We start from the raw sequence: 69,793 nt of genomic DNA on the forward strand, positions 1-69,793 counted from the left end.
CCTGAGTGAGACTCTCCCAGGGGACTAATCAAGCTCATAATTAAAACTAACTGCGACAGCTTGGAAGGCTCTCTCACACCTGAGTACACTTTGATTCCGCTGCCCATAAGAGAGACTTGTTTCACAGGCAAAGTAGAGAGCAAACCCCGGGCGGTTACCTTTAAAGACCTTGGCTGCCACACACCCAGCTCAGCACCACTGTGCCAACTCCATACTTGGTTTCTAAACTAAGCAAGTGATTATCTCTTAGGACGTAAGAATTCAGTAAGGCTTGCTGAAGACCAACTGCTGGCACACATGTCTGGTTTCTAAGAAAATTGTTCTATTTAAATCTACTTGACTAGACGGGCAGCCACACGGTTCACACACATGGCTCCACGGGCAGCCACCGGCTCACGCACATGGCTCTTCGGGCAGCCACACGGCTCACACACATGGCTCACACACATGGCTCCGCGGGCAGCCACACTGCTCACACACATGGCTCCTCGGGCAGCCACACGGCTCACGCACATGGCTCCATGGGCAGCCACACGGCTCACACACACTCACACTTGCTACTCTGAGCCACTCAGAGTGCACGCGTGTGTGCGCACACACCTCACAGGTATATTTCACATATATTCTCATGCACGCACACATACAATTCCATCTATACACACTCACACTCTCTTCACACTCACACGCTCATAGACACAGTGACAAGCACACGCACTGGCATCCTCACACACACTCATGTTCTCACACACACATTCACACCTCACCCTCACACACATGTACACACCTGCCATCCCAGTTCTCAGATACAGCAGGTAGTGGCCAGAGAGAGGAAAGCGCAGCTCTGACCGCCTGAAGAACACAGAGGGGCTCTGCTGTGTGAGCCTAAGTCTCCGTCCAGCTATGGTGACACATCTAGGCATATGGGAGGCCTCGGTGAGTGTCACCTTCCATCCCTGCTACTCCCGGGCTCGCTGGTGTCTTGGCCCAGTGGTCACCCTTTAGGTAGGCATCTGGGCAGTGGCTATAGCTTATTATAGTATGTCCACTAGCCATCAGGCTACTAGCCACCCTCATTATCCACCATGGCTTGCCTCAGGGCATGCCCAGGGAAGACCCCAGATACCACTACATGGGCTAGCAGAGTCTGACAAGTATTTTATCTTTAATCAGTGTCTTACTACACCTCAAACTTGTGATCCTCCTGGCCTGGGCTCCCAAGTGCAGGCATCACCGGCTGGACCACTAGACCTGGCATCTACTCTTCATGTGACATTCCTATAGAGAGAGCTGCACTAGTCTCAGGCCTAACTCTAACAAATCTGGACAGATGTGATTATCAACACCATCAAGGCTCTGGCACTCCACCATGTTTATAGAGCAGTGTCTCTTGGTCCGGGCTTAGTGCAGATCTACTCCTCTGACTCCACCTCTGACCCAGCTCCTGCCCAAGGCCCTTCTGTACCTCTCGCCTGGAGCTCTCTGATGTGAGCAGCTGCCAGGGCCATCCAAGCTGCAGCCAGCCAGCGTCATCCTGCCTCCTTTCCCAGCTAGTAACAGGACATGTGTGTTCAAAGCACTGGAGGACAGGAGGATAGCAAGCTGTTCCTCCTCCTCCCAGCTCCATCTTGGTCTTTCCTCTCCCGAGGATGCCATTCCAGCTCCTGTTCTTACTGCTGTTTGCTATCCACACAGGGCCAAGATTCTACCACAGCGCCAACTGCTTGCTCTGCCTGAGATCTGCTGGTTTCCTGTGTCCCTCTCAGGTCTTGTCTAATCTATGTTATGCCCAAATCCGTGGGTTCTTACAAAAGCCAACAAAGGAGACCGAGTCCCATATGTAAAAGCAAAGAACCTTTATTTTAATCAAGTTTGCAAATTTGGTCTCTCTGCATGTCCAACATATTGGAATATCTGGAGAGCCCCGAGTTTAATTAGAATTGGGTTTTTATAGTAGTAAAGGTGGAGGTGAGTGGTCTCTGAGGTTCAGGACCCCTGGTTGGCTGAAATTTGTCTAGAGGTGTCCTGGTTTGGTATGCTGGCAGGTGAACCTATCTACAGCGGTTGGAATGTCAGGCATTTCCTTTGAATGGTCTGCCCTTGGGTGGGGGTCGGGTAATCTCAGCTTGTGGTGTTTTCCTGCTACCAGGTATTGCTTCAGGGTAAACTACTGAGACTCTGGCCTCTAATTTAAATTTATCATGGCCAGAGTCCCAGGTAATAATGGTTGGAAGTAAAGCGCTTCCTTTGGGTGGCCTGCCCAGACTTAGGTTATCATGGCTGGCCCCCACAGTCTACAGAGCAATAGGAATGGGTATTGTTAAGTGAGGAACACAAGACTCAGCTCTAGACTCCAGCTGTGTGGACCACACTGGCCTCCAACTGTAGGCAATCCTCTTGCCTCTGCTTCCTGAGTGCTAGGTGTATAGGCCTAAGCCACCACATCCTGCCTTGGCTTCTCCTTAAGTCTATCAGGCCCATGACAGCCTCTAGGCCTCTGGACTTATTATTACCTCCAATTATTGAATAGTAGAGTGCCAGAAAGCATCAAGTGGCCAGTCTCTAGCCCAGAACCACCCGAGAGCTGGAAGGTTCAGAGTGTCAGACAGAGGCTTGAAGTCTGATCTCTGCTCTCTGTAGCCCTAGGCAATTGTCTCCACACTATTGGGCTGGAGGGCACCAGATTCCAGGTCTCCCAGGATTGCTACCTCTGAATCAGATCTGGGAAGCAGCAAGGCCTCTGGCTTCCATCTCCCTGCCTGCCCCTTCCACTTGCTACACTATCGGACGGCCGCAGAAGGCGGCTGCTCTGTGCTCTACCTGACCCTGCACCAGTGTGTGATCTCAAATAAGGCCAGCAGGCCTTGGGGCAATGAATGGATCCATTTTGGTTTTATGAAATAATGTTTTTTTTTTATTTAAAAAGTTATTAATAAGATAGAAAATGGGCTGGGAAGATAGCTCAGTTGGTGAAAAGCTGGCCTTGGGGCTGGAGAGATGGCTTGGTGGTTGAGCACAGAGCGCTTGCTCTTCCAGAGGACCCAGGTATGATTTCTAGCACCCACATGGTGGCTCACAACCATCTGTACCTTCAGTCCTAGGGATCCAACACCTTTGGGCTTCACAGACACTGCATACGTGTGCTGCACATACATATATGCAGGTGAAACACATGCACACATAGGATAAAACGAAAAAATAACCTGCTTGCAAGCAGGAGGACCTGAGTTTGATCCCAAGTCCATCTCCCTCCCCCCCTCCTGCCCCCAGCCCCAATCAAAGTCAGTCATGGTGGTGCATGCTGCAATCCCAGCACTGGGGAGAGAGAGAGAGAGACAGGAGGATCTCTGGAGTTGCTGGCTTAGCCTACCTGGTGAGCTCTAGTGAAAGATCTTAGCTTAATGAGGTGTCTTCAAGAAGACAACCAAGGCTGAATATTCAATTACATACATGTACACAATATGCATGCATAGGTGTTTGCAAACACACACACACACACAGCCTGGGATACATGAGATCCTGTCCAAAACAAGCAAACAAAAAGAAAAACATTTTTTTTGGTATAGAAAAACCTCTAGTATCTTAAGTACCCAGAAGTACCTGATTTTACTGCAGTGAGCACCAGTTTCCAACTACCCAAGGCCCCAGCAGGGTAGTTGCTCCCCTGCCAACTTTTTTTGCCTTTGTGTGTGTCTGTGTATGTGTATGCATGTGTGTGTGTCTGTGTGTGTGTATGCATGTGTGTGTCTGTGTCTGTGTCTGGGTGTGTGTGTGTGTGTGTGTATACTACCTCAGGTTTCATTCCTCAAATGCCTCCCACCTTTCTTATTTATTCCTTTCTCCTGAGCACGGGTCTCTCACTGACCCAGAACTCACCAAGTGTACTAGGTTGTGGGATGGATGATGTCGGATGTCAAGGTGACTGGATCTGCTATCAACTAAGTGCTGGGCACTCCTGTCCTCTCCTTTAACCCTGGCTGTCCTGGAACTCGCTCTGTAGACCAGGCTGGCCTCAAACTCACAAGATCTGCCTGCTTCTGCCTTCCAAGTGTCAGAATTAAAAGTGTGCACCATCATCCCTCTTTGAGGGATTTTCTTGGTTAGATTATTTAAAATGGAAAGACTCACACTAAATGCGGGTGGTACCTTCTGATGGCAACTTAGATAAAAGGGAGATGGAAGAAAAAAGCTTGCTTTTTGCCTGCTTGTTTTCTTTCTTGCTGGCAAATTCATCTGTTCTGTTGCTGTGACTGCTGTACTCCTCGCCGATATTATAACCAGCTTTTTAAGGCGTCTGATATAGACGGAAGCCTGGCAGCTATCAGCCTGGCACCGTTATAGATGGGCAACTACCAGATTCTTGACCTTCATGGTGCGACACAGCCGTTGTTGGGCTACCCAGGTTTTATGATATGTCAATATTAAATCTCCTTATATATATATATTCATTCTATTACTTCTGTTCTTTTAAATAACTCTAATACAGCCGGCTAGTTAAAGAGGCCCAATAGTCCTTCTGTCTGACTCCCAGTTCTGGGACATGCACCATCAAGTCTGGCTTTTAAAAATCATGGATTCTAAGGCCTGAACTCAAGTCTTCATGCTGGTAAGGCCAACACTTCACCGAGAGAGCTGTTTTCCCCAGCCTCTTGTTTTGATTTTTTGAAACGAGGTCCCCCAAGTATAAGTGCAGGCTGGCCTTGAGATTTCAGTTCTCTTCTTTGGCCTCTTAAGTGCTGGGGTTATGGCCCCTTGGTGACCGATGTGCCAAAGGTCCCATCTAAAGTCCTCTTTTGACCTATTTTTGACTGGCTTAGAGCCCAGCCAGGTCCCAGAGAAGCTGAAGAGGCCGAGGTGGTAATGTAGGACTCGAGTGGGAAGATATGTGGTCAACTTAGATATCAGCTTGATAGTCAAGGCTTCTGCCTCTTTTCATCCGATTCTGCTACGTTCCAGACCCAGCCTGGGAGACCTGGCCTTCAGATTCCCTTCCTCAGAAGGAAGCCTTTGTTTCTGGTGAACGTAAGGCCCAGTCCCACGTATCCTAGCAGGCAAGATCTCACTTGCTCTCCTCCCGGCCCAGTGGAAAGCATGCTCTGCCCTATCCTGGAAGCTTGGTCACTTGGATGAAGTACCTCCAGCTTGCACCCGCCTGCCCATTACACCTCACTTTGTCCTTCAGGCCTCCCCAACTCCCATCTGGTTGCTCCGAAAAGAGTGTTGAGCTACGCGCAACTGGAGGACAGGGGGAGTGCAGAGCACCATCTGGAGATGCAGATACCCGAGCCGACTCATCAGCGAACAGTAAGGCAGCATATACTTAAGGAGGCTTTGCCAGGAGCTCTGGAGGAGTTGTGTGGGTGGGGGGGAGGAGGGGGAAGACAGATGGATGTGTGGGTAGCAGGGGGCAGGGCCTGATCAGGAACCCCCAGATTTGCATGGTGGCATTATCTTCTTCTGGGCTTGTTGCCTAGTGGGCAGCTGTGTCCCCTGGGGGCAGGGAGCTCTGGGGACAGGCTAGTCAGAGAAGAGATCTGGAGGCGAGAGGTGGTTTGCAGGGGTAGTAGCGAGATGTGTGAGGGTGGGTTGGAGGAGTGTATGCAGTATGCACATTTGAGAAAGAACAGTAAAAAAAAGAATTCCCACCTTTTTGCCTGGCTCTGCCACACCCCAGCCCCAGCCCCAGCCCCCAGCCCCAGCAGCAGCAGATGACGACAAAGCGTGTTCTGCAGCCTTGGAATGGCCATGTGAGTGGCTGAGAAAGCGCTGAGAGAAACAAGGCAGACAGCTGGGAACAGCAGAGGCCCAAAGGCACAGGGTCTGGGCTGAGATGGTGCTGGGGCGGAGGGGGTGCAGCAGGCCTAGGCTGACTGCCCCCCCCCCCCGGCTTAAGGCACAGGGGCCTCTCCCCGTTCTAGGGATCGGTTCAGAACATTTTAAAAAGCAGAGTGAGGTTTACTGGGAGACTCTTGGCTTTCAACAGTTTACACATTACCAGGTTTCTTTATGGCATTTTCACACACACCTTGTTGTGAATGACCCATCCTGTCCTCACTGGCATTTTTGAGACTGTGCTTCATGCAGGCAGCTTTAATGTTCTCCAAGGCTCCCCGAGAAAGCCCAGGAAGAGGCTGCTGCTGCTGCCTGCTACTTTCTTCTGTTTGAGGAAGGAATCACAGTCCAGGTGGCAGCAACTACAGTTAGGGGGTCTGAAAGTCACCCCTTCCTCAGGTTGAAGGATTGCCCCTGAAGACTCGGCAGGCAGTGTGTCTTCCACTCTGGGTGGCGACTAGGTGGCTGGTTCTGTGGGCTGCCCTCATCCCAGCGTTGGGAGCTGTGTGAGACAGATTGAGTCCTGCTGCTGGTGGCTTCTCAGTCATCTTGACGTATTGATGCTGAAGAGCACAGAGAAGGCTCGCGGGTGTCCTGTGTTCTGGGGGCTGCAGTCTACTTGCGTCTGCATTTGCTTACTTGAACTGAAGCTTCTGGGAGCAAATTTCCGCCTAGCCACTGTCCCCAGGTGAGCTGGAGGTCACTGTGGACGGAAGGGAGGCTGCGGGTCTAGACTCAAATGGGGGTTGGATGGGTCCAGGTACATCTCTCTTCAAGGCCATCTGCTCTAATGGTTCCGAGGCACGTTCCTAACCTGGCCAGGCAAACCTTGAAGGACCAGTCTACTAGCCATTAGGTCTGTAGTCCCAGGCCCTTCACTAGAACAATGAGTGAGCCTTGTGGAACACTGAAGCCCACTAGTGAGAGGGACTCCCAGGCTGTTGGCCTCCATACCTTTGATTAAGCTACCTGGACTGTGGATCCATGTGGCTGCCCAGGACATTGCCAGGTCTGCAGAGACGCTGGGTCTTAGCACCATTCTCTTATGCCAGCAGTTGATCTCTCACAAGCTTCTTTTTCTTTTTTCGGTTTGTTTTCAAGACAGGGATTCTCTGTGTAGCCCTGGCAGTCCTGGAACTCAGAGACTGCCCTGCCTCTACCTCTCTGAGTGCTGGGATTAAAGGCATGTGCCACCAAGTCCAGCCTAAAACATGCTCTTGGCAAAAATGGTTTCTAGATATAACAGCCTTTTAGACTGGATTCAGTTATAGAACTGTGTGTAAATCCTGCATAGCTCTGTGCTGCAGTTTGTTTCCATAGCAACTCCAAGTCCTTATGACTCCCCTCAGTGAAAGAATTCTAAGGGGTGTTTTAAGATCACCTGGTGGTGTGGCTGGATATGAAATGCACTCCACAAGCTTGTGTATTTGAACACTTGTCCTCAGCTGGTGCTGCTGCTTGGGACCTTCTGGGGGGTGGGGGAGCTTTGAAGGCTTATAGTTGGCCCCACTTTCTGGCTTTTCCTGCTTCCTGTGTGGATGAAATGAGATCTGTTCTTCCAGGCTGCTGGGCTGGCCTTATGCTCCTGACATGCCTTCCCTGCTCAGATGGACTGTTGCTCTTTGTCAGTTTTTTTTTTTTTTTTTTTTTTTTTTTTTAAAATCACAGTGATCTGAAAGTAACTAATTCATTTGAGTATTTGGAGATAATATATGCCAAAATATGGTATTTTAACATTCATCTGTTCTGCTGAAATAAAACTTGACTGAGAATAAGCATGAAAGCATGCTTGCTGTATTAAAACAGAACTCGGGAAAAATCTAAACAAGGAAAAAGAATGTCCCATAGCCCTGTCTCAGAAACCAGTGGAAGCTTGGTGCATTCACCCAAGGCTGGGCAGTTCTGCCCCCCACTGTGCACCCCTCTTGAGAGCTCCTCTCTGCTGTTTGAAGGCCCCACCTGCAGGGAAAGAGTTCCAGGCAGAGGCTGGGAGTCTCAGTGGCCAAATGCCTGAGCCACTCCAGGGTCTTGGCTGTGGCGAGGCACCACTGATGCTCCTGAGAGGCCTGACCCCTCTCCTGTCCCCATGGCCAGTGGGATGGACAGTCTCAGGATGACAACTAGGACCAGCTGGCTAGGTGTTCCTCCAGATCCTCAGCAGCTTCAAAACCCTGGACACCAAGAGGTTCCTGAATCCAAAATGCCTCTTGAAGGCTCATGTTTTCCACGCTTGGTCCCAAGTTGTTGGTACTATTTTGAGAAATTGTGGAGAGCAGCAAGCAGAACTTGGCTTGAGGAAGCAGATCACTTGGTGTGGGTCCCTGGTCACTTCTCTTCACACTTCCTGGGTTGGCTTGGAGGTAGACACCCATAAAGTCACATGCTCCTGCCACCATGTCTGTGTAAGCACACGGAACCGACCACAGGGGAAACTCTCTAGAACACCTCTAGCTAACACCTTCCTTTTTAAGGGTTTTCAGCTAAGCATTTTGTCAGTGATACAGAAGTAACTACAGACACTCAGAGGGGAGGGAGGAAAGTGGTACTCAGGAGTCTTGAGTAAATGGTTTATTGACAACAGTACAATGGGCCCCAGGAGACTGTCCTTCTGAGCTTATCAACGTGGGACTTGTCCCTAAGATTAGAGAAACATGGTATCTTAGAACAATACATGCCGTTGCACATGGCTCCCAGGAAGCCCCTTGAATAAACCCTTGGCAAGGCCCACACGGCAAGTTTATGGCAAAGCTCAATGTGCATGGTACGGGTGCAGAGGCCAGAGGAAGCACAGGACTCTGGAAGATGACCCCTGGAGGCTACAGAGGCACAATCGAGCCAGAAACACAGCTTGCTTTATACAATGTGGTCTGGCTTCCCTACAGTATGGCCAGGCCCATCCTCTTGGCCCTGAGAATACAGCTGAGGTACCCAGGACCCCCATGCTGAACCCTACCACGGGGAGAGGGGGTACTGCATGCAGGACCCAAAAGGGCAGGGGCAGACAGATCATGGTGACCAGCAAGGGCACGGGCTTTCCCAAGCCCTCCAGGTGCCTGTGCCTCTCCCATCATGAGTCCCGAGACACCCAAAGGTAGGCTGCACGTACATTGCTTCCACACCCTTTACAACACACCTCGTCCTATGCTGGTTTCTGACTAAAACCCTGAAAGCCTGCCTGTGCCCTCCCACCTCTTCCTCCTACGGGCTTAGCTGGGAGGCAGCCCGACTGCTTTAGCTTTTGTATCCATGCAAGACACTGGCATCTGTAACTCAGCTCTTTTCCAGCCCACTTAATTTTAAGAATAGACACTAATAATACTTTAACCCCTCTCTACTGGCAGTGGAGGATGGGCTCCTTTGCTCTGGCAGCTGCTCACCTTGAGCAGCTCCGACACCTCTAAAACTCCAGGCTGGAGGGACTGGTAATGCTGTGCACCCCCTCCATGCCTTACCAAAGGGTAACTGAGGCCAGAAAGGTACAGTGACTTGTTCAGCTCATGCAATGAGATGGCGGCAAAGCTGAGACTTAAGAAGTGGGAACATTCTGGCTAGGGGATCCTCTTGGGATGACAGCCTGAAGAGGGAGTGGCCAAGAAGTCTTGTAGGCTAGATACTGGCAGCTCCAGTCACGACAGAAGAGTCCTTCTCTGTGTCTATGAACTAGCACAAGGCCAGCCCTACACAGCATGCAATGTGCTCTCCCTTGGCCACTAGGTAAGGATGGAGCAGCGCCTAATGCTGGTCCTGGACTACCACCCGGCAGGGGCTTGGCCATCACCTCTGCAGATGGACTGAGGGGATGGGAAGGCAGTCAGAGAAGCCTGGGAATGGGGCTTCCCTTTACACCTAGGCCTTGATATCTGGCACAACGTTGTACATATGAATCAGACCATCAAGGGACATCTATGGGGCCTGAATTCCACTCTTATCAGCAATGAACAGAATAAGATTAGCAAAAAAGGGAGAAAACCAAAGTCAGTATCTCCTTCTATCAAGGTCATTGCTACAGAAAGGCTGGACCTTAACAACCACACCCCTGTGCTGAGAGAGGGCACCAGGCCTTCAAGATGAGCAATACACGGTCATTATGGTAGCCAATTATCTGAGTGTTTAGGATGACTCTTATTAGACTTTGACCATGGAATCAATTACATGGTCTCAACTCCTCCATCCCTGCTCCGGGAATGGGTGAATGCCAAGCATACAGGGGGTGTGCCCAACCAAAGCTGCCCCCCTGCCCCACCCCCACACTGCTGGACAGTGGATTTGTTCTGGGGCAAAAGCATGTGTGCCCTTGCTTCTCTTGAGACAGGGCTTAGGTGTGCTGAGCAAAGCTCTGGCAGCCTTGCTGAGGCTCTGCTCTCTACGGGTGGACTATCGTTCTCTCTGCGGGGACCTCACAGCCAAGCTCTTCCCAACGCTGCCCTCCCTGAGCCTCTGCTAAGCCACCCATTATCCTCTGGTCTTACTGGTGTCTGCATAGAGCGGCCTTGACTCACACTGGGCCCTCCTTGGTCCTTCTACTCTGGGTGTCTCTCCCTCTGCCTGGCTTTCTTGTCTGATTTGATACATCCCAGCTCTTTAAGTACCCAGGCATCACTGCTGAGTCTCCCATCCACTGCTCCAGGGATGTGGATGTCTTTCTTTTATGCTGCTCAGGTAGAGGACAGAGTCCAGCAGAGGACACCAGCCACAGGAGACAGGTAGCGACCATGGTGGCAAGCAGCCTCCCCAAGGAGGTGGACCGCTGGGCTTATCAAAGTTCCTTAACTATGCACTGTCCTCAATGACTCAATGTGACTACAAAATACACCAAGAGATTCTGAAACTTCTAGTTTCCAGCTGGACCCCAAGGGTAGGCAAGGAGGCCACTGTCAACCCAGATGCCCACAGCCATAGCCTCTGCTGATCACTTCAAGAAAGTTCTGAGGTGCCCAGAAACACAAAGGGACCTTCCCAGAAAGCATGCCAGCCCGAAGCATACCTTCCTACAACAAAGGCTGCTTCTTTGAGAACGGAACACGTCTGCCTATCAGGATCCACGGTGGGCCCAGCAGCTCTCATCTACGCCAAAGCTGTTTAAGGCACTTCAATGGCTTATGAACACAACCTAGAAAAGTTTGTTTCCATCCTGATTTAGGGAAACAAAATCAGTAATACTGCAAATGTTTCCATGAATACATAAAAAAGTAAAATACTTAAGTTTTCAGGAACAAAATAAACGCTAAGCTTAGCTTAAATTACATGACCTTGTGGGTCAGCTTGGCACTGATAAAACCTGAATACTGATTCTGGATTAGACCTTTCCTTGCAATAAATCTAAGCACATAAATAAAACACACATATGTCTGACATCACCTCCCTCAGATACTCAAGGAAAGAGAGGTCTAGAAAACCCTAGTGGCCTTAGTACTTGGTTAAGAGTGGCAGTGGGCCAGTCCTCTGGGGCTCCCCCCAGCAAGGCCAACATCTCCATTTTGGGAAGCCAGCAGCCAAGCAGGACTGCGAGCCTGTCTCTCAGTACAGACCAAAGCCTCCTGGCCACGGGTACAGTAAGAAGTCACAAACCTGGGCCAGACACCTGGCTACAGATCTTACCCCAGGACGGGCCTAAAAGGTCTGTGGGAGGGTCTGCTAAGACCTGACCTGCGTTTTTGGTTAGGCTGCCAACAGGTGCCTGTGGTTTCTGTCCTCAGTCCTGTATTGCCGAGACCACCTCAGCCATCTTCTCTTCGGTGAGGTCATTTCCTATGCTTCCTTCTGAGATCCACTTGCTGCTGACTGCAGTTCTGAGGACAGACTGTGGCAGGCAGCATGAAGGGCTGGGTGCTAAGGGAACGCTGTGAGGGTGCGCACTCCTGCCCACTCTACCTGTCGGATCTAAGGTCTCTGAAGGGGAGGATCACAAGGGCAAAGGGAGAGTCAGGATGGGGCCTGGGGCCTGGACCACTTAGCTTCTCTGTGAGGTATTGGTCTCAAGTTCTGAGAGGCCAGTGGGCAAGTCCTGGCTTCCTACATCTGCTTGGGCATCCCCTGTTCCCTGGGCGCCACCCTCCAGCAGCTCTTGGGGGTCCCTAAGGAAGACTACCATGACTGTAATGTTGTCATGGGAGCCCCGGTCACGGGCCACAGCCACTAGCTCCTCAGCCACACACAGCCCGCTGCCCTCCTGTCTGACCAAGTGGCTGTGGACAAGACCCGAGACTTCCTGGTGGGGGACAACATCGAAGAAGCCATCGCAGGCAAGCAACAGGTAGTCTTCTGAGCCTGTTAGTTTTCGGGATGCTGCGTCTGCCTCGCCAGACACATAGGGCTTCTGGAAGACGTCCCCTGGGAACAGACAGACAGAGCCTTGTTTTCTACTGCCCATCCTTCCTATCTCCATTCCCAAGGGCATCATGTAGGTGCAGAGCCCAGCTGGCTCTTGAGGGGTCACTTGCCTAGTGCTTCCCACCCTCCCCCAGATCTACGGGAGCAGCTCGCACTCCAGGAATGGCTGCCGCCTCCAGCGTCCAGAGATAAATAGCGACAGCAGCATACAGATGATAGGCTGTGAGGAAGGAGCCAACAAGGACGCTTCGGGAGAGCAAGGGGGCAGATGCCAAACTCCAAGGACAGTATGGAGATGGAGCTGTTGGAAGATGTAGTCTCTGAGCTGGGTCCCAGCAGTGGTGACATACAGAGGAAAATGGATCTTGACCATTGTTTTTGGAGTAAGAAAAGACTCATTAGCATGAACGGGCTGAAATAAGAACATCATCTATGGACTATTTAACCCTGCAAGGGGTTTCCTACTGCATTTTAGGGGGACTTAGAGTCCCTGATTTTCTGTTTCTACTCAATTATTATTTGAGACAAGATCTCTAGTCCAGGCAGGCTTCAAATACCCTATGTAGCCCAGGATAACTTTGCAGTTCTGATTCTCTTCCATCTACTTCCTGAAGGCTGGGAAGGACCACGGCTGTGTATCAGCTTGCCTGGTTTAAGGATCAGCAGAAGTGGGAACTGAGCCCAGGACTCTGCATGCCAGGCAGCCACTTTACTGACTGATCTACAGTCTTCCTGCTTAGTATTTTCTGGACTTTATAGTGTATGACAGTATTCACAGTCAAGAGAAACTGCAGCCTGAACCCAAGGCTTTCCTGGGTAGAGGACCTGGTCCAGCCCTCTCAGTGCTGAGGAGGCAGCAGAAAACTACAGCTTATCTCAGCTGGGATCCTGGAGGTAGCTGCTGATGCTCCCCTAGACTGCGCTGAGCTGGGGTCCACTAGCTTGGGTGGATCACATTCTGAACACAGTATTTTTAGTTTATCATGGTTTATCTGGGGGCAGCTCCACTGGACATCTGGGAGGCCTACATGCTGTGGGTACTTCAGGGAACACTATGCTGCCCTAAGTCACTGAGCAGGCCTGTGGTTCCCTACCCTGTGGCAGTCCTTGCGTATCTATCCCCTTACCAATGGCTCTAGACACTGCCAGGGTCCCGTTGACTCTCCAGCAGTCCATGAAAGAAACAAAGCCACCCAGTGCTTCAATACGTTCTTTCTCATCCTGCAAGAGACAGCATAAAGTAGGGTCAGGGTGGGGGGTGGGCTTTATTTGTATCCACTATATAAATAAAACTTCAGTCAGTCCAAAGCACTTGAACCAAGTCAAGAGGCTTAATTAAGTATCTAAACTAGACATCGTTAAAAACAGGGCAATCTGTAACTAACCTCACTATCCTTTAGCTGTGGGAATGGTCGGTTAATCAAGGAATGGGGCAGCATGGAAGGGTCAGCCATGTAAGCCACAATGCATCTCTAAGCAGGGTTTGGGCCAGGAAGGTGCTCTTGGGGTGGGAGGACGGTGTCAGCTCAGACGCCTCAACTTTAGCCTGGGGTGCCTATGTCTACCCCGAAAACTGCTGGGTGAAGCATGTGCTGTGTACAGATGGTCATGTGGTGGGAAACACACTGGGACCAGGCCACGAGAGGCAGCCCTAGGTCGTCCCTCTCCCTCCTCACTCCTAGGCACTGTCTTTGTCTGCTAGAAGCTCATGGTACTCCAGCCCTGACTGCAAGGAGATCTGCAGAGACTTGGTCTAGCCACAAATAACTTGAAACTCTCTTTGGTTCCGTCCTTTGGGGGAGGCCTCCCAGATGTAGTTTGTCTCCTGGAGGCTGGTGTAAGTAGCTGAGTGCGCGCCTTGTGCCCTGTGGGTGAGGGAGGTCACTCGTATCCCTACTTTACTAGTTTTATAAAACTGGGTTCACACCTTCCTTGGGGCAGAGCCGCCCAGAGAAAAGTAGCAGAACCCTCCTTTCTGCAGCTCCAAGTCCTGAGATATTTTACTGGGCTGAACTGGGCACCAGGGCCAAGGATCCCCATGATGACAGGGAATTTGGAAATCCCTAGCCAAGGCCTCTGTGCCGACAGGTCCATTCAGTCTGCAGCAGCGATAGCACTAGGATTTAGAGTAATGTGTGCTGGTGGGCCTTGCAAAGCTTGGCCCTGTGATCTTGGTCCCCTCCTGGTCCTTCTTCCCTTTCCTGGACCCTGCCTCAGTCTGTACTGACAGAGCCTTGCTCTATACGCATGCTTGTTCCGGGTGCAAGCCACTCATCCTTGCCTGTATCCTCTGACACCCTCCCCTTGGCTCCTCCTGCTTTCCCCGCCCCACCTCCTAAGACAGTCTCTCCGCAGCCAAAGCCCTACAGCGCAGCAGCTGCTGTTATCAGACACAGAACCCCTTTCCTTGGCATCAGGGCTGCGCTCAGCAAGGTCTCGGTATCCTCAGTCCTCAGCATCCCTGTGGACCCCAAGGCCCTTTCCCTATCTCCCCAAAGCCTGGACTCCTCCCTCCTGAGGCCACCCATCTGTAATTGCCAACCTCACAGCCCCACTCTTTTGAGACCAGACCTCAGCTTGCCCTCTAGTGGCCTGGACGTGAGGGTTGTTGAATTTTTCCACTCTAGTTTCAGTAGCTGCAGGTCAGGGCTGCACAGCCTGCTCTCATCACTGCCATGTGACTTGCTGCGGTCATGCCTGTCTTCATGACCTAGCCCATGTCTCTAGTGCTTTGTCCACAGTCCTTGACTTGGGTCTTACACCCTCACTGCTGTGCCCTGCTTCTCCACCACACAGTGTCTGGGCAGAGGGCACTGGGTCCCGATTCATCATCTTGCTGCCTCAGGAAAGCATCCTACGAAGCAGACACTAAATGTCAGCTGGCCTAAATAGAACCCAGGGGTGGTAGGGGCTCTATTTAGACAACTGCAGGATAAGGGACCATCATGAGTCCCCACAGAACCCTCAAAGTCACTCATGGTGGTTGCTGGGCCTTCTCTGAAGCTCTCCAGGCCGTCAGTGTTCCCGCTGTGGCTTTTCTGGCAGTGGCAGGGATCAGGCAAGAGCTGGCAGGATGGGGAAGGAGGTGGGATCTGATCTCAGCTCCCGCAGGCTCCAGGTCAGCAAACCCCTGACCCACAGGTGTGCTCCTGTGTGGGCACTAATTCCATATTCATCCCATACCATCAAGGGACCCTGCCTGACAGACAAGCCCCGAGGCTCAGAAGGGTCAAGCTAGGACCAAACGGGCTCAGGACTGAGTGGAAAAAGGGCTTACTGGACACAGCTTGCAGGGTGTTGGCAGTGGGAAACAGAATATCCTGGGCAAAGGCTGGCACTCATCCAGACTGGGCTGTATTTTACCTGCCCAGGGGAGGAAGGCCTGCCGGGGGCAGATGCCAGTCCCTTGTGGTTATGGTGAAAACAGAGTGGCAGAGGCTACCACTTTAGTGATGGGCTCTGGGTAAGGGACTGAACTTTTCTGAACCTTTGTTCTCTCTTCCCTGCCATATCCCTGCCTGCTGCTACCTGTCCTTACACGACAAAAGAGGAATGTGTCGGGAACATGTCCAAGTCCCCAGGCAGGAGCTGACCTCCCTAACATGACTGTAGTGCCCACAGTCAGTACAAAAAACAAAACAAAACAAAACCAAAAAACAAAAACAGGCAAAGGACAGACAGTGCATGTGGGAAAAAAATGCTATAATCTTGAACTTCTGAAAAGATGTTCAAGAGCTGGAGAGATGGTTTAGTGGTGAAAAGCACTGGCTGCTCTTGCAGAGAACCCGAGTTCAGTTCCCAGCACCCACATGGTGCCTCATAACTGCCTGTAACTCCAGTTCTGGGACATCTGACACCCTCCCTGGTCTTTGCAGATACTAGGCAAAAATGTGGATCACACTGTAGGCAAACACTCATGCACATAAATAAAAATAATAATAAAATCTTAATGACAAGAAAAGAGGTTCAAATTTACTCAGTAAGCCTGGGTGTAGTGGCTCACACCTGTGGTCCTAGCAGAAGGACTGTCAAGTCTGAGCTCAGGTTGGCCTACACAGCAGGTTCCAGGCCAGGCAGAGCTACAGAATCTACCTAAAAACAAACAAAAACTCATTTTGAAAGAGAAAATGAAGGGAAAATGAGGAATTCTTGCCTTCAGATGGTGTTGCATAACAATTTCCTTGCACCTGAAATAGACCCTTTTGGAGGGAGAGATGCTCACTGGACTTTTAAGGGTTGGGAAACCCAGAACGTTGGACAGGAAGCTGCATGGATGAAGCCTTTATGAGCCTGGGGTAGGTTTTCCATGGTGCAGCTTCAAGCTACCCATAAGTAATCCTGATAAATGCCTGGTTCACCCAGAAGACTTGGGAGAAGTGACTCGGGTCTGCCACTGAATCTTTATCTGGAGAGAACAGGCATTTGTGTCCTCTCCATGAAATGTCATGAAACAGACGGGCAGGCGCCATGGACTGGTGATACTGTAGGCAGTGGACTCTCAACAGCAGCAGGGCTTGGCTCAGGCTGGTCCAGGCTGAGGACAAACGCTGGGCAAATCTCCAACTGTAGTATGTCTACCATGACTTAGCATCCTTCTTCCTAGAAACCTGCTGTGCGGATACCTGAGCCTGGACCATGTGAGCACACAGTTATCACTGCTGCCACGTTTCAGAGTGGAAAGAAGAGAATCCCGGTGGATGTCTGTGACGTGGGGACTGCCTGTCAGTGAATGGAAGGACACGCTGTGTCTGTAAGAAAGTGTGGAGCTTTATGTGCTGACGAGGGAGGTCCCAGCTACACAATGAAGTGGCGCGAGGCAGGAGAAGCATAGGGAAAGGAGGGTGGGGGAGGTGGTGGACAGCATTCCTTGACTCTGAGCATTCCCTTTCTGGATGTAATAGGGTAATCCACACATTTGTGAGGTCAGAATCTGAGCACTTGTAACTCCTATGTCCAAGGTGAAGACCTCAAGACTCAAGGGGCTGCGTGACTTTAGAATTCTGGGATTCTAGGGAGGACTCTACCTGCCTGAGGTCTTCCAGACTCTGGGCAGTGTGGCTGCCTTGGTCACCTCAGCCAGGGCCATCTGCTCTTTGGCTGTTACTGTTGCAGGATTCAGTCCAGGCCCCGCAGGCCCAACAGACCCCACTTCTAGGTTTGCCTGTTAGGGCAGAAGGTCTGGTTCTTGTCTAAAACTCTGAGCTCTAAGGAAGGGCTCACATGGGACCCCCTGACCACTTTCACCAGGCAAAGGAACCCTTCTTTTGCAGGGGTACTGGGAGTCTTCTGGACCCTTTGCTACTTCCTAGTTTACACCAACAACACCAAGCTGGGACCTCTTGACATTCCGCTTCCCCGTGAGGTCCAAGACTTGGGTCCCCTCCTGGGGTCCAGCACAACAGGGGCTAGAGAATGTCTTACGCTTGGACGAAGGGTGCCCCTTACCTGTCGCTCGGGTTTGTGTGGCTCCATCAGCTTTACTACCTGGCCCTGCTGTACCAGGATGACCTGGGAGTCTCCGAGCCAGGCAACGTGCAGGGCTGCTCCCGTGATGAGTGCACACACACCTGTGGTACCACTCTGCAGTCGCTGCAAGGAGAGAGGAGAACCATGGAGGGTTGTGGACTGAGGAGGAAGGTAACCTCTCACGAAGGGCCCCCATGGCTACTCATGGACCATGTCGTTTTCATGCTGTATGAAGAGAACATGTCCTACAGGAAGCCCTTCACACCCAACACTGGGACTGATGAGACAGTCTACAGTGGTGGGAAGCAGACTATGATACTGGGAAGGCATGGGAAGGCAGGAGTTGGGCAGGGACCACAGAGAGCAGGAAGATCTAGGCATGACCAGTATTGAGGCAGGGCTTTATGATTGTAAGTCAAACTTTTCCAACTGCATACTGTAAACAAATACAGCATATGCTCGAGTCGCATCTCAGCAAATCTGTACAGAAACCTACAGGGGCTGCGGATGTGGAAGAGTGGCAGACCACTTGTGCTGGCCACGTGAGCACTTAGGTTTGGTCCCCAGAGCGAGGAGGAAGCGAGAGAAGGAAACACCGGCTTAAGAAACTTCTTTCTCTACTCGAGGGGTAACCCTAATCTCCGTGGCCTGCTCCACCTGCTGGATGTGATGGGGGCAACGAGGCTCCCCTAGACTTGTGGATGCTGCATGGCTTTCTGCGGAGAAGAGGAATGCAGTTCAGTTATATTTTACTAAAGCCTTTCGGTCAGTATATGATGAAAGAGAATCTCTCTCCAGGGCTCTGTAATTCCAGGGTGGTCCGGGGTCTTCCAGACTCTGGGCAGTATGGCTTTCTTGCTCATTATCAGACAGTGGCCATCCAGTCTTTGCCTGTGTTGCAGGATTCTGTGCTGGCCTGAGCACAAGCCCTGTAGAGTTGGTTTAAGTGTCTAAGCATTGGTACCTCAGTGTCTAAAATGGCTGCAGTATTAGACCCTGCCCTCACTGCTGCTGGGAGGGCCCAGTGAGGTCGGCTTTAGGGCACAGAGGAGAGTTCCACTGTCTGTTTTCATAAACAAGGGCCTCATCCCTACACAAAGCTGTCACTCCAGGAAGAGAAGTTCCAGTGGCTATTAGCGGCCTGTTGAGACCTGGCTGAACAAGGGGCACTGGGGCAGTTTGTTAATCATGCTACACACACACACATATATATTTTATGAATTGACATCTGGGGCCTTACTGATCCTGACGAGACCACCACTCCCAGAGCTGTTGAACTTTTAGGGACACACCCCTGCTCTGTTAGTATTACCTTTCACAGGCACGCCAGACAGTTTGGAGCCCATGATCCCAAAGCCACCTCCTTCACCGACAGGGCTCAAGTTCTGACACGAGTTGGGGGCTGTTCTTACAGCTCAGACTAGCATGGGTTATAACTGAGATTGCTGGGATTTAGATGCCTGGGAAACCAGGCTTGCCTCTCTGCCTTGTGACTCCTGCTCACCAAAGCTGTGAGTGGTTGATTCTTTTCAGTACTTGCCTGGTGTAGGAGGTCATTCTGTCTATGTGTCACTTTCATTGGTTAATAAAGAACTGCTTTGAGCCTATGGCAGGGAAGAACAGAACTAGGCAGAGAAAGCTGGGCTATATGCTGGGAGGAAGAAGGGCAGAGTCAGGAAGAGACACCATGGAGCTGCCAGAGACAGACATGCCAGATCTTTCCACATGGCGATATATAGATTAATAGAAATGAGTTAAATTTTTTTAAATTTTCTTCTTTCTTTCTTTCTTTCTTTCTTTCTTTCTTTCTTTCTTTCTTTCTTTCTTTCTTTCAGATTTCTGTCTCTTCCCCACCGCCGCCTCCCCTTTCNTTCTTTCTTTCTTTCTTTCTTTCTTTCTTTCTTTCTTTCTTTCTTTCTTTCTTTCTTTCAGATTTCTGTCTCTTCCCCACCGCCGCCTCCCCTTTCCCTCCCCCTCCCCCAAAGAAATGGGTTAAATTAATATAAGAATTAGTCAATAAGAAGTTAGAGTTAATGGGCCAAGCAGTGTTTTAATAAATATAATTTCTGTGTGATTATTTCAGGGCTAAGCTAGCCAGGTGGCCGGATGAACAAGCAGGCCCTCCTCCAATACTTGTCTGCCATTCTACCATCCTCAGCTGCAGGAACCAGCCTGCATCTAAGTCAGGCAGCCATTTGCTGGGTTGGTGGACCATGTGTGGCCCAGGAATACTGTGGTTTGTAAGCCCCAAGGCTTTATGTACTATAACTTTATTTCCACCATGAGATATTAAGAGGGTAAAAGCATCCGCTGTAGTACTGGAAAGATGACTTTGCTGGTGTGAGACAGGGAGGGGACTGGGACTGGAAAGGCCATGAGTGGATAGAGAGTAGAGCTCCTCATAGTTAGGTCCTGGTGGCTTTGGGAGACAGATAGAGACCAGAAGATACATATACACCCACATATGTGCACATGCATATTTGTATGTACACACACACACACACACACAGTCTCTCTCTTCCCCTATTTCTTGTTCTGAGCTACCATGACATACTAGTTGCAAGGCCATTATCAAGGTCACTTGTCTTGCGCGTCCTGAACTGAGTCAAAAGAAACCCATCTTTGTAAAGCCATCCGACCTCAATTACTTTGTTATGGTGACGAAGAACAAGACTGGTGCAGGAGACAAGCTCTGTGTTGCTTCCATTTAAATGAGAACTGAGCCCCAGGCCTGAAGGAATGAAATAGCATGCTCCGCCAGCAGTGCTTGGTGAGACCCTTCCTTCCTGAACCACCAACCACTTTCATTTTTCTTCCTCCATGGAGACCAGAACTCTCTGATGCTAATAGCTGCAGTTCCCCAAACAGCACGTTAGACCCAGTTGCCAGTTCTCACCTCTCGCTTGGCTTTCCAGAGAAACATCTCATCAGTGCGCCGGAAGGCTTCCTTGAGGGCTGCTGCCGGGTTTGTGAGCAGTTCCGGCAGGTGTGACACATTGGCGTGCACGTGGACAGAGGCATACCTTGCAGCATCCACTCCTCCATGGCCATCAAACACAGCGAAGTAGGCGCGGTCCACAGAGTCCTGGTGGCAGTACAGCGGGAGTCAGACCCCTGGCCAGCTGCTCTCATCTGGGGAGGGCTGTTCTCCAGGCAGCAACTAGGGTAGCGCTATGGTTGCAGTTTGTCCATACAATTCTTACGTGGAAACCCAATTCCCACAGTATGTAAGGGAGATCTTTGGGAGGCAGCTGGGATCAATTCATTTAGGGATGAATGGACTATCAAGGAGTAGTTTTTCTCCTTGGGAAACTTGTTCTATCTTGCTATGTGAGGGCCTGCACTGCTTTGGTGTTCTGAGGAGTTCCCCATCAGACTGAAGGCCCTCTTCAGATGCAGCCCCTTGACATGAGGCCTCTCATTTTCCAGAGCAGTAAGAAATACATTTTTTATAAATGACCTAGCCTCAGGCAATAAAACACTCAAGACAGGTAGGGTCCAGAACTGGCAGGGCCCTGTCCATCAGCCAAGTCACACTGCTCAAGTCCTATAAACAAGGAGGCTTGGGAAAGGTCAGCCTCAGCCTCAGTCTCGCCAGCTCTTCCCGGCTACCGCAGACATGCTGCTCAAAGGTGAGAGGCATCAGGAAGCATCTGCGGTTGGAGACACAGCAATTCAAGTCTGAACCTAGCACCTGGCCTCTTGATATACAAACACAGACCAACCGTTGGCTTTGTTTAGTCTTTGGTTGTGGAAAGCAATGTGCCTGGAAGCTTGGTGCTGTGAATGAGCTTCCCAGGCTCCACAGGGTGGCACGGACTGAGCCCCAAGACAGCAGCTCCTCATAATCTCCCCGGGCATGACCTTGGCTGGTGGCTCTCTCAGCACTCATGGCTCCTACCGTCTGTATGGGCCCAGTACCCCTGTGACACAGTGCCTGTTCCCCAACTCTGCAGGTCAGCACTCACAGACAAGCCGAAGAGGTGGTTGAAAGTAGGAAGGGACACGTGCCGATCCTCCATCTTGCGCCGCGTGTTCCGGATGGCATGGATAGAGACCAGCCACTGCCGCTGAGGAGCCTGGGCAGGCAACGGCACCTGCTTCTGCCACTGGCTACATACTTCCCAAAGACAGTTAAAGAAGCTTCGGGCCAGGCCTTTGGCATCTAACACTGACGGGCATAATGGAGAAATTGTTAACCAAAAAGTAAAAACAGGCAATTGAGGCTTAACTGCTCTCCTGTATCCTTTCCTGATACATTCCCAGGTTTTAAATAGCTCCTCTCAACAGCCTATATGGGCCCCACTTCACCAACCAGGGCATGCTCAGCATACTAACCTATAAACTATGCAAGAAAGCCCGTGTTAGGTGGAAAAAAAAGGTCTAATAACTGTCCAATAATTGGGAATACTTTAGGTCCAAGGACAGAGGCGTAAGTGAATTCTGCCTGTTCCAATGAAAAATTAAGATTCCCACAACTCAACACACAACTACCCTCTAGGCCAATAACTTTCCTCTTGGGCATGAGTCCCAGAAAAAATGAGGGCTGTTCTCACAAAAACAGTGCATGAATCATACTAGCTTCATCTGTACTAGACTAATTCTGTAATCTGTCCAGATTTCCTCCAACCTACAAATGCCTTGACAGCCAGACCCCGGGAGAGGGTTCAGCAGCAGAACCAGTTAAGGAAGATAAGCAAGCGGCCCAGCTAGCTCCGTCCCCGGGGAATCACACCAAATGGAAGATGCTACTCCCAAATGTTAAGCTTTTTTTGAAATGAATCAGTAAACACAGAAAACCAGTCACTGCTAGGAGTTAGGGACTGGGTTTAGTGGGGAGGCGTGTCAGCGTGGGTTTAGCAGGGGAGGCGTGTTAGCGTGGGTTTAGCAGGGGAGGCGTGTTAGTGTGGGTTTAGCAGGGGAGGCGTGTCAGCGTGGGTTTAGCAGGGGAGGCGTGTTAGTGTGGCCTGTAGAGAGATCCTTGCGATAGGAAACTGTCTTTTGTCTGACCATATTCAGATCCTGTATGTGACACACTCTTACAGCTTTGTATGATGTTCCTGGGAGGAAACTGGGTCATGTACAGTTGGGATGGATATTTCTGCATTATTCCTATAATTAACTGCACGTGTATCTATGATTATTTTCAAAACAAAGGATGGAACAGAACAGAACAGAAAAACCTCCCCCACCTCCCAAACCCAAAGCAAGCAAGCAAGCAAGCAAGCAAGCAAGCAAGCAGCCCAGTTAGGGCTGGGGATGCAGCCGAGTGACAGAGTCTCTGCTTAGCACATCTGAGGCTTGAGCTAGATCTCCAGCACCACAAAAAAACAACACGGCAGCATAGAAATAGATATAATGTTTACAAGAATGTGAAACTTTATTATAGGATTTTAAATTGAGAAAATGATAGAAAATTACATATATAGTTATTCGCAAGTACATGAAAAAAAAGTTACTTAGTTCCAGGGGAAAAAAAGGCAGAAATGATCTCTGTATAATCAAGACATAGGCAGTAGGACCCCAGGAACTAATTTGTGGGCTTCCCAATTCCCATATGTATGATGTTTTAATACTTTTCTAATTCCCCATGTGGCCTTGAACTCTAATGTTTCTTCAACCAGTGAGGCTCAAGGCACTCCCCAGTGTTAGACCTGGTAAGCTGCTGCTACAGAGCTGAATTCAGATTTTAAAAGAAGAAAGTCCCACAGCCTAGCTTCTAAGATGAGACCAGTGAGGATCAAGGTCAAAGGGGACTCTAAGGGCTGAGCTCTCAGGCCTCACTTTATCAACGCATAAAGCCCTCTTGCCAGTCTGGCAGAGCCACCGTCTAAAGAGGGTAGCTAAAGGTCAGTTACAGAAAACCACAGAGTTCAAACATCAAAGCCCATGCCAGAGGGACAAGGAGAACTGGGTGAAGTGTTCTTAGTCGGAAGCATGGCTGTGGAAGAAAAGGGAAGGAGTGGAAGGAAGCCAGAGGGAGCCACAGGAGAAAAGCGATGAGCAGGGAGAAGGATAAAGCCAGCTAGAATCCCCCATCAAGGTGGGGGCAGGAAATCGGTCTGCTGCAGCATCACATCCAGGACATTGTACCACTCAAGCACTTAGCAACAGCCGTGGGGGTGGCAGACGGAGGAGCTGGAGAACTGACTTTCCTAGGCCCCGCCTAAGGACCACAGCTCTGAATGTGACCAGTGCAAACTTAAGTGCACCTTATCCAGCCAGTTTCCAACCACGTCACTCCCGCAGTCTTTCATCCTCTCTTCTGTAGAAAGTTGGACTCCTAAAACTGCCTCGGGTGATGTGGTCTCCCTGCTCCTGGTATTTAGGAAGCCTTGGGCATGCCAGGGCCTCTAGGCCTGGGCTGTCTCCTTTTTAGTCTTGGGTTATACAGCTATTTCCAGCAATAGGTTTGGATTTGAATTTTGCTCAAGCAAATAAAGGGCAATTAAAAAACAAGGCCTACAGTAATGCCCAGCCTCAGGCTCTTGGAGCCCCAGCCTGACTTCTGGCCAAGGGCTATAGCTCTGAGCCTCAGCGACTACCTGGGAGGTCTGTCTTCACAACAATCCTAGGGAAGCTGCTGGCAGGTGGGCACAGAGATGCTGTAGTCACATGTCTGCCTGCAGCAGTAAGCCTCACACAGCTGATACAGACGGGCAAGAACAACTTGGAGACTACAGACTTGCCGCAAGTGCTCAATGCCACAAGCCAAGGCCTGCCAGAGGCTCTGGGACTGACATGGAGGGTGCGGCGGGCTCCACCCTTCTCCACATGCCCTGGTGGAAGGCCTGGCTTCTCAGCTGCAATTTTCCTTCCTACCAGCAGGTGATGCTGTCTCCCGTCTGGAGGAGTAAGGAGGGGGTGTTTGTTTTGTTGGGCCTGGTGGCAAATGCCACTAGGCTGGAAGCCTGCTAGCTTTACAGAGAACAATGGCCGTTGTCATTGTGAATATCTCTCCCAAGCAGAGGGCAAGGCCTTGCTGGGAGGAGAGGCTGGCAGGGAGTTGTGGAGGGGGACGGAAATAGGGGTGGGGAGGGTGGCTGGTAGGCACAGCGCTAGAGGCTGCAACTGGTTTTCTTTTCCTTCTAAGGCTGACCTCAAAGAAGGCAGCAAGGGAAGAGAAGCTGCTTCCTACTGTCTGGAAAGCAGGACTCCCCAGCCTGTGTGGGGCATTCCTGCAGCAGCCGTTTCCTTCCTGGCACTGTGGTCTCACAACAACCACTGTCTTGCTACAAGACTAGGAAAGAGAGACACACAGAGGAAGAGTACTCTTAGAAGCAAATTCTCTGCCAAGCGGCTGGAGGCCTCTGGGCACTCATTCGCAGTCCTGGGCCTCCCTGGTTGTGGTGTACCAGCCTTGGGGTCCCTGGGCCCCTCTGGTTGTGGTGTACCAGCCTGGAGGTCCCTGGGCCCCTCTGGATGTGGTGTACCAGCCTTGGGGTCCCTGGGCCCCTCTGGTTGTGGTGTACCAGCCTTGGGGTCCCTGGGGCCCTCTGGTTGTGGTGTACCAGCCTTGGGGTCCCTGGGCCCCTCTGGATGTGGTGTACCAGCCAGATCAGTCTCTCTGGCTGATTCTGCCCTGGGTGCTGGTCAGTCCCCACTGCAAGTTTTCTACTGACATGTCATGTCTTCTTTGTACTTTGTCCTTGCTGTCTTGATAGCACCATGGGCACTGACCTTTAGTGTCAACCTGAGTCTGTCACTTGCTAAGCAGTCTCAGAGCCATATGAGAGGAACTCACAGGTCACAAGGGCTCTCTCTTCTTCTTCCTCCTCCTCCTCCTCTTGTTCAGGCAACTTCTTGAATTCAGAAAGGTCTATCTGTAGTAGCTGGGAAATTGCCTTGTGGGTCACAGCTGCAGCAAATGGTGGGGGAGCGTTCCTAGGGAGAAGACATAAGAGGAAGACTGGAGTAGCTCCCAGCTGAAGTCTAGGCCTGGTACCCTCCCTCCTGACCTTGGAGATGGAGAGATGGCTCATACCCCCCCCCCCCCCCCCCCCCCCCCCCCCCCCCCCCCCCCCCCCCCCCCCCCGGTGTCATAACAAGCAGGGAATCCCTGCATCCACAGACCTGCAATGGATGTTTACACAACACCAGAGGTTCGCTATCTGATAGGATCTGCTGGAAAGGTATCCTTGGGGCATGCCAACCTCAGTGGCCAGGAATCTGCCCTGATTCTCAAGATGTTGATCCACTTGGGACCAGGACATGCTATGAGTTAAAGTGTATTCACCAACTCATATGCTGACGGCTGAACATCTATTGCCTCAGATGGGCTCATTCTTATAAGTAGGTTCAATGAGGACAGCACTAGCAAAGATGAGATTATGGTAGGGAGGGAGACTGGCTTCTTTGTGAAAAGGGTGAACACAGACAGATCACAGGAGGGCTCAGCCGAGCTGACACTTTCACCTCCTTTTGGCCCCGTCTTGTGAGCCGATGACGACATGATGCTGTCTGCTCTGCGCGCTCTGGGCTGATAGCCCAGGGACCTGCTCCTGGGAGGAGGGGTCCCAGGTGATGCTTTATGGCGGATGACCCATGCGGACCCAAGAGAAGGCTCTCCGAGCTGCTGGGGTGTGGAGAAGGGAGCTGGGGGTGGGTCAGGCTGCGGCCACAGAGAACCCTGGTCTGTTTTGAGGAGAGACATGATAGTGTCAGACAGAGTGCTTAGACCTCTGAGCCTCTAGAGGATGGGCTGAATGACCGCTGCTGGTGACGACAGTCTAGAGAGGCCAAGGCCTCAGGGCTGGGCAGGGAGCCTCTGTGTTGAGACAGCACAGCAGTACTGGGAGCTGATGAAGAGTGGGTCAGAGGAAAGAGCAGAGGATAGTATCTGATGTGAGCAGTCAGGCTGAGGGAAGGGGAGCCCCACCAATGAGCCCAGCTGGGACAGGGAGTCAGGTTCTGTTTCCACAGGTTCTGCAGAGTTCAAGAGACCTAGGGAGCTGTGGGAACGTGGTTGGGCAGGAGATAGAGCCCAGGAGGAATGAGGCTGGGAGGCCCAGCTCCAGAAGAGTTGGTGGAGTGGAGTGGTAAAATGAGGGTCCTCCTCGGGACCACGGAAGAAAGGTCTGGAGGGGTGCAGACCGTCCGGGGCCACAGGAGGGTGGGAAGGAATGTCATCTCGCACCATAGCAGTTGGGAGAGAGGAAATGTCAGTTTCCTGTTGGGGCCTTGGGCAGGCAGCAGCGCAAATGGGACAAAAGACCAAAGACGAGAGGTGCCTGGGAGAGAGACAAGTCTGCTGTAGCTGGGGCAGTGGACAGTGGGCTGAGATCACAAGTCTCTCTCCATGGCTGCTCTGTTCTCCCCAGGGCTTTGGGGATCCTGTTTAAAACAGAGGCCCTGAGTCTCTGGCAGAGGGGTCACACTTCCTGGGGGGCATCAAAAGCTTCTAGGATGCAGCCCCACCTCAGAACTTGCTTCCATGTCTGGTGCAGGATCCCTGAAGCTAGGCTATGTGCTCTAGCACAGTGTGCCTATTCCAAAGGGCATCTGCCTGAGTCTTCACGCCTGACAGTCTGGCTTTTAAAACTTCTTTAAATTAAAAAAAAAAAAAAATTGAGGTAGGGTTTTACTTTGTAGCTCAGGCTGGCTTATAGCCCATGCTGACTTCAAACTGGGGATCCTCCTTGCTTCAGCTGGGATTATAGTTGTGAACACTATGCCTGGCTTTTATGTGTGTGCGCATGTGTGTGTAAATATGCGTGTGCATGCACATGTTCCTGTGGAGGCCAGAGGAGGACAGCAGATGTCTGGCTCTATCACTCCCCATTGGATTCCCTTGAGACAGGGTCTCTCACTGACCCTAGAAGCTACTGAGCTCCTGGGATCTTCCTGTCTCTCCCCTAATCCTGGGATTACAGGTACATGCAGACACTTCCAGCTTCATGTGGTTACTGGGGATCTGAATGTAGGTTCTCATGCTTGCACAACACTCTGACCCACTGAACCATCCATCACCTTAGCCGCTTTACTGCCTTTGTTGTTGTTTAAACACAGTATCTCACGTCGTCCAGGTTGGCCTCAAGCTTGCTACGTGGCCAAGGCTAACCTTGAACTCTTAATTCTCCTACCTCCGCCTCTTCAGGTAGAGAGCCAATGACCTTCTGAGAGCCTGGCTGATGAGTCCTATCCTAAGGCGACTGGCCATCTACTGATGGCCTTTAGCCTTAGAGAACTGGGGACTGAATTGGGGACTCCTGCAGGCTAGGCAAAAGTCTGTCATAGCTTTTTTTTTTTTTTACTTTTTGAGCCAAGGTCTCACCCAGACCCTTCAATTATGCTCTGTGTTCTAGGCAGGCCTCCTGAGCCGGCAATCCTCCTGCATCGACCTCTTGAGTAGCTGCGAGTTCAGCGGTAAAGCACTTGCCTAGCTTGCTGAGACCCTGGGTCGCGTCTCCACCCAATCCTGCCACATCCCTGCCCCCAAATTAGGAAGAGTACATCTGGGTGAAGGCAAGACATGAGAACAAGCTCCCCCATGAGGCATTTCCTGCCCGGCACTGGGCTTTCCTTCAGAGGCAGGGCAGGGGTACCTGCTCATCTGGTGAGGTCATGCTGACGCTTCCTGTCCCGCTGCCTGCTGCATTTGATGGGGGCAGGGAGGCGGCTTCCAGCCTCGGAGACACAGACAATGCCTGGCCTCTAGCCACCAGCACTTCCTTCCTGGACAAGGCTTCTACCTTATTCCAGGGACCCACCCAGGGATGTGCTCTGGAGGCCCTCAGTCCTGTCATCACACCACAGATGTCAGCTGAGTCTGCGAGTGAGGGAGCGCTTCAACGCGGCTGGAGGACGCTGTGCCTAGGACACGGCCACCTCAAGGGTTACCAGGAGCCTACACTATGACGGGGTGAAAACCATGGCTAGGTAATTACAGTGTAAGCTTTATATTGCCCAGGGACCTAAAGATGTGACAATGAGATCAGAATAAGTGGACAAGAAAGGAAAAAGATATATGACTTCGGGTGGTCTCAGAGGAATACCACTTAAAAGCCGAAAAAGAGCCAATGGATCAACGTATTAGAAGACTTTATCCCCACAAAGCTAAACTGGCTGCGGGGACGTGAACAAGAGGGTCTGTGAGGCACAGAGGAGCTATGTGTGCACACATGAGAAAATGTGAACTGCTGCGTGCGGTGCAGCGGATGGACGAGGCTCACATGCCCACGTCCACACGTGGAGGGCTGGGAGACAGACCTGTAGTTCTGTACTAAATTTTTGTTGTTTGTTTGTTATTTTCTTTTTTGAGACAGGGTTTCTCTGTGTAGCCTTGACAGCTTTGTAGACCAGGCTGGTATCAAACAGAGACCCACCTGCCTCTGCCTCCCGAGTGCTGGGATTAAAGGTGTGCGCCACCACACCTGGACTGCACTAAATTTCAATGGTTTGTACACTTATGGTTTGTTTACTTGATGTACTAAGCAGGTCCTTGGGGTTCTGTGCCACTCCATCCATCTTCTTCATTTTTTTTTTAAATTGAAAGTAATTTTTAATACAATCATGGTTATTCCTTCCTAATCTCCTCCCCTCCATCTAATTCTATGGTCTTCTCTCTTTAGAAAACAAACAGGCAATAGGAAACAAACAAACAAACAAAATAACAACAGCACCCAAAGAAAAAGCATGAGAAACACACACACACACATCACACATGATTAAAAAATACAAAATCAGAAACCAGGTTATATAAGCAAAGGCCAGTAAGATAAAAAAAAATGTCCAAACAAAGCAATATGAGAAACAACAACAACAACAAAATCTACAAAAATACCATTGTGTTGGCTGTCTATACATGGGCCTGCCTATAAGTCTGGTTTGTAATCCAGTGAGACTCCATTGGAGAAAACTAAATTTTCCTGGGCAAGTGGTTGTCAATTGGAGATAGCTTCCTGGTAGGGCTGGAAGCCCATGTCCACTTCCCCCCTCAGTACTGGGACCCCGACTACTGTACATCAGTCCTGTTGTGTCTGGAAGACTCTGTTGTCATGGCGCCACCCATCCCCCTGGCTCCCACTACCATCTTCTGGCCTGTCCAGCTTCTAACGCAGGGTTTTTGCCTATCCTTGACCACTTGTGTGTACCTCAAACGAGTTTTGACCCGGGGCTCTGTGCTCCTCCCTCGTCCCTCATCAGGGGTAAGCATAGCTCCTGCTAAGGCCATCCCTGGGCTGTCTGCTGTTGCGAGCAGCCATCAAAGCCTTTACATTCCTCCCCTTCCTATCTCACTTCCCATCCAGGTCTCCCCAGAAAAGTCCTTCCTCGGCACCACCCACACCTGGGAACCTACACACAGCTTAGAGGCCCTGTCATGCCCTGGGGGTCAGAAACTGATCCCTAGCCCAGGCCATGTGTCCTTGCCATCCCAGCCTTTCTGGACTTGGTTGTCTTCTGGACACTCCTGAGCCCTGCAGGTAGCAAGGCCCTTTGTGTCTATGCTGAAGATCTAGTGGCTGCTCTCTCCTGACTGCTTCACCCCTGCAGCTCCCAAGTGTGGCTCTGCTTCTCTGTCCCCCTTCCCTTACTTCCTGTACTCAAGGTTTTTGACCATGAAATGGCCAGTTCTTTCTCACCCTGGGGATGAGTTAATTTATACCACCTGACTCCAAAATACTTTCCCCAAATTACGCAGCAACACCACATGCATATAACATGATCACAGAGCAATACTCCTGGGCTGTGGGGTCCAGGGTAGACATGGCTCTGAAGCGGACTGTCTGTGCGTTGTCTACTGTGCTAGGGTCCTAGCAACTGTTGCTGGTTGAGTAGAGATGGAGCTGATGGGCAGCAAGGAGGCAAGGGGACACCCCCAGGGGACACTGAGGTGACAATATGCCGAGGCTGGACATTGTTCTAGCTTTGGGATGTCTACAGAAGAGTCATAAACAATGCTGACAGTAAGAGTCATGGGCTCATTCCCCTGGTGAATGAATGGCCAGGCGTGTATGGACGCTGTATGGCCGGCAAGTCCTCTCGCCTCCATGAGCTACCCCTTGACTGACAGTAGCCTGACCTCAGGAACCTGCACCCATCTGAGCAGAGAGGCAGAGACCAGAGATGGCATCTGTCCTTTACTGTCTTTCATGACATAAATCCTCTAGAGTGGATAACTGAAGGGGAAGGGCCACAAGGGCCAGCCCAGGGGACAGTCTTGCAGTCCCTCACAAAACCACTTCTCTTCTTCCAGTCTGCAGAGTGGCTGGACCACACACTTCGCTGTGCCTGCACACCTTTCATCTGGGAGATGGACGGCACCAGCTGCCTCTTGGATTGTCCAGGCTTGAAGAGCTGTATGTGGCCTGGCCTTGCCCAGACCATGAAGCCAGTCTTGCAGTCCACTTACCTCTGCCTTAAAAATGGGCAGAAACAGGACTTAGCTCTGAGTGCCTAAATTGGTTCAGTTGTGTCCCCCTCAACAAAGGCATGAAGACCTAAGCCCTAGTGATCCAGGATGTGACCTGATCTAGAATTACAGCTTTTATTAATGCAATTACTGTAAAATGGGGCCATTCTGGGGAAGGGCAGCCTCTAATCCAATATCTAACGTGATTAGTGTTCTCCAAGGAGGGAGGCCTAAAAGGAGAGGAACCCGGGGAGCTAGCTCAGTCGGTGAAACAAGCACGAAGACACACGCTCAGATTCCTCAAAAGCCAGGTAAACACCTGAGTGTAAGGCTGCACACCTGCAGTCGCAGTGACGGTGAGGTGGGAGGCAGAGAGACATGGGCATCTCTAGAAATCCGAGGGCCAGCTAGCCCAGCCTACATGGTGAAGTTCAGGCCAATGAGAGACCGCTTCAAACAGAAGGCGGATTGGATTGTTGCACCGATACCCAAGTCCGTCCTCTGCTCTCCAATATACACTGCTCATACCCATACAAAGAGAGAATTAAAACAGTGAGGGCACACGGGCGGGGAGGATGCCACGTGATAATAAAGACGTTTACCACGAGGTGACTACAAGCCAAGGAGCACAAGCAGTCACCATGAGGAGGAATACTAGAACAATCTCCCCCAGGGCCTCCGAGAAAGCAAGGCCTTGTCCGCAGTTTGATTTTGGATTTGGCCCTCATGCCTGTCAAAGGACAGCTTCTGTGTTCACTGCCTTGAGAGCACTACTTTGTCACTGCGGCTGCAGACATCTACACAGGCGTGTCCCTAGCTCAAAATCGCACTTTCTGTTTCTTCAGTTACTTTTAGCGACGAGTTGAAAACATTAAGTGGAAAGAAGGCATGGTCTGGAGAGATGGCTCAGTGGTTAAGAGCATTTGCTGACCTTCCAAAAGTCCTGGGTTCTGTTCCCAGCACTTACATGGTGGCTCACAACCATCTGCAGTCAGCGTGTGGTGCATATCTGTATGTACAGACAAAATGCTTGTACATAAAATAAAATGAGTAAAAGAAAAAAAAACCCACCTGCAGCAACAAGAAATAAATACCTTTAAGCAGGTATACTATTCTGAGCAGCATGGTACTTAGCCAGTGTTCAAAAGGTCCTCATTTCACCTAGCAATAGCTGCAAAGCATGGGGTAGTGATACAGTGACAAGAAACAATAAAGCATTTCCTTTAAATAAGATGGTGGAAGTTCTTGACCTAATAAGGAAAGGAAACAAAAGAAATCCAAAAATGCCCCTTCCCTAAATATGATGAGATTGCTAAGATCTATGCTGAATGAGTCTTCTGTCTACAAAACTGAAGGACAAAGAAGTGGCATGGTCTATGCTTCTGAGTGCTTGCTTTGGAGAAAAAGGCACCGAGTGACAGGGCCCATCACTCTGCACTTTTAGGCTCTACCAGAATGTGCCGCTACAGATAAGGGGCGGCCATGCCACTCTCTTGACTTAGGTCCAGGTCAGCATCTGACATACAATGCCACACCTTGCTCCTTCCCACCAGGCTTTTCCCTTTTGCGGTAGCCCAGGCCTACCTGCTGCCCAGGAAGCCCATTGCTAGCTCAGCTAGCTCAGCCTCCACCTCTTCCTGGCTCAGTATTGCCCCTGGGACCTTCCATGGCAAAGGGCTCTCCGGGCTCAGTGGGGCTGGGAAGTCTTGGAGGAAGGTGTCCAGGAAGCCTGGGATCTCGCTGTCACAGGCCATCTGGCTGCTGTTCTGTTGGGCTCCAGAGGCCATGCCCAGGGCATCCCGGGGGGCTTGCAGCTAGGCTGGGGTGAGATGGTCCCCAGTCAGGTCTTCACTCTGGGGAGAGATATCAGAGTACCAGGGTGACAGTTTCTGCATGAGGAGGAGTACAGGTACCCTGCTTTGTCTCTTTCACCAGGAAGCAAGGTGAGGCAGGTACCTCAACAAGCCCTGGGCCTCACAGTTCAGGGAACACAGCTTTTAGTATCTGACAGGGTTCAAGTGGAAAAACACACATGCACAGAGTACAGCCTCAGGAGACGGTATCAGAAGCAGGGCATGGAGACATCTCAAAGAAGTGATAGAGGGAATGCATGTTCCCTGCAGAGTGGCGGACAAGAGCGGAGGCAAGCAGGAGAGGGACAGTGGGACCAGGTCATCAACATTTAACCAGACCTCAGAATGCCAGTAGCCAGAAGGGCCCAGGGAAGAAGTGATGCCAGTATGGTAATAATTGACCAGCTGGCAGAAAGGGACATGTGCCAGGCTGTAGAGATGGTGGGAAAGAGAAGAGCCAACATACAGGGGCTGTCAGTGCATTGTTATTTGGGAGCTAAAGCGAACTAGGAGCAAGGGCTCCCCAGGTGCCTCTGGGGCTGCCTGATGGGAGAAGCAGAGGCGAGCCAGGGATAAGGGGCCTTTGGGACATGGTCAGGTCTATTCTTGCTCTCTAATAGGAAGTTTGAACCAAGGATCTAGAACACCTCAGGCTCCTGAAGCTGGGGACATGGGTTCCAGCCTCTTCCCACATTCTTATGGACACTGAGGGCTCTGTAGCTGCCAGGTCCTGGGTAGGGCCCCAAGCTCTGCAAAGCCAGGTTAAATCCCCATTTCACCAAGATCTGGAGAAGGTGGTCCCTTGACCAAGGTCTCAGGATAAAAACAGGACTTGGAGGAATGCCTGCCTGAGCTTCAGACCGTCACTATCCACACCAGCCCTTTCAGATTTGAGGTCCACAAAATACCCAATACCCAAGACTCTTGCACGTCAATAGCTGTACCCTGCCCTCTTCTCTGGGGTGGATTTTAGTTTTCATTTGGCTCAGAGTCACCTCCAGCATGGCCAACCAGCTTTTCTATACTTATGTGTAAGCCTTGAAGGCTGGTCCTTCAGTATGTCACCCTTTTAGATACCTGATAGCCCAAATGGACTCCTTCCTTCCTTTACAATCATCCAGCCTCAAATAGTACTCGAATGTCTCTTGTTTATGTCTTGATTTTTATTTCTCATGCATGCATGACAAGCCAGCATCACCGGGCCACACATCAACCCCTTCTGCCTTTCTTTTATAACCTTCTATGATGTGCTTTGGTTCCTCCCTCCCCCTGCTCCCCTTGGTGTTGAGACAAAGCCCCACCCCCATCACACCTGGGCAGGTAGCCTCCCTGTAGCATCTGCTCACACAGGTCCCCTCTCTGCAGTCACTGATCTTTGCCAGGCATACAGCAGGCCTGGTGTAGCTGTCCACTCACTTAACACCCAAGGATGTGGCACCTTTTGGAGTTCTACTTAATATTCTGGCTTAGAAACTTTCATTAGGAAGAGTTCAATGTGTTTACCATCAGAGGGAACAAATGGTGATCTTTATGGTGATGGAAATGGATCTAAGATTCTGAGCACCGCAAGTTCTAGGCAGGAGAAGCTGGAGAGCAGCTTCACAGTCCATCTCGCTCTGGAAGCCTTCCAGATTCTAACTACCAAATCGGCCAGGTGGAAAGACAGGCGAGACTTCTAGAACCATCGGTCTTAAGATGACCACAGATGGATGTCTCTAAGCTTTGCTGCGAGGGAGGGCTGAGGTGTGAAAAAGGGCTGAGGAAGCCAGGACAACTCAAAGCAAGCTGCAGCAAGGCTGTCCTCACCTGTAACAAAGTTTCTAGTACAAAGAAGGAGTAGAAAACACAAACGGGATGGAGAAGCATTTCAGATGTAGACTGCTTGCTTGGCAGGCACAGAGCCCTGGGTTCAAACCCCAGCACAACATAAACTGGGTGTGGAGGTGGACACTTGTGAATCTGCACTGAAAAGGTAGGGGCATGAGGATCAGAACTTCAAGACCATCCTGAGTTACCTGCAGAGTCACAGGTCAACCTGGGATACAGGAGACCGGCTCAAATAACACAAAACTAAACAAACCCCAAAAAGAGAAGCTGATGTGAGAGGGGTTCTAATATCATGTTAATCAAAATAGTATTTAAAGTACAAAAGGAAAGGTGTGGTTTGATAGTTAATACTGTCAACTTGACAGGATTAGATTACTGAAAAGACAAGTCCTGTCTGTTTGGGAGTCTCTGAAGTGAGGCCAACTGCAACTGCAGGTGGCAAGCTGGGGTCCTATACTAAATAAATGAAGTATACTAGCTGAGCCCAGCATCCATCTCTTGTTTCCTCACTGTGGACACAATGTAACCAGCTGCCTCTTCAAGATTATGTTGCCATCATGGACCGTGTTCCTTGAAACTGAAAACCAAAGTAAACCCTTCATTCCAGAAATCCCCTCTGTGAAGTATTTATTCTTCTGCAACAAGAAAAGTAGCTGATACAAGTGATAAGCAAACAAAACACAACTCCCCTTTCTTCTTTCAGAGGCTGCAATCAAGAGCTAATCTGTTTTAAAAAGAGACACAAAAAGAAGCTATAGGCTAGTGGTGACACATGACTATAATCCTAGCATTCAGGAGGCAGAGGCAAGAGGGTTGTCTCAAATTTGAGGCCATTCTGGTCTACATAGCAAAATCCAAGTCAGGCCAAGCTACAGACGTATGATCAAGCAGAACAACTCAGTTTAAGGGAATGAGAGATGACAAGCTCTCTGTTGTCACTTGCAAACTAAGGGACTTGGAGATGATGCAGTAGAAGAGGAAAAAGGCGAATGAAAAGGAAGACCCCAAGAGGCTTCGTGTTCAACTTTCCCATCCTTTGTGTGTATGGAGTCAGTCCCATCATGCTTATTGTTTCTGGAACATTCCCTTTGTCTTGACTCTGCAGGTCCTTTTTGTGTTTCCTTTCTTCCCCTTGGAGGTCAGGGGTTACCCTTTCCCAGTGCGGTTTTTTTTTTTAAATTCCTATGGGGCATACCCCTAAGTATTAAAAGTAGCTTTGTAAAAAAAAAAAAAAATAGATACACTACTTTTTATTGAAGGTTATGTTGCTAGAGTTAAAATTCACTGTCTACATTCACATTTACTTACAAGTTAATAAAATGTAGCCTGGGTTACAAAAAGAGTGAGCAGGTAAAAAGATAGCAAAGAAGGAAAGATCCGGATGGGAACAAGACAGACACATTCTGACCCAAAGTTAAGACAGAAAGAAAAGAAGAACCAACTGGGCCTGGGCTAGGGGTTGGAGAGATGGAGGGCAGAGGTCGTAGGCAGTCTGTGCACAGGCAGAGCTGCAGAACATGGAGACAAGGAGACGGAATTAATTTCCAAGAGGACGAGGCCAAGTGTCACACTGTACCCCACTCACCAACTGCTCTAGCCTTTTGGTATGCAGGGTCAGAAGCATGAACACCGCAAAGCCATTCCCAAGCAAGTGACAAGCATTTGGATTATTCTGTGCAATTCTACAGGACCCAGAGGCACCAAAATCTGCAGCAGTGCTAAATGGGCTACACAAAGTTTTGACTAGGATCCAAGGGAAAGGACAGCACCTCACACCCCAGGACACAGAAAGCCTCAACCAGTGAAACCCCAGCCACAGCATCACCCTACCTGCCACTGTATCTGCTAGATGTTCCAGAAGGCAGGTGCCTCTTTCTAACCTTTGGCCTTGGATGGCTTCCTGCATCTGGAGCCCTTCCCCACAGTCTCATCCTCTTTGCACCACAGCACTCTAGACCAAAGCCTTAAATGAACCTGGCTATACGCCTGCTCTCACTGCCCTGTGCCCTACGCTCCACGCTCAGGACCCGTTATGAGCCCCAAGGCCATCTGCACCATGCATGCTGGGTGGGGCCTGGGTGGCAAGGCACCCAGTGTGACACCATGCTCATGTTCTTGTGTAAAACTCTGCTTGCCTCCGCTGGCTTACTCTCAGGGACTGTACTGGCTGTTTACTTCCACTAGAAAGACAGTATGCCCAGAGATTCTGCCTGCGGCGGCCATTCTGCATTGTTTGGGCCATGTGAAGAACCAGGCTACAGTTTTCCTTCTCTGGGGTCTAGCTGAGGCATAGGATAAGAGCACTACCCGTTCTTGCTTTCCCTCTCTCTGACAAACCCCCAAATCTGCTGCATGCCTTTCCAAGCTACATGAAGCAACCAAGTTCTGGGAGCCCCAGAGTGGACAGAAAGGCTCAGACAGCGGCAGGAAGGACAGGCAAGGGGCATGGTACCACTGGGGTCACTGGAGGGGAGAGCGGCGGCTGGCTGGTAGCCAGCAGCTGGGCAAAGGAGCCTGGGGAGAACAGCGGTGGGGCAGAACAGAAGTGCTGGGCCTGGTGTGGGGCCGACTGACTCCAATTGTGTCCCTGTAGTAGCAAATGGCTCAGGATGAGAGGGACATGTGCATGAGTGTGTGCAAAGCCATCAAGCAAGGACCTGTGGGGAGGGACACCAAGCTCCTGACTCTGGTAGCTGCACAGTCTTGACCGGTTTGGCCAAATGTGACACTTGGCTGGTTCTCCTGGTTCCGGGACTTAAGAGCTGGCAGCTGCTCCTAAGACCCTGAGCTTGAGCTCTCCCTGCCTCCACCTCTCTACTGTTGGGATCCTAGGTGTGCACTGCATCTGGTTTACGTGGCACTGGGGTTGCTCATGTGTGCTGGGTAAGCAGTCCAGCGGCAATTACATCCCTAGACCCACACTTGTTTCTCTATTTGTGATTGACTGCTGGGTACAGTTTGGTGTAAATCCTTCTAGAGCTTAACTAATCTTTTACTTCAGACATGGAAAAGATTTTATTTATATTTAAAAATGATTATTATAAATAGTGTGGTAAAGTATATGTTAAAGATGATCACTGTAGCTCTACATGGTGGTTCATGCTTATAAGTCCAGCATTTGGCCAAGTGTAACAGCAAAATTGCTACCAGTTTGGTGCCAGCCTGGGCTACGCTGAGTGAAACCCTGTCTCAAAAAAGAAGAAAACCCAGCCGAGCAGTGGTGGCACACACCTTTAATTCCAGTATCTGAGAGGCAGAGGTATGTGTATCTCTGTGAATTCGAGGCTACCCTGGTCTCTAGAGTTAAGTTCCAGGACAGCCAGGGCTAAACAAAGAAACCCTGTATTGAAAAACCAAACCAAACAAGGAAAATAAACAAATAAATAAAAGAACCACCAACCAATCAACAACAACAACAACAACAACAACAAACCAAAGGGCAGGTGGTGCTTGGAAGTGTAGCTCAGTTGGTAGCTACTTGCCTTGAGGTCCTGGGTTCATCTAGAAACTGTTTGTGGTGGTGAACACCTGCAATTCTAGTACCCGGGAGATGGAGGCAGGAAGACAACAAGTTCGAGGTCATTCTTAGCTACATTATGAGCTGGAGGCTGGCCTGGGCTACACGAGACCCTGTCTTAAAAAAAAAAAAAAAAAAAAAAAAAACTCAAAAGAACTCAGAAAATCACTTTAAGAATATTTTTTTTCCTACATGGTGCTGGAGCCCTGTGCAAGCTCAGGATGCTCTCTACCCCAGCCATGTCCATCCCCCACTTTAGCCATCTCTAACGGGCCATTCTGCCATCTACCCCCCCCCCCCCTTTAGCCATCTCTAACGGGTTATTTTGCCACAACAAGGATAGCCATTTTACTATGCAGCCATTTTTCTTTTTAAAGGGTTGGTATTTTTTCGATGGATCAGAGCTCAGCAAAACTGAACGACCATGGAATATGCAGCCTGAAGCCCGATAAGACAGGAAACAAAAGCATTCCCTCAGCACACTGGATAGCAAAGACAGCCTTAAAGACAAGGTTGGCTCCAGGTGACAGCACAAAGGAATCCTGAAAATTACTCTGTTGGGGAAGGTTTACGGTTTTTAAAACAATTGTTTGTCTTGTCTACCTCTCAGAACTGTGCATGTCATCAGGGCACCCTGCAGCTGAGAAAAACAAAAGCTGGAGGAAAGTACTACTAGGGTCACAAAGCAGAGATATGACCAAGGCAGGACTCAGTTGAAGACTCGGATGCACAGTGACTGGGCCCCTTGCGCCCGATGGTTGCGGAGAAAAAGTGAAGTTTGACTATGGGAGGGATATGGGTATGGAGTCCATGAGGTAGAGACGGGCTCGCGCTCAGTTCCCCAGGTGGGAACAGTTCACAGAACTTGTTCCAGGGCATACTGTGAAGACATCTGTTACTAAGAGACCTCCAAGTAGAAGGCCTTGGTGGAGGAGACCACCGCCTTCCGCTGGGCCTCCCCGAAACGTTAGTCTCTGTGTAGAAATTCCTACAGCCTGGTGCCTTTGCTTAGGGGCCAGCCTGCGACCACACAGTTGTAATGGTGGAGCCCCAGGCTCTCATGACCTAGGCTCTACCGCAATCTAGCTAACGGGGTTCAGTCCCCGCCTCCAAGCCAGGCGTTAACTAAAACACCAGCTTTAAACACAATCAGGGGCGCCACGGGGCGCCAGGCATTCCGGATGAAAATGTGGTCCCAGAGGGGGCCTTCTCTGGGAGGGCTGACGGCAGGCCGTGGGCCTGGCCCTTATGTTTGGGCGGGGTGGGGGGTTTAGAGATCCTAGAAAACGGAGGACTGTCACCCCTTTGTACTGTTTGGTCTCACAGCTCAGCCCCCTCCTGTACCTCGCTTCCAGTCACACCCCATAGGGTCAATGGATTCCCAGTTCTGTGTCCTTAGTTCCCCATGCTTTGCCTCTGTTCCGCAGGGTCCAGGCTGCTTGCCCCGCTCTTTTGCTCACTGCTAACCCCATGTCTCTCGGGTTTGGGGACCTGAAACCCGTCTTGGCCTTAGTGCTTTCTCGTCTCTCCATTTCGTCCTTAGTCTCATTTCACCCTCATGCCCCCATCTGACCGTTAGCATAGTCCGAGTCTTCCACCCTCGCCCTTCATCCCTAGCACCCCAAGGGCCTCACCTGCCAGCTTGCCGCAGTGCTCCCCACGAGCTGCTCTGGGCCGGCCCCGCCTACTTCCCGTCCAGGGGCGCCGCAGGCTCTGCGCAAGCGCAGTCAGGCCTCAGGTGGGCTCCTGCTGCCCCCTGGCGGCCTCTTAGCCCGCTTGTTCTTGGGAGGAGATGTGCCCCATTTGCCAGTGAGTTGCTTCACTTCTCGGTCTTGAGTATGCAGAAAGCGGCCCTTGCTTCACAAAGCTCAGAAATTAGACAACTTGTGTGCTGATCAGCCACAGGGCAGGGATGTGGCTACATACTGCCTAGGACTGGCCACTCATGAGAGACAAGAGGCGTAGTCCTCTGGGTCACGTGTTTGTTTTATTTTTAAATGAGGGAGGGTCATGGGAATGTTTTTTTAAATATTTATTTTATTTATTATGTATACAATATTCTGTCTGTGTGTACGCCTGCAGGCCAGAAGAGGGCACCAGACCCCATTACAGATGTTTGTGAGCTACCATGTGGTTGCTGGGAATTGAACTCAGGACCTTTGGAAGAGCAGGCAATGCTCTTAACCTCTGAGCCATCTCTCCGGCCCCAGTAATGTTTTCTTTGAAAATCAAAAGGAAATAAAAACCTTCAGGTTAAAGAAAACATTCATTTGATACCAGGGGATGTGTATAATACTGTGTACAGTGTGGAAGCACCTCTTCAGGTTCCACTGTGGCCCTGCCTATAGGCCCCACGATCCATGTGGTCAGGGTTCCTGACCCTCTGTGCCTCAGCAGGACTGCCTGGCCACCGAGTGAGATAAGTAGCCAGTAGCCTGAGGCCTGGGCTATCAAACAGGAAATGAAAACACTCGCTTACTACACTGGGTAGTAAAGACAGCCTTAAAGACAAGCATGGCAGTTAGGGTGGTGGCACACACCTTTAATCCCAGCACTTGAGAGCCAGAGGCATGTGGATCTTTGTGAGTCTGGGGTCAGCCTGGTCTACAGAGAGAAACCCTGTCTCAAAAACAAAACAAAACAAAACAAAACAAAAAAAAACCAAAAAAAAAAAAAACAGTTGGTTTCAAGTGACATTACAAAAGAAATCCTGCAAATTAATCTGTTGTGAGAGGCTTATAGTTTTGTAACGATTTGTTTACCCCTCAGAACTGTGCTAACAAGGTACGTACTATCATAATACACTGACTCAGGGAACTAAGGTCTCAGGGAATCCTCAGACTGGAAGGCTTCAGGGAAGCCATGAGCCTGGAGAACCAATGGATGACTGCTTCGAAAGGAATCACCTCTGGTGTGTGGGTACCAGGGGTGGGGGTGGGGTGTGTGCATGGGGAGATTGTTGCCGTGCAAGTACAGGAGTGCTTCATCAATCAAGGTTTGAGGCCACTGAGGATGATGGTTCAGAGATGATAGCAAAGGCAGGCACTAGGAACTTACCTCATTAGGCTCTAGGCCAAGGACATACCCACAACATCCCTTTTGTCCTGCTTCCAAAGTAGTTAATGTTTTCCCTATAATCCATTTTACTGAAGCTTTCAGCTTTGTTAGCTATACCAACCAGTTTAGCTCAAACCTGTACTTCTCCAGCAAGGAACACCCAAGCTGTGGGGTAGCGCCAGGAGGTCCCAGATCTCCTGTCCATGTCCCCTCTCCCTGCCTCCCTAAAGTCTTTTCCAGAAGCCTGCTCTGAGCATTCTGCATGCAGCGACAACCTCCCTGTCACATCAGCACATATCACCCTTCTCAGAGACCAGACACACCACGCTCTGGCTTTAAAAACTCTCAGTGATAGGTGGCTGGCTCCCTCTTGGGTACTGATTGTTTTCGTACGGATAGGAAGGAATGATGTATAATTGTAGGTCCATGGTACTTCTATAGTGCTGGGGGTGTGTGCTGCATTTAATGAAACAGACTTCCTTATGTCAACGTGCACTGCAATCCCAAGGTAACAGAAATGGTATCTGCAATGACAGTGGGGGACAAGTAAAGACAAGGAGGGCTAGCATGAGATGAGATCTCGTTTGCTTCGCCCAACGCAGGTCACCCGGCAGCTCTGACCTCATCAGCTTGCAGAGCAGAAGAGGTGATGCTCCAAAGACATTTAGGCTTACAACACGACTCACCTTCGTCCTAACTGTTCCCAGTTGGCAGGCTGGCAAGGATAAGGAGGCTGGATACTATCGATGATGAAAGGCGAGGGAATCAGGTTTACCGGGCAGGTTCCATACAAAAGGGACAATTTCAGGGAAAATCAACAGGATACATTAAGAGGCCCATATGGTTAAAACCTCATTGTAGAATTTTAACCAATAGTCTGGGCTTATGGCTTATAGGACAGTCTTTTCCCCAAGCCCAAACTAACCACACAACTGAGCTGCCTTCCTGCAGTCTATTCAGGACGGAATTGGGTCAAATGGGCTGAACAGCAGGGTCATATCCTTGGGCTTATTAAGGTCCTAGATTATGACTGGAATGGAGAGGACAGGTTCTGAGTATCCTTTTTTTCTTATCGCTTATATTCCTGGGACACATTCCAGCAACTTCTATGCAGCTTCCTGGTCCACTGTCTCTGGGCAGCTTTCCCAAGGTATCACCTCTTCTGTTGTATGATCTTCCCTGGTTGTCAGGGACCAGGTGGGACGTCCTGGTGGGCTATGTGGACAGACTGCTACATGAACAACTAGCCGTCTTCTGGCTTTCTCATGAGTCTCCCTGTACTGTGTGACGGGGAACCTGCTGGCTTGCTGAGCCCCTGCTAGGCATGGCCAGAGGTTTCGATGGGTGGAGAAGGGGACACAGGTAGGGGTTACAGTCAGAAAGGTGGCATACAGCTACACCCAGCTACTACAGATTTTCTGGACTTGACATCTGACCAGCTTTAGTTGGATCCCCAGCGCCTGAAGCAATACATTCTCACGATGAGAACAGGAGTTCAAACAGACCCATACCATTACCAGAGCCACACACAGGCTCTACATGCCAAACTTGAAGTTTCTGAGTGGTGGCCATAACAACATGGGTTAGGGATCAGGAAGCTAGGCTACAGCAGTGAGCGAGGGATTGGGAACCAGGCTGAGTACTTCACCTGGCTCATCAAGACTTCTCTGGGCTGCTGCTGCCCATCTGCTAACCTTCGCGTGCCTACTGCTTGTGTTGCACACAGCTACAGCACTGCACATGCACACACTTGATATGAGCTACAGACTGACTGCTCCCATCAGGTGTGACGGTGCTCTTGCTGGCACTGCATGGTGTGGCCAGGGCAGGGTACACTTTAAAGGATAGAGGGTAAAAAAGAATCCTCACAGGTTTCCAAAGATACAGCTCCCCCCTCCCTTTACCAGTAAAAGGCCCCAGGCTTTTTGCTCCAGAGAATACAAAATAAAAAGCATTTTAATAGTTTCAGCGGCTCAAAGGTAACCACTATGATGTGTCTACACCAAGCTGGAGTGAGGAAAGATGGGTTGTCATACAAAGTAAGCAGCCAGGGCTGACATCTTGTCTTTTGGCCGCCTGGGGTTGGGTTTTCCTGGAGGCCTCCGGCCCCGGGCACGCCCACGACCCTGCCTCCTCCCAGGACCACCTCGGTGCATGGGGTGGCAGGAGGCTGCATGCTTCAGCTCCACCAGCTCCTGGAAGACGGGGTCGCAGAAGATGCAGCCTGTGTGCTGTGTCTCATTGCCAGGAAGTGGAGACTTGACTTTGTTGAAGTCTACATCGAGCAAGGCAGCCTCGCAGGTGTTGCAGGTGTCAGCTGATACCCGTACTCGGTGAGCATTTTCAAAGCAGTGTGCCACCACATTGCATGTATTGCAGGCCACCTTCCACTTGGGCCCGGAGGTGGGGTCCAGAACCAGGACTCCATTCTCACACTCCACACACTGGCCAATGCCCAGCATGCTCAGTGAGTGCTGGCAGGTAGGGTGTGTGCATTCATTGCAGCCCATGCCTGAAGGGAGAAGAGTCCAGTAACCTAAACCTGCCCTGGCTCCCTCATCTCTGGCTCCTCTCAGTGTCGGACGGCTGGATCCTTGTTCTAGAACAAAGCAGCACTCTTAACCTGCTTTGGGGGCATCTTGTTCATACTGGCCTGGGTTCTAAGTATTATCAATCTAGTTTCTGCCTATTTAAAAATGTTCAGTCCTCAATGCTGAGGATTCCAGAGGACCCCTAAATCCTCATTTTGCTTCTGAAGCTTATACTAATGACTATTCTAGTTTGCCCTCCAATCACCTGGTACTTGTCTGCTGCTCTCTAAGCCACTTGTGGGGAGGAAGAGAGCCTTATTATCCTGGCAGTATGAATGCAGACTGAGACCCTGAGGATTCCTTATAAAAGCCATGGCTAAGAATGGTGCTGGCTCCCAGTCTGAGACAGGATGGTACCACTGGAGAGTGGGTAAGTGTGCTGGACAGTGAGCCCCTCTGGTGGCATGCTCTGCTTAGTCTGGATACATGCTCTCTTATATTCCAGCAAAGAGTGCTAACGAAGACAACAATAGTGTCTGAGAGCCTAGGGGGCTTTGTTTGTCAGGTTTCATTATCTGAGGCTGCCTGTCTCTTACTTAGCCCAGGCCTGGGGCAGAGTTTGCTCCCTGCCCAGATCCTAAGTGAACAAGCCACTTGCTCAATTATGACCCAGGCTTACCCAGGCCAGACAGGCTGGCCAGTGCCAGAGCTGTAGCACAAGTATCTCCTGACCCAGTACTAGAGAGTATAAATAAGGAAGGATGGGTAAGGGACCCATGGGAGTCTGGTAAGTAGGAAGCTGGGAACAGCCATGGGACATACTCACCTTTCTTCATGTCTCGGAAGGGTGGGTGGTTATAGCAGTAGGGACAGAGTGGGTAGCTCTTGCCCCGGGAGCCTGAGGACCACAGGACCAGTTCAAAGTCATCCAATGGGCACCGCAGCTCTTTGTAGAGCTTGATGGTACCATTCTGGGGGAGGGTGTAGGTCTCGTCACAGTGGGAGCAGTGTAGGCGGCTTGGCTTGGCCTATGGGATGGAACAGTAAGAAGGGAGGAGTGCTGCTGGGTCTCACTCTCTTCCCTATGTCCTCCACTTCACAACACTGGATAGGTAATATGGGATACCTAACACAGACACCGATTGTACAGTTCAGTGCTAGGCAAGGACCTCTCAACTACTGGAGTGAGCCCCGTGACACACCTTTCCTTTTCTAACTCCCCCACAAAGGCATGGATTCTAAAGACCCAGCAAGGGGCTGGTGGATGGTTCATCAGATAAAGATGCTGGATGTTACTTTAGGCCTGAGTTCAATCCTAGTTCAATTCTAGAAGCCACTGATGGAAGGAGAGAACTGACTCCTACAAATTGTCCCCTGACTTCCACGTGGGTTGTGGAATGCATGTACACGCACACGCACACACGCACACACACACACATCCTAAATGTAAAGCCCCCCAGAAGGTTCATGAGAGCAAGAGAAATGATGGCAGTGGGTGGTGGTGGCGTGTGCATGTCTTTAACCCCAGCACTTAGGAGGCAGAGGCAGGTGGATCTGTGAGTTTGAGGCCAGCCTGGTCTACAGAGCAAGTACCAGAACAGCCAGGGCTACACAAGGAAACCCCGTCTCAGGGAAAGAGAAATGGTGGCAAGAATGAATGGTCACTGTGTATGTAGCCTGTGGTTTATGTTGTTGCTGGTGCTGATTCAGGTCTTTTAATCATTCTGTGTGGCAAGTGAGACAGTGAACATTATTTCTGCATGATTAATGATAAAGCAGAGGCTTAAGGTGATGCCTGTGCAGGAATACTGCAGGCAGAAGTGGCTATAGTCCTTCAAGCTGCACATACCTGGATATACTTCATAAATCGATGGCACTTCCCACAACGTGAGAGGGGCTTGCCCGTGGCAGCCAGGGGTGAAAAGGATACCTCCATCAACTCGTCCATGCCTAAGAACAAACAGCACAGGTCTCTGGCAGCCCTCCCTCCAACAGGTGAGTTGGTGGAACTAGGTAAACTACAGCTGGCCTCTCTAGGCCAGCAAACATGGTCAACGTCTGTCAGTGACAGATTATGGAGCTGCAGCTCTGTACATCCCTGATGTAGACTTTAACCTGCTCCCGACAACAGCTAATGAGGAGACATTACTGCTGTGCCCTGCAGGACCTTAGAGCCCAGATCTGGCAGTGAGCCTCAGGAGGCTCTGTCCTATTGGAATGGCTGCTGATGAGGGACAGGGTAGAGGCAAGACTTACCAGCAATAGAATCAACAAAGTAGTGGAACTTTCTCTTGAAGATATCCAGGGTGTGGCCCAGGACCTGGTGGTAGTCAGCTTTGCCCTGGGCAATCAGGTTCAACTGCTTCTCCACTGCACTGCGGATGGTGGGGAGTACCAGCTCTGCATCTATAAGCCAGTGAGTGGATGCTGCTGTGGGCATTGGCACCTGGGACCTGCCACTGCAACAGGCAGGCCAGACCTGCTGTCTTGCTTGACCCAGTCTTCCTGGGTTCCCCTTGGACTGTTTGTCTACAGAGTTGGAAGGCATCAAGGGCAGCTCCTATTGCCATCAGACTTTTCTGTGCAGAATGACCAGGTCTGTGTTGAATTCTTCCATTTCCCAAAGAACTGGGGGCACACTTTAGTGGGCAGAGATGGTGAAGAACACAGGTTTGGTTTGCAGAAGAACCCTCTATTGGACCCATTATAATCTGTTCATTCATCAAATTCCCACTGCAAAGATGTCATAGGGACTGGGGAAATGGATGAGGAAGGAGTACAGGGCCACTGCAGGAGTCAGCAGTGCCACAGCCCAGCAAGGAGCCTAGATGCCCAGCAGGTCATAGGTAGTGGGTAGAGAGACTCACCAATCTTGTAGTAACCATGTACCAGGACGATGCCAAGGTTGGTGGGCTTGAGCCGGCGGCCACTTTCCACAGTGACATAGTTGCGCTGGCAGATGTTGTTGATGTGCACAGGGATACTGGCATCAGTCCCTGGAATGCACAGCATGGCTCTGGGTATTCCTCAGCCTGCCCCAACAAGGTGCTCTGGACTATGCACTCTAGTTTCATCCACCTGTCAGAGGAACCCTGTTTTTCGGACCCTCCCAGACATCCATGTAAGAAGCATCATGTCACAAACTGACGCTTATTTTGCTCACTGGGTCCAGGCTGCTGTCTCCTGTATGGCTGCCAGAAGCCATGACGCAGAAAGGTTCCCAAGACAGAGCAGGGCTGTCTCTGCACTGTGCTGGCACAGCTGTGAACCCCAGGACAGCCTTCACTGGTGTTTTAGTTTTGTAGTTAGAAGACAGAGTCAGAGGACAGTTCCTGAAACCATTAAATACAACCTGGCCTTTTCCACCTGGCTGTGGCACATATGCCCTCTAGATGTCAGGGTCCAGCTTCTCCCAGAGAGTTCATAAAGCTATTGCTGAACCAGGTGGTTTTATCCACTTCCTCTCCTTCACCTTCTCCCTTTCTCTGGGCCCTTCACAACACCCAAGGCATGTTTCCTACTCCAGGGATGCAGCTTCTTTCACCTTGTAGAAGTTTTTGATAGAGAGGTGGAAAGTGAGGTATTCTGCTGCTGCTGGGCAGAGGATGTGAAAATGGAACTTAACACTGACTGCACTCTATCTTTCCATGGGTACTGTGAGCAAGTTTTACAGGGAATATACGGGCACTGGGGGTTAAGGAGCCTTCAGAGGTTCCATGGCTCCTAGCCAAGGGTAGGAATTGGCCACAATCATGGCAGTTTGCCCCTGCAAGAGTTCCTGGATGGCTGTTATAGTCAGATCCTTTTTTTCTTTAAAAAAAAAAAAAAAAAAAAAAAAAAGAGTCTCACTCCACAGCCTAGGCTACCTTTGAACCTGTGGCACTCTTTCTCAGCTTCCTAAGTGCTAGGATTACAGATGAGTCAGTATGCCCAGCTAGGTAAGCCTTTTTGTCCATGGACCTTGTTCAACAGCACTGCCCTCACTCACTTTCCTGTTCAGAAGTTCACACAAGAACTCTGTTCACTGTCGCAAACTGAAGTGTATGTTGGTCCTTGGGTCCAGAATAGTCTCACATGTGGGTATTAGAAGTCAAGGACATGGAAAGGTTCTTAGCCTTTGGCTACGCCATCAATGGGAACTCGCTGCAGGCTGAGCTTACTCTCAGGTTACTTCAGGCACCAAGCCCTTGGGGAGAAGCAGACCCAGACCAGAATTCTAGGTAAGCCTGCCCAGTTAGTTGTGTGTTTGGGGGATGCTGCTGATCTCTTCCAGGAATTCTTCAGAATCCTGGGCTAACCTTGAGTCTGGTGGGCACTTCTCAGTGTGTACCGGTCCCATGGTGCACAAGGCTGTATCACAGTCTTCATATGGAAGGCCTTGTAAACAGCTTTACTCAGAGTCAGCCTGGAGCCACGGGTCATACACTGGGCACCTGTGACCACATGCCGAGCCAGATGCTTATGGATCACGGACAGGCTTACTAGCATCACCTCTTGGCCCAGGCCCTGGGAATGGAAACCCTAGATCTGGGTACCCACCGATACCGTGCTTCTCCATGAGTGTGATGAGCTCAGCCTCAGTCAGATAGTCTGGTGGGCTCGTCTGCTTCTCTAGCATCTTCACCTCACCCACGGAGAAGGTGTCACCTTTCTGGCATGTGGGCAGACTTTCTTCCAGGGGCACGCTCTGCCAAGGCATGATCTCTGTGAAGCCTAGGGAGATACCACTGCCATTTGAGGTCCCCACTTGGGCCTCCCATCAGGGATCCCATGTGTCTGTGCAGATGAGAAGAAGGGGACCCCAGGGCCTGCCATTTTACCTGGGGAGATGACTGTCTTTCCTGAGCATGTAAATTTTTCAGGCCCGATTCTGAAGGAGATAGAGCTCTGTAGATACTTGCAGTCCTGGCTGACTGTGGCAATGAAGTGTCTGGTGATATACTCGTAGAGTCGCCATGCATCACCCCCTGTGAAGACTGAGTGTTACCAGGTGTGCTGAACTAACAACAGGGTCTTGGCATGGGTACTAAGGATGTATCATATTTATGATGTCAGGGATTGAACGTAGGGCCATAAGCACATATCAGGCAAAAGCCATATCTTAAGTCCTAGTCCTAGCCTCAAAGTCTGAACGAGGTAAACCCAGCAAAGGAAGCTGCCTGTGCTGCCTGGGTGACCCACTTACAATGTTTCCAGTAGACTACTCTCCCTTCTCTTCAGGCATTGTTTTGGAACATAGTCATCAGAACGGCCTTAGGCTAGGTAGGAGGTACAGTCTACCTTTGAGCTCTGCTACTCTGCCCCATTCCCTAACACAAGGCTGTCTGTGTACTGGCCTCTCCCCAGGCAGCTACAATCACTTCACTTCTGTCTTAGGTGCTTGGTGATGAGAGCTCCACTAAGTCAGTGACAGGCTGAGGAAGAGCCATACTGACTAAAGGCCTGGCCCTGTCCACTGGTGCCATGTGCCTGCAGCAGCTTGCCCTTCACACCCTGGAAGCTTGAGGCGTGTGAGAAGGCTGGGAAGAGGAGTACCCAATACCTAATTCAGCCTCTGTAGCTGACTTCATAGGTGTGATGGGAGGATGGTCACCAGCATCATGGCCTTTCCGTGGGCGGTTGATGCCTTCTGCTAACAACTGCTTTACCTAAGGGACGGAAGGCAAAGCAGAGTCAAGTTGAGCTGACTGCTTCCCACTGGTCTTGGATTTGGTCAAAGCCTGTCCAAAGGCCACAGCTGATGGGCTATGCAGGGCAAGGCCCACTCCACTCACCAAGTCTGCCCAGTAAGGGTGGTTGGCTTGCTGTCGCAGAGAGCCCTTCAGGTCAAAGTTCTCAGGATAGTGGGTGGTTTCTGTCCGTGGGTAGCTGATGTAGCCCTGTGTGTATAACCTCTCGGCTATTTGCATGGCATGCTGTGGTCCCATACCTGCCAACAAACAGGGGGCTCAGAGGTCTGCAAGGTGGTCAGGAGCTCACCCACAGGCTTGGGCATTCTTGTTTCCCCCCAAATAGGCCAGCACCTCCTAAGAGGGCAAAGAGCTCTTAGTGGGTATTGCCAGTGCTCAGAAGTAATGGCTGGGTGGGTACTTGGGACATAGCCTGTCTGCAAAGGTGGGCTCAATGGGAAACACTGCTCATTGCTCCATGATACCAATTTACAGTGCTCATAGTGGCGCTGATGACACAGTCTGAACTAGGCCTCTGGGTAGTTGAACACACTCAGTTCTGTGCCCCTAGGCTTCTGTACTCTAAGAGACCTTGTTCTACTGCCCTCTAACCTGGGAGCTCTGCAAAGACAGTGCTTTAGGATACAACTGTCAAAGACCACCCATTTTCCAACCTAACTCTTGTGATAGCTACGGAAGCAGTGCTTACAGAAGTCCTATCCTAGGACTTATGGAGAAAGGAAACTCACATTGAGACTCAAGATCCCATCTCCAAAGCTTCAAACATCATAGCATGAGAGGTGCCTGGTGTGGGTTAAGATACTGGCTCTGCACTATGCTGGTCCAGAGATGTCTTTGGGGAGCTTTAGGGAAATGCATCTACATACCCAGAGCTGAGCTGGCCACACGCAGCATCTCCACTGTGTTTAGGGCAAGTGGTCTCTGCTTGGCCTTTTCTTTCCTGCTTGTAGCCTCCACCTGAGGACAGGACAGATGGAGGAACATTTGGCAAGATGAAGAAGCCATAACATAATTAAAATGTGTGGACAAGGTCTGAACTAATTAATTTGGTCTTTCTGTTTCGGAAATTCACATCCCCAGCAGTCTGACAACTGAACTGAGTATTTAGATCAAGAAAGCAAGGGGGGAGGGGGAATAAGAAACACACATTCTGTTTTCCTTGAAGGAAGAAGAAAATGAGCAGGGATGGGGAAGAACTGAGAACTGGGGAAGGGGCTGCAGATGTAAATCCCTCCGAAGTCAGCATAGGCCCAGCCCCAGAGTAGCCTGTGGGGTGTGGTAGGGAAATGGCTGCTGCTGGCTGTTTGTGAGTGCTGTCAACTGGGCCCCTAGCATTGCAAAACCTTCCTATTTTTTAAAGGAAGCTGCAAGTCATGATTTCTATGCTAAATCTCCCATTTGCTCAATGATAACCATTTTGAAATTATCTATGGGCCATGTTTGTCTGATGGGCTATTACTTCTCACTATGGGGTAGCATACCCATAGAAAAGTTGACTCTTTGTTTTGCCTACTGCAAAAATAATCCAAACAAAGCAGCCAGTCTCTTGCCTTTACCAGTCTCACACAGACTGGACAGGGTAACACATTCTGGATTCCAGACAACAAATACGGGTGCTGACACTGAGGATATCTGTATGCACACGGCCTGGAGGTTAGGGTTACTGAGGGTGGGTCCTGACATCACCACCATGAAACAGCAGAGCCTGAGCAAAATGGCATCAAAAGAAGGCTTGAGAAAAGCAATTAAAATGCGACTGGAGGAGGCCTGAAGCGGCTCAGTGATGATCAGCTGTGGAGCTGTAGGACCTGATCCAGCCTGTGCAGTCTTTGTGAGCAGCACCATCTTCCTAAGCGCCAAGAAGCAGAACCCTCTGATATAAAAAAGCTCCGAGTAAGAAATACTACCACTCAAGTGTGAAAATTGACTGAATATGAGATCTCAGACCTATATCCTTCTAGATGTGTGGCCTCAGGCAAGTTCACCAATGCGTATAAAGGTTTGTCTGTAGAAAAGAAACATCTGTGTGGAACGGAGTGCGGGAAGAGAGAGCAGATGTGCACAGCACCTGAGGTAGTACTTCACAGCTGCTGCACAAGCAGAAGAATGTTAAGAATGTATGTGCGAGTAACCGCTCATTTGTCCAGAAGCCATCTGCACTTCACAAAAGGCAGAGAGGCATGGCCCAGCGTCACAATGATTCCTCTGATCACAGGTTTCTAGGGCCTGCCCATTCAGGACCAATGTGACAGATGTGGACAGAGAAAGAATACCTGAGCTTCTTTCTCTGACTTTGTCATGTTTAAAAACATCTGCGCAATTTCCCGGTCGAACACTCTAACGCGGTCCCAGTCCAAAAGGAGAGACTCCTCTTTATTGGTATGAACCTGTAGGAGAGACAAAAAAAAAAAAAAAAGCACACTGCAGGGAAGAAAACCAAGGCAGAGGCTGGTTTTGTCCACAGACAAAATGGTCTAGCTCTGATGTCTCATTGTTGGACTGCGAATCCAAAGCTGATACCCCACTCTTCTCATCCACTGAGCACCGACAGTCCTACTGAGGTGGACCCTTAACAGAGCTGTGCCTCTCACGCCATTCCTGTCTATCAAGGCCTGCCTGCCCAAAGTACCTTCCCATCCCCCACACAATCCCCAGCCCTGGAGGTAACCAGAACTCTGTACTGTTTTAAACCTCTGTTATGCTTTAGGAGGTTTTTAAGTAAAAAGGCTCTAAAAACCAATAAAGTTTGAAAGCACACAGTCTTCATTCTATGCTTGGACTTCCCCACTGCAGACACTGGATGGATGACTGACCTTACCTCGCACCCCCAGGGGGAACTCACTCCTACTTCTCCGAATTTAATGCATCCAGCTTCAGTTCAGCCTACTGTCCCCTGAAAGCTGGCGCCTCTTCCTCCTGGGCACCGGGACCAGCACTGTTTGATAATGTAACCCACATTTGTGCGCTCAGCCTGGAGTTAATGAAGTGCTGATGCTGACCAGGAAAACTCCCAGAGTCCACACCCCAAACCTACAACACAACAGGAGTGGAAGAGAGCAGAACCTTGGCCTGTAGCACCCAGTAGGTCTCTGGTTTGAAGGACTGGATTTTATCATGTCTTTCCACACAGAATCCCAGGGTAGGAGTTTGACATGGCCCAAAGGAGATGAGAGAGCTGTCTAAATCTCCATATTTTCCCTGGAAATACTTTGTTTGGAACCTACAGGGTTGGGGAAGAGAGAAAAATGGTGGATCAGTAATTCATTCTAGACAAATCCTAAGCAAACCTAGCTTGTGGATCTGGGGGTACATGCAGAGGGGTCACACAAGGAGGATGCTCTTCACTTAGAAGACAGCAAAAGTGACAGCAGAGAGTCATCACAGAACAGGATGTTCATCTGTGTGCACAGGATGGGGCGAGGACAGAATGCACACAAATAAATAATCTGCTTCTGAAGTCATGGTCTATATGATGTGCACCTGATAAATATGCAATTTTATTAAATTTTTTTTAAAAAAGGTATCTCTGGTAGCTTATGCAGGCTCCGAAGGCCCTAGGCAAGGCAGCACCCTGGCTCAAGGGGCATTATGTGCACGTGGCAGGAAACAGCACCTAGTGAAAGCACAGCCGATGCGCAGGTCTAGTTCCTGGCGGGCATCCACTGAGAGTGCTTCATTGTGGTCTGGCTCACCCAGGCGGGTCATGGCATTACAGATGTCTGTGTCAGTGATGGAACTGAACCTGGCCCGGAACACTGTCTTCTCACCACTGTGGGCATTATTCATGACAGGCAGAACGGCATCAAGGACCTGGGAGGAAGAATACTGGCTGTGGTTAATTCCTACATTCCCGTCTTTCACTCTTTGGCCCCACTGCAGGCTAGCCCCCTTCCAGGGCTCATCTTTCCCCACCCATCCTAGGTCCCCCTATATCCTTTTGTCCTTCTAGACAACTCAGCCTCTCCACAAATCCCTTACCACGTGGCTGACTCTCCTGGTTGCATACACTTCCAGGTAAGATATCCACCTACCCCGTTAGCCCAGTTCCTTTCTTAGTGTTGTCCCACAGCCACTACCCTCTTTCACTTCTCTTGTGCTTTTATCCAAACCAACCAGTGAGTGCCAGTGCCAAGCACATAAAGGACCTCACACTCTAAACCTCTTCCCTTTTCTGGAAGTAGGGACTGCTTGGATAGATAGGCAGATTTTTTTTTTATCTATCTATCTATCTATCTATCTATCTATCTATCTATCTATCTATCTATCTATCTATCATGTATACAACATTCCTTCCATGTATGCTTGCATTCCAGAAGAAGCGCCAGATCTCATTATAGATGGCTGTGAGTCACCATGTGTTGCTGGGAATTGAACTCAGAACCTCTGGAAGAGCAGTCAGTGCTCTTAACCTCTGAGCCATCTCTCCAGCCCAGATAGGCAGAATTTTTACATGACAGGAGAAAAAAAGACAAGGAAAAGAGAAAATGTGTAAGAATGGGAAGGTTACCGTAAACCTTATGTATGTGTGGGAGCTATGTGGTCCTGGAATTGAGGCTTAGGCTATACAGAGGGAAGAAAACCACCAGAGAAGCTGGGACATGCAGTGACATCATTAAGGGAAAGCAGGACCCATGAGCAGCTATTGTTTCTAGCCCCAGAGGACGTACTCCTGTGAGGTGGACAGGGGAAGAAGAGAAGTAGGTATCTGAGAAGGAATAGTACAGAAGAGAGCTATGCGAGAATGCTGGGTACCCTGAATTCCTGTTTTACTGGAACCATCTCCTGCACTTGTGCGTCAATTCCCAGGGAGGGCTGGAACATAAGGACACCGAGGTGACCTGTATGGAGCCACAGCACAAGGGGCACTAGTAGGAATAGCAGGCATAGCCAGCAGCATTAAGTGTTATATAGAGGGCGCATGGAAAACCTTCACCACCCTCCCTACAGGCAGGGCTCCCAAGGATAAGTAGGGCAGAGGACATGTGAAGGTGGGAGGTGAGACCTGGGGCTGGAGTGATGATCCTTGGTTAAGAGCACTTGCTCTTGCAGAGGACTCAGGTTTGCAACCATGAGTAACTTGAGTTCAGGGGAATGTGATACTCTTTACCTATTTCTGAAGGCATCAGACATGTACACAGTACACATACACACATCTACACAAAACACTTATATATATTAGAAGATTGCCAAGGAGATTAACTACAGCAACTGAAGGTCTGATACAGGCATGGAGCTAGGCAAACACTGAAAACTATGAAACTTGTACCTGCCCAGAATGGAGCTTTAAAAAAAAAAAAATTATATATATATAAAATGGTGACAATAATAATAACAACAACAATAAGTTATTATCATTATTATTGGTATGTGTATGTGTTTATGTTCCATGTGTGAGTCTAGAGGTCAGAGGAAAATTTTCATGAGTTGGCTTTCTCTTACTATGTAGGGCTCTGGGAACTGAATTCAGGTTGTCAGACTTGGTAGCAAGCAAGGAACCATCTAGTTTATGAATTAAAAAATAATTATTTCACTTTATGTGTATGTATGTATGTGCCCCATGTGATGCTTGGCACCCTGGGAGGTCAGAAAGAGGGCATCAGATGCTCTAGAACTGGGAGTTATAGATGGTAAATCTGGGTCCTTTGTAAAAGCAGCTCTTAACCACTGAGCCATCTCTCCAGCCTTAGGTCTATGCATTTTAAAGTAGCTACAGATTTTCTGAAACAGAGAGTGGGAGAAGACTTTTGTTTTAAAAGCCACTATACTTCCTATGCTAGCCTCAGGAATAGTGACAAACTCAGGTCAGGAAGGATGAGGAAAAGGTCTAAAGGGAACCAGAGTGCTCCCTACACTCACCTCAAAGCAAATATTCTCGCCTTCCTTGTCACAGTCCAGCCACAGCACGACGTAGTCACAGCCTCTGCCCTCCACCTGTCATGAAGCACACAATGACAAGCATCTCTGTAACATTCCCCTTCAGGGACAGGAGATAAAGCCAGGTACTGAGCTTCCAGTTGGAGGACCAAGCCTGAGCTGAGCAAGAAGCTGTCTGAAGTGAGGCTATCTTAGAACTCAGAAAAGATTTGGTTCAGAACTATCATATTGTTAGATCAAAATATTATAGTTACAATATGATTGATCCTTCTGTGATAGAAATGAATACATTGGCAAGGACTTTGATTTATTGATATAAATTTAAGGTCAATTTTGTTATATGTATATTTCTACTCTTATTTAAGGTATTATGTTTATACAGTTCATTTAAAAATGTAATGTATAATTAAAAAATATGGATTAAGTCATTTATAATAGTCAAACTTATAGTCATTTAGTTAGGTTTTCTAGATGTACAGAGATTTAGTTCAGTAAGATAATCTTCAACACTTCCAAGACCTACAGAATATGACATTTAAAAGGTTTTAAGAACTTAAGACTTTTCTCGACAGTGAGACATGTCTGCTTCTGGCAGTGCTAATTACTTCAGGAGGCATCAAGAGGCTCCTTATAAGTTTGCTAGCCATCTGGGTAAGAAATTGCTCTTGTCTGGACTGCTGGATGGTATGCTGTACAAACTGGACATGCAGGACCCACAGAAAACTTGCCTAAAGGTAAGACAGTCCTTCAGGGTTCCTGCTTCATGAAAGAGGCTTCCAGACATTCTGCAGGACATAAACTGCCAATATAGGTGAAACAATCTTTCAAATTTCCTGCTTCATGGAAAAGTCTGCCAGATACTATGGGCCTGTAGGCTCATGATGCCCCAATGTTACAAAAGAACTTTGGATGACTGTCCATGCAGCAAGATGTCTCTGTTAATTTTAAACTTTGGAAGTTGCTTACAATGCATTTCCTGTTTACTTGGGTAATATTATGTCCTTCTGGGGTCTTTGATAGACAGATAGTTATAACTACAGTTTTCTTTGGTTGTGATGGAAGATGAATTAGATATAGAACTTTAGACTTACAAAGACAGGATAGAGTATCTTTCTTAATTTGCCAAATGGAAATGAACTAAATATTGTACTATAATTCTTGCTTGATAACTTTTGTTATATGTAATTTTACTATGTTAAAGTTAAAAACCTTCCTTTTTACTTAGACAATAAAGGGGAGATGATGTGGGATTCCCCTCTGTATGGTGTGAATATGTCTTATTACCATAGGTTAATAAAGGCTTTGGCCTACGGCAGGGCAGAATATAGATAGTTAAGAAGGCAGAGTCAGGCAGTCGCCATGTAGCTGCCAGAAAAGAAAGACACCAGAACCTTACTGGTAAGCCACAGCCTCTTGGCGGTACACAAATTAATAGAAATGGGTTAATTAAAGATGTAAGAGTTAGTTAATAAGAAGCCTGAGCTAATGGGCCAAAGAGTATGTAATTAATATTAAGCCTCAGACTGGTTATTTTCTAAGCATGCGGTGGAGAAAACTTGATCCAGGGGCACCAATGGACAGAGAATATTTGTAGCGACACTTCTGTGTGTGGTGTGGTATATGTGCAAGGCTGTGCAGGTACATAAACCTGCTGGCAGAGGACAGAGTAGGTTTCTGGGTATTTTGCTCTACCATTTTGTCTTATCCCCTTAAGACAAGGTTTCTTGCTGACCCTGGAGGTGTGTGGTTGGCCAGCAAACCTCAGTAATCCTTCTGCCTCTGCACTCCGTAGCACTCACCACGGGTGCTGGGATCCAAACTCAGGTTCTCATGTTTGTGCAGCAAGTGTTCTTACCCATTGAGCCATCTCTCTAGCCCCTATGATAGATATTTAAAAATACTTACTTTTATTATGTGGTCACAAAACATATGTGCTCCACAATTTTCAGAGGGAAATAAAGGATTAAAGTGGATTTATTGAAGGTTTTATTTTTAATATTATTCAAACACACACACACACATATATATAAAAAATATACTTTGATTATATTCAACCCCATTATTTTTTCTTGTCCACTCTCTCTCTCTTTTTTTTTTTTTGGTTTTTCGAGACAGGGTTTCTCTGTGGTTTTGGAGCCTGCCCTGGAACTAGCTCTTGTAGACTAGGCTGGGTCTTGTCCACTTTCACAGACCCTCTTTTTCTCCTACAATATGACCTTAATGCCCCAACCTAAATAAACATTCAATGAGCTGAAATATTAATAGTGGTTGTTTTGGATCATGTGGCCATACTTTTTTCTTCTTTAAATTTATCTTTACTTTTTAGTTTTTTAAAAAAGTGTCTACATATTTATTTACTTATTTTTAAAATATTTATTTATTATGTGCAGTGTTCTGTCTGCATATATTCCTGCAAGCCAGGAGAGGGCAGCAGATCTCATTACAGATGGCTGTGAGCTACCTACCATGCGGTTGCTGGGAATTGAACTCAGATCTTTGGAAGAGCAGTGAGTGTTCTTAACCTCTGAACCATCTCTCTAGCCCATACATATTTATTCTAAAATTGGGAAAACCCTTTAGCTGAGCCATTATAAAAGCTCTCCAAAAAAAAAAAAAAAACCTCTCCAAAACTGGTCACAAGGATGTCTGGGACAGGGAATCAGGCATAGACAGTGGGGCAGCAGAGGGTGCTCACAGAAAGGGTAGAAAGATGGGTCCAGGGCTGCCACCAAGAAGCCTTGGGTACTAAGATGTAGATGAGGACACAAATAACGGTGCAACAAGACAGCTGTTGGCACCTATGATATAGGGAGCTGGGAGGGGCCTCCTTGGTGAGCTTTTACTCCCTCACATACCTGCAGGAACTTGACCATGTTCAGCTTGGGGTTAGCTTCCTTTTTCTCTGTTGGAGCTTGGCTGAATAGCTCCGCAGGATCCACCTTATCCCACTTGTTGAACTTTCCTGTAAACCATACCCATGAAGACACTGAATCACACTTCACAGTTGTCGCAACCCTAGTTACAAGGTAGGGCACATCATGCAGAGATGGGTATGGGTACTTTACCCAGTGGCTAACCCACTTCATGATCTGTTGGAAACAGGCTCTAACTGGATCCTGGAGAGTGCTGTACAGTGCTCCTTTCAACAGGACAGGGACAGGAGGGCAACAGTCATCTTACCCAGAAAATCCAGGGTCATCACATGACCACAGACAGATGTCATCTTGAAGTGGACAGGCTGGCCAGCGAAGGTTCCTGTGTACTTGTGCACTGAACATGCCCCATTCAGCCCTTTGTGTGAGGACATGTTCCCTGGTGAGGAGAGCACACAGACAGCTGTGAGGTTGAGCTGCAGATGCTGTGGGTCCCTGAGCCTCCATGTTGACTCTCAGAGGACAAGAGTCCTCCTTCCCCAAAGTGGTCATTAGTATCTTTCCCCAGCCCACTTGTAGTTAACTAGGTCCTGGGTGACTTAACAGTGCTCAGGGACAAAGGAATTTATGAAAATTTAACAGTGACTCACACCAGAGTCTCGTATTGGCTGGACTAGAGGCAGAGACTCTTGGATTCTCACCTCATTTGTTTTCTTTTTTCAATTTGAGTTCTACCTTCATTTATTTAGATTTTAAGGTTACCAGAAACCTCGTAATTATCATATCCTATAATATGTTTCCTCAGCTGAATACTCCTGGTACTTGGAGATGAGATGATGTCTTCTGTACCTCTCTGGACCTTTGGATGCATTCTCAGCTTAAGTAGGGGCTCTTTCTCCTCCGACTGTTGGTAAAAGGGAGGTCAAAGTGGATGTCTGCCATTGCTGGGTACTCACCAGGATCCAAGAGCTCTTCCTATTTAGAGGGAAACAAGCCCCTATGTGTGGTCTCAATTGTAGAGTGGATCCTGATGGGAAAATCTTCCTCTATTTTCCTGACTCCTAAGTCACTGGCACTTGTGAGTGACATGAACTGTAGAGGATGTCACCACAACCACCTCAAGGGTCTAATAGGCAGCAGTGAGTATTTAGTGGTGCAAAATTCAAGACTTTGTCTCATCTACCTCCTTCCGGGACGGCTTCTTGTGCTTATGAGCACTGCCCCTTACTGGTCCAGCATGCTGACAAATACTGCCTCCTTTACTTCACTGTTTTTCCTGCAGGCTTCAGCCCTGGTATTGCACATGTGGATACAGCACATCATAGGAGATTTGCTACTGAGGTGTTTCCTAAAACCTGTCAATCCCAGTCGAACCTTCTAGCTGGGAGAGGTACACTTTTGGAAAAAGAAATGCCCCCAAAAGCACAAATGACTGTGCTCACAGTTTTAAATAATCACGCAGCCTAATATTTTTTTCTTTTCTTACCTCGGGAGAGGATTTTGGCAATGGACTGTGCCAGGGATGGCTTTTCTGCTACCATGAGCACGGTCTTCATTCCTGCTTCCGGCTGTCAGCAAACTGTAGCACCCACACCCAAGACAACAGCAGTGAAAAAGCTTAGAAACGTCTCTGTAGCTCCACACGGCTGCCAGCGCTGACTCCTAAAGGGAAGAGAAGACAGTACATTTACCCCATCCCCTCCAGGGCTCAGGGAACTCTGTGAAGAGGGCAGGAAGATGGTATAGGCTAGAAGGAGTGGAAAGCCTTCTTCCAGAAAGCAAGGACCTAAGTGCAGTTGCTGAGGGAAGGAGAAACATTTCCTTCAGTGGTGTAGTGTCCAGGACCCTGTAAATAACCTAATGAAACTTACTGAGTCACACACACACCAAGATGATATGAAAGAAGAAGGGAATCACAGAGAATGGGGCACAAAGGGCAATCAGTCATGAATGTAATAAAAATACATTATATTCATGTATGAAAATGTCATGATGAAACTCACTAGTAGGTATAATTAACATCTGCTAAATGACTGGGTTGGCAAGACGGCTGAGTGGGTAGAATAAGGAAAGTCACTTTTCTGTCTTACGTTGGTACTGGAGATGGTACCGACGGCCACCAGTATGCTAAGCAAATATTTTACCACTCAGTTGTTCCCCAGTCCTAAGGAAACTAAATTAATGAAAGCTGGGGGCAAGAAGAAGAAAATCTGGGGAAACTAGACAAAATCTGAACTACAACCAACTGCTCAGGCTAACGCAAGTGGGAGTCTGGCTTTGTGCAGGGGAAGCAAAAGTGAGACTATAGTTTTACGTCAAGTTTGCTGGAAAGATGCTGGGAACTACAGACCTAGACTCATAGGCTAGGGCAGGATATGGATGTCCAAGTCCCTGGACTTGGGATACCTGTCCGAGAACTATCTTATATGGCAGAGGAATGACTAATTTCTAGATTGAGAAAGGTACTTTATCTGGCTGGGTATTGGCTACCCAGAGAGACAGTTACTCAATGCAGGTGGCCAGGCCAGGGCCCCTTAGGCCCTATGAAACCTATCATATGGCCTGAGACCCACTAACTTAACTGCACAGTGCAGTCCCCATCAGAACACAGCAAGCTCTCCCTAAGTAGCCTCACATCTACCTTACTACCCTGTTATTTTGCAGGTCACACTCTACAATCAAATTACAATTTCACCCAATGGGGGGAAAGCCTATTTGGACTAGGAGAAAGAACAGGGTTCCCCGAGGAAAGGGAAACAGAATACAGTGTAATGGAGATATGAAGAGGAGACTAGGAGGATTAAATAGGGAAGGGACGAGAAGGATAAAGGAAGGAAAATGAGGAGGGGCAACTAATACTAAAAGCTTCCTAAAATAGAATCATATGAAAGGAATCAGAAGGAGTTGCTGATAACAGAGGAGACAATACCCCAACTAGACATCCTATGCCACCAGGTAAAACCTTCAGTGCCAGGAATGAGTTACGTCTTGTCGAGTGAGCCTATGGGGCCCCCTAGAAATCCCAATCTTAGCAGGCTGTTGTCAAGGCTATTGGTTGCTCTCCACAGCCCAGTGCTAAGGTCCTATTACCGAGAACACTTACGAATGCCATGAAACGTGGAGAAAGAGCTTGTTCCAAACTAGAGGTTTCACTCTACTGCAAAGTACTCTGCATGCCACCAGAGAAGAAAGGTAATTATCATCTCTCCCAGCTACAACCTTCGCGACCTACACAGACTTGCAGGTTATATTGGTACCACAGTGGCACGAACGCTATGGGAGTAACTAACCACTTCCTGACTGGCAAAGGCATAATTAGTTTTCTCCAACAGTCTCAATGTGTATATTAACCATACCTCAGGGCAGGCACTAGGCCCAGGAGTAGTCGGCCAACCCAAAATGAACTGAATAGGATTTTTGTAGTCTTTTTTGTCTCATTTTGCTTTGTTTTGGCATTCTTTTTGTCTTACTTATCTTTCCCTTATTTGATTTTCACTTGTATTGTGTGTGTGTGTGTGTGTGTGTGTGCTTTGCTTTTTTTAAGCAGGGGAGAAGAATATAAAGTTGAGTGCATAGAGAGGTAGTGAGAAACTGGAGGAGGGGAAAACATGATCAAATTATATTGATGAAAAAGTAAAAATCTTTTTCTCATTAAAAATGTCTTAAAAAAATAAAATAAAAAAAAATCCAACCGTATTTGGGCACTTAGAAGGCAGAGGTGAGAGGATCAATAGTTTAAGGTGCACAGAAAACCCCAGGCCAGCCTGGACTATATGAGACTCTATCTCAAAACAGCAAAACCAAAAAACATCCATTTAGAGCCTCTGCCTGTGATCCCTGGCTGAAATGTTGTACCATTCTGAAAAACACTGTTTGGTGACCCTCTTCTTTTTGGCTTATTTTTGGGGTAGGGCATGGAGCTGTACTGAGCCTCAGAGTTCTACTAACACTGCTTACCAGAGTCAAGGCTCTCCTCTCACACCCACTGCCCTTGGCCAGGCTTCTGTCTTAATTAACTCACATTACACTGCACTATGGCCAGTGATCCCTTGCAAGAGGTCATGCAAATTGTTTTCTGAAACAGGCCTGATGGTAGAGCAGGAAAAAAGACAATAAACACAAAAACCCTACCAAACCAAAACCACAACAAACCAACCAAAATAAAATGGAGTGTGTGTGTGTGAGTGATTTGCACTTCTTACTTTCAAGATTTCTCTTGTTATGTGTATAGATGTTTTGTCTACATGTGTGTCTGGGCATCATATGCATGCAGGGTCTGTGGAGGCCAGAAGAGGGTGTTGATTCCCTGGAAATGGAGTTACAGATGGCTGTCAGCTACCACATGGGTGCTGGATAATGAACCTGGGTCCTCTGCCAGAGCAACAGATGCTCTTAACTGCTAAGTCATCTCTCCGGCTCCTCTTTTCTTTGTTGTATTGGGGTTTGAACCCAGGGCTTCATGCAGTTCAGGACATAACATGAACCCTACCTTTAGTTTCCCTTCCTTTTTGATCTACAGACATACAGTATTATTTTATTTATTTTTTAATATTTATTTATTTATTATGGATACAATATTCTTTCTATGTGTATGCCTGCTGGCCAGAAGAGGGCACTAAACCTCATTACAGATGGTTGTGAGCCACCATGTGGGTAGCTGGGAATTGAACTCAGGACCTTTGGAAGAGCAGGCAATGCTCTTAACCGCTGAGCCATTTCTCCAGCCCCCATACAACATAATTATTTTGAGATAGAGTTTCACTGTGTATTCCAGGTTGGCCTTGAACTGGTGCTAATTTTCCTGTCTCAGTCTCTTAAAGCGCCATGATTATGGGCCTGAGCCACCATGCCCAACTGCATTAATGTTTATAAATAAAGCATTGTGTATATTAAAAACTGAAAGAGCTTTGTTCAGACAACTAGGCAACCTTCTGGGGAAAAAAGTGATGTGAGACATTTACTTCATAACGAGATGGCTCAGTGAGTAAGGTGCTTGCTGTGCAGGCCAAAGGACACAACTCTGAGAACCCATATAAAAACTAGATGTGGCGGTATGGGCTTAGGATTCCAGTGCTGGGAAAATGGAGACAGGCAAGTGATGGTGCTCACCGCTTGGCCAATCTAGTAGAAATGACGAGCTTTAGGTTTACTAGAGATTCCACCTCAAAAAACAGGTGGAGAGCAAGAAAAGGAAAACCCTGACCTCTGGCCTGCAAGGGCAAGCATATCTGCAAACATAAAAAGTTTCTTTTTCCATTTACTTAGAGTTGCTTATATATTTTGCTTACAGTTGGGGATAATTGGACTGCTCCCTTATTTTGAGGACTTGTAAAAGAGAATTAGAATTTTGCTGGAGACGGTTGAGCAGGTAAGAGTGTTTACTACTCCTGCAAAGGACTGGAGTTTGGCTCCCAGCACCTATATGGGTAGCTCACAATTACTTGTAACTCAAGTTCCAAGTTCTGGCCTCTACGGGCACTATACTTATGGACACCCCCTCTTATATATACATAATTAAAAGTAAAATCTAAAAAAATTATTATTTTGTGATATGAAAGGCAACACTCATTAAAAAAAAAAAAAGAAGAGCTAAAGTAAATCTATATTTAGTAGCAAAGACCAGAGTGGGACAGCTAAACCAGAGCCATCTGTTGTAAGTGCACCTCCTCAGCAATTCCCTGCCTAGAAATGAATGCCGTCAACAGCAATTTTATTGAGCAACTACTATACTCTTGGTCCAGTCCTGGGTTCAGGTAAGATGATACAAAGCAATACTGGCTCATGCCTTCTTAGAGCTCACACTACAGTGTTATGTCTCCATGGGTGAGAAGGGTCAGGGTAGGACTGGATAAGATGGCATGTGGGAGAGGTGTGCAGGCGAGGGATCAGGGAAGGTGAGGCCTGGAGAGAGGACAGATGGAAGGGCAATAAAGTGGGTGGTGTGGGGTGGGGAAACCGGGTGTCAGTGAAGGATTACCGTGGAGTCTAACAACCTGACCTCAAATATTAAAGGGGCACACAGCTGACTGGACCCTACAGAGCCAGGGCTAGGCCAGACTGGGATGGAATAACACAGATAACCTCTAGATCTTTGGCTTAGGCAACTGGAGGAAGAGATTCCTGCTGGTTGATGGAAACTCAGAAGCTGAAGTCAGAATTCAGGAGCGGTTAAGGTGTGGTGGAGGAAGCAGCAGTGGTACTCGGGAGGAATGCAGCTGGGAGCCATTGGATTGTGGCAGGAGAGGTGAGGCCTGAAATCTAAGAAGAGAACACTTCAGTGTCTTTTATGATAGCACTACAGTGTCAGATGCAGGCTGTGTGATATGGCGGCCAAGAACTGACCATTGGGTTAAGCGATCTGAGTGAAACCCAGTGACCCTGATGGGAGCCACCTATTCAGTGACAAACGCAAAGGCTGATGGGATGAATTCTAGAAAATCCCGAGTGTGCTCTTACACTTTGTTTTAGATGAATGGCAGGCCACTGTGATAACTGTCCCTGTGGAACAGAAGGAAGACGAGGGAGTGGGTGAAGTGTCAAGAGGCAGCTGGCTGGCCAAGGGCATGGAGAAGGGGTTGGGGAGGGTGTCCAGACAGTCTGGGGCTCAGACAGGAAGCAAAGGAGGTGGCACTGCTAGATCAATAGAGGGCAGAGATTGAGGGGCATGATCAAGATGGCAACCTGATTCTAGGAGGGGAAGGAAAGGATGCTGGAAGGGGCTACAACACTGTGTAATATGGGCTCTAAGGGTAAAAATCTTAGTACTAAGGTGGAAATGAAGTCAGGGGGAGCAACTCTTGGCTTTCAGGATACTGAGTCAGGAATATGGATAGGCTCAGATAATGAACACTGATCTGAGGAGAGACCACAGAAACAAGAGGTAAGTGCTAGCAAGACGGTTCATGTGGACAGCAAGCCCTGAGAGGTAGAACCAGAAGAGACATCTGTGAGAAAACACTACTGGGGAATTCTCTGCAGCATCATCATTCAAAGTAAAAGAGCAGAACCAACCTAGTAGTCAACAGGGAACTGGTTATAAAAAAGAATGTCATGTAATACCTCAGAACACCTAGGGGTCACCAAGATGAGTTACATAGGGAACCTTATGCAATTAACCCAAATAGAAAGAAAGCATTGTTATCAGTGATCAAACACATCTATGTGTACACATGCTCCTAACAAAAGGCAGATGCATCTGCATACAACTTGCCTGGGGAGGGTGTGAAGGTCTGGGAGTGGTGGTGGCTCTAGCTTGTCACAATCCCTTCTGTATTATTTAAAAATTTGGTGCCATGGATGTGTGACTGATGGAAGAGAACAAAGACAATGGATTTTAGAATACTGAGGGCTGCAAAGAGCACTGTTCAGAAACAACGGAGACGTCAACACACACTCCTCCACTAAAGGGGTTTCTGCTACTCTTTATGATGTACGGAAGTAGCCTAAGTCAAGGTTAGCCTGGACTGTCAGTTCTTGCTGTAGAGCTACAAAGAAATAAATTTTGCCCCAAATAAAAACTTGAATGTTTCCTCTAAATATACAATCTCAGGGGAAAAGAGCCAGCTCTTAAAAAAATACTTGTTCTGACTTCCTGACTCATTTCCCCCTGAAAACCATACTCGGGCACCATAGGTCTGTCTCTATATGGATTGTGTCTCAGTTACTGATATATATTTGGTTTTTCAAGACAGGGTTTCTCTATAGCTTTGGAGTCTGTCCTGGAACTAGCTCTTGTAGACTAGGCTGTCCTCAAACTCACAGAGATCCTCCTGCCTCTGCCTTCCAAGTGCTGAGGTTTAAGGCGTGCGCCTTCACTGCCTTGCTTACTGCTGTATCTCTGGCACTGAGTGCACAAGGCCCGTTTGTTGGAGTAATGAATGGATGGAACAGCCATGTTTCTGATGCTCATTTTGGGCAAATTTTGGCTTAACCACAGTCAGAGGCTAGAAGTGAAATATAAAGGAGACATGGGGCCTTCCTTTCTCTCATACAGAGATGTCAGAAGCCAGAAAGGAAAACTGGAAGCAGGAGGAGACTGTTCTATGAAGGATTTTTGAGTTTCCTGTCTCTTCTAAAGAAAGGAAAGGCACTGGATAGTCCTGCCAGGGTAGCTGGGATGGGAACATTGTCATCATATTGCTCTATAATGGGAAGGTGAGTCACACTAGAGCAGGGGTGGAAGGACGTGGATTTGCCCTGGCCCTGTTTGCTCTAAAACCTGTGTTCTAAGATTTTATCCTTCTGTCTCTGACAATATCTCTGTTGCACTGCCCTGTAGCACTTACTAAGCTGGATGTGGACTCTATCAGGTGCTTGTCTTAGAGCCCCTAGAACATAAGCAAGTTCTGGGAGAACAGGGACTTTTCTTTGTTCACTCTAATGGGAAGAAGTAGATGGTGAGCGAACCCCGTTGAATGAATGTCTAAATACAAGAGAAAAAAGTATCTGTAATGCAAATAAAATGCTTTAGGGCCTTAAAATTAAAAAAAAAAAAAACCAAAACCCAAACAAGAAAACTAAAGCCAAAACTGAAAACAAAAACTTACTTTAGGCAGGTCATGGTAGGAGGCAAAGGCAGACCGATCTTAAGTGTGTGTTTGAGGCCAGCCTGGCCCATACAGTGAGTTCCAGGCCGTCCAGGACTACATAGTGAGGCCTCGGCACATAAAACAAGAGCAGCCGGGCACTTTAACCATAGGGGCTGCTCTTCTTCCATCTCTACCTCTCCTCTGCAGCCCAAGATTCTAGGTTACTGAACAAACTGTCAAGGCCCTTCAGACACAAACATTCTGCCTTAGCAGGGATTATGTCTTTTGTCCAGGAATAGGAATATAATCGGAATTATACATACATATATACACATACACATTATATACATCCAGAAAAGGAACACTTTCCTTTCCCCTGACCAGATTCTACCTTTAAAAAAGATCTCTGCAGATGTAACTGTGATTCTCTACTAAGGCACATCTTCCAGTTCAAAATGGAAACCAATGAGAAAGCTGAACCAGATGGCTGACAAGCATCACTCACACACTGCACTCACTTCTGACTCAGTAACACGTCTGTTCACTTAAGTTCTTGCTTTTTGTGTATGTGGAGAGAGGACACTGAGACTGTGCCTTGTGTAGCCAAAGCTTGCCTCAGATTCACTACGTAGCCAAGGATGGCCTATAATTCTTAATCTTTCTGCCTTTAGCTCCTGAGTGTTGGGAAACACAGGTAAATGCCAAAATGTCTGCTAACATTTTTTCTATATGATCACTTCAATATATAAAATAGACTCTGTAACACAAACCTACAGGACACACCAAGTTCGATCTTGTTTCCCAACGCTCTGAGACTAGTTTGTCCTGTTCGGCTGTGAGGTAAGCAAGTGCTATTTAGGTGTTCACTGCAAAGAGAGAATAGCAAGGCAGCCTGTTTATACTTTGCCAAATCTCACTGCCAATGCCACCATCACTGCATCCTTTTGGAGACACTGTAAATATGGGCATTTCCTCTCCGGCCAGTGTCTTATGAAGTAGCAGATTTCGTTTGAAGAGGAGGCCTGGAAGAGGTCAGCGGGGCATCGAAAGTTTGAGTACTTAGCACTCCAGTGACATTTAAAGACCTACAGACCCAGGAAAACAGCCTGCCTCCTAAGCTCCTTTGTACTGAGTATGCTGCAGCTCTATCTACCAACATCTCTATAAAATAGGAGTTAAATAAAAAAAACAATTTTTTTATGTGTGTCTACACGTATGGGTGCACACATGCTGCAGGCTACAAGTGAAGGTCAGAGGACAACTTTGGCATTCGACTCTTTTCTTTTACCATGTTGGTTCCAGGGATTTTGAAGCCAGAGTAAACTGCAGTTTGCAACAATTCGGAACTAGTGAGAAGGAACCTTGGCAAGTTTTGTTTCTATTTTTGCCTCTCCTACTATCAAACCCTGACTGTTCTGGCTTCTTACGACCGGTTCCCAAATGCGTTGAGTGACAAACGCGTTCAGGGAGGTCACCGTCTTCCCTCTCACCTATGCCTAAGTGCTGGCCCTCGATTCTAGTTCACCGGTTCACCCAAGTTTTCTCCAAGTCAGAGAACAGCCGCGGTCTCCAGACGGAGAGGCAAGCGAGTGAAACCTTCAGCTTAGAGGCGGCGCGCGGGCCTCTGCGGACCGCACGGCCTCTCCAGCTGGTTTCCCTACCCGTGAGTCGCGGGGGAAACACCTCACCTCGGGGCCGCGGGGCGCTCGGTGGAGGAGCCACAGTCGCCCACTCCGCGCCGGCCCAGCATGGCCCAGAAGCCCCACCGCAAGGGCGGGGTGTGGAGGCGAGAAAGCGGCGCCAGGCAGGGACCGTGCCCCGCGCCCCTGCCCGGGTCTGAGTTCCGCTATTATTCCGAAAATGCCTGAGGAAAGCGAGCGTCTTCCGCTTCCTCGCGCCTGCAGCAGCCCACCGCTCACCCGCTGTGCCGCTTCACCGGGCTTCTCCGGTGGCCACTCACGCATCCACTTCCGGCTCTGTCCGCATGTGGCGTCCCCTCGTTTGTTCTCCGATGTCGACACTTCGGTGTCTGAAAGTTCCGAGGCTAGTGAGTTCCGGGTGCCCAGCTGTCTGCGTCCGGTTTGGTGCAGTTGTGGTTCCCAAAGCCTCCACTATATCCCTTCTTCTCCCAGCATCCTGGGGGAGGGGAGTGTCCACCAAAAATCACCCAGAGAAAGCAATAATGATGATTGTCATTATGGTTATGAAAACTGGCATGAAAACAGATGCTATTAATAATTAAAATAATTTAAAAATTACAGACAACAGGCTTCTTTCAGAGTTAGAAACGTTTGAGAGTCAAGGATGGTGGCTTGTACCAGGAATTCAGTCAGTAATCAGGAGGCTGAGGCCAGTCAGGACCTACACATTGAGTTTCATTCTAGCCTGGGTTACAAGGTATACAAAACAACCCAAACAAAACACCACCTAAAATTTGGTAGACAGTATTATTTCTGTTAATATATCTGGAAGATGATGTATAAATTTTTGTTTTAGAGCATTAGGATCACAGAAGTTTAAAATAGTTTTCATGACTTTATTAGCATATTGTTTTTAATAGCCTGATGTAGTGACACATAACCTTTAATCCCAGCACTCGGGAGGCAGAGGCAGGTGGATTTCTATGAGTTCAAGGTCAGCCTGGTCTACAGAGCTAGTTCTAGAACAGTCAGGGCTACACAGAGAAACCTTGTCTAAAAAAACCAGAGAGAGAGAGAGAGACAGACAGACAGACAGAGATGAGAGATCTCCTGGTTTTAAACCTTCACTCTGTAACTAAGCCATGGCCCTGACAGTCCTAACAAGCTAGGGTTGGGCACCCATCCTCAATACATCAGCAAAAGAGGCAACTAAGCCTGCATGATAGCGCAGCATGTAAAGACACCGATTGCCAAGCTGGCCATGTGCACGCGGCATAAATAAAAATAAAGAGATAAGTATTACTAAAAAGCAGAGAAAAGAGGTTTATTCAATGTGCTCACATGTGGTAGAGTAACAACCAATGAGGTCTAGTAACTCTCCCCACAAGTTCTTGGGGTCCTGAAATGAGACTTAGGTTTAAGTAGAG

The 69,793-nt window shown here is 48.9% G+C and overlaps 2 protein-coding genes across 4 annotated transcripts; both read right to left on the reverse strand.

Annotated features, from left to right (window-relative positions):
- Positions 1-8,382: 8,382 nt before the first annotated feature.
- Ppm1f (protein phosphatase, Mg2+/Mn2+ dependent 1F) lies at positions 8,383-39,946 on the reverse strand. The gene is made up of 8 exons (XM_050122997.1): positions 39,808-39,946; positions 32,561-32,829; positions 25,370-25,509; positions 21,594-21,796; positions 20,522-20,710; positions 17,605-17,748; positions 13,287-13,380; positions 8,383-12,159 (listed from the first exon to the last, which is right to left on the reverse strand). The coding sequence occupies exons 2-8, from the start codon at positions 32,761-32,763 to the stop codon at positions 11,780-11,782; spliced, it is 1,353 nt and encodes a 450-aa protein (XP_049978954.1). The 5' UTR covers positions 32,764-32,829; positions 39,808-39,946; the 3' UTR covers positions 8,383-11,779.
- Positions 39,947-43,168: 3,222 nt separating this feature from the next.
- On the reverse strand, positions 43,169-68,733 carry Top3b (DNA topoisomerase III beta). 3 transcript variants are annotated; one of them, XM_050122996.1, is made up of 19 exons: positions 68,415-68,691; positions 65,409-65,502; positions 59,685-59,860; positions 58,506-58,637; positions 58,181-58,287; positions 55,308-55,382; positions 53,065-53,261; positions 52,515-52,671; positions 51,725-51,838; positions 50,318-50,408; positions 49,536-49,690; positions 49,304-49,409; positions 48,582-48,728; positions 48,301-48,474; positions 46,629-46,757; positions 46,018-46,167; positions 45,611-45,711; positions 44,588-44,789; positions 43,169-43,742 (listed from the first exon to the last, which is right to left on the reverse strand). In XM_050122996.1, exons 3-19 carry the CDS (start codon positions 59,752-59,754, stop codon positions 43,261-43,263), a joined length of 2,589 nt encoding a protein of 862 aa, XP_049978953.1. In that variant the 5' UTR covers positions 59,755-59,860; positions 65,409-65,502; positions 68,415-68,691; the 3' UTR covers positions 43,169-43,260. The 3 variants fall into 3 exon arrangements, with proteins under 3 accessions (XP_049978953.1, XP_049978952.1, XP_049978951.1); XM_050122995.1 differs by lacking the exon at positions 65,409-65,502 and having other exon boundaries at positions 68,646-68,733; XM_050122994.1 differs by lacking the exon at positions 65,409-65,502.
- Between the last annotated feature and the right edge of the window lie 1,060 nt (positions 68,734-69,793).

Source organism: Alexandromys fortis, unplaced genomic scaffold (genome assembly GCF_014885135.2).
Source record: "Alexandromys fortis isolate MF-2015 unplaced genomic scaffold, M_Fortis_MF-2015_v1.1 scaffold_219, whole genome shotgun sequence".
In the NCBI taxonomy this organism is placed as follows: domain Eukaryota; kingdom Metazoa; phylum Chordata; class Mammalia; order Rodentia; family Cricetidae; genus Alexandromys; species Alexandromys fortis.

What these genes read in the sequence shown, in the direction of transcription:
- Top3b (XM_050122995.1), bottom strand. Translation starts at nt 59,754, where the DNA reads ATGAAGACCGTGCTCATGGTAGCAGAAAAGCCATCCCTGGCACAGTCC. An exon ending in GATGACCCTGGATTTTCTGG is followed by an intron (nt 58,288 to 58,505) that starts GTAAGATGACTG and finishes TATGGTTTACAG; the next exon opens with GAAAGTTCAACAAGTGGGAT. An exon ending in ACATGGTCAAGTTCCTGCAG is followed by an intron (nt 55,383 to 58,180) that starts GTATGTGAGGGA and finishes GCTTCATGACAG; the next exon opens with GTGGAGGGCAGAGGCTGTGA.
- Ppm1f (XM_050122997.1), bottom strand. Translation starts at nt 32,763, where the DNA reads ATGGCCTCTGGAGCCCAACAGAACAGCAGCCAGATGGCCTGTGACAGC. An exon ending in TCTGGAAAGCCAAGCGAGAG is followed by an intron (nt 17,749 to 20,521) that starts GTGAGAACTGGC and finishes CTCTCCTTGCAG; the next exon opens with CGACTGCAGAGTGGTACCAC. An exon ending in CACACAAACCCGAGCGACAG is followed by an intron (nt 13,381 to 17,604) that starts GTAAGGGGCACC and finishes TGTCTCTTGCAG; the next exon opens with GATGAGAAAGAACGTATTGA.